Source organism: Haliotis cracherodii, unplaced genomic scaffold (genome assembly GCF_022045235.1).
Source record: "Haliotis cracherodii isolate W230 unplaced genomic scaffold, xgHalCrac1.p SCAF_1, whole genome shotgun sequence".
NCBI classification, from domain to species: Eukaryota; Metazoa; Mollusca; class Gastropoda; order Lepetellida; family Haliotidae; genus Haliotis; species Haliotis cracherodii.
Window position 1 is genome coordinate 25221316 of NW_027266264.1, and position 60948 is coordinate 25282263.

Here is a 60948-nt window from a genome sequence, read left to right on the forward strand (position 1 = left end):
GATTCCCCCCCCCCCCCCCTTTGGCGTGTCTGAAACCTATGATACAGCGTTCGAATCCCAAATTCGCTCTGATTTGGTCACTAAAGTACTCATGGAAATGAAAAAAAAACACAGTTTTGCTGGATTTAATAATCGACACAAAGCATTACGTAGATGTAAATGCGAAATAACAAAACAACTTGAAAAGTACTCGTCTGGATTTGCTAGTTTTATCTCAGTGCTCAATACAAAATGTTACTTTTACGTTCTGATATTTTGACGATGATTCACTATCCCACAATACCACTCACAAATCACTAACCACTGACAAATCACATGCAAGTGGGTTTCAAGCACCTGTTTTCACCTGTCGTCAAGGTGTCATAGGTCATGGACATTCACCTTGATCTACTAACACCTGGTTATGCTCAGTTTCAAAATAGTCTGTTTTGTTCATATTTTTACACACTTTTACGTGTAAAAAGACATAAAAAACCTTTGATACCCTGTATTTGTGCCAAGGCCCAATTAGTACTAATTGAGTTGTTTGAATATTTATATATTTTGTATATTAACTGCATTTATTCAAATTCTGAGATCGAAAAAACAGGGTTTTTTTCATTTCCGTGAGTACTTTAGGTTTGTCAGCACCATTATACCAGTGCTCGAGAGTGGTAACCGTCTCAGACCTACATCTCTTCGGGCTTCTAGATCAAGCTGACATGCCGCACTATACCTGTAATACTGTTCAAAGTGGCGTTAAAGAACCTCACTCACATATTTTATTGTGTTAATTTATCATTCAAGTGATCACCTTTATGTGTAGTTCTGGCAGACATATATCCCCAACCTTCTCCGATTTCTGTCCAGGTTAATGTCTCTCATGTTAAATGTTTTGTTTCACGTGAAAATCCGAGTTAGAATTGTTGTTTTCAGCCATCCATGATTGTCGTAAGTGGCGACTAACAGGATCGGTCGGTCAGACTCGCTGACTTGGTTGATGCATGTCATCGTATCTCATTTGCCTAGATCGATGCTCATGATGTCAATCATTGGTTTGTCTGGACCGGACTAGATTATACAGTCCGGTGTCATATAGCTGGAATATTGCTCAGTCAATAATATTGCGTTAAGCAACAAACAATAAATGTTTTGGGGGTTTTGTTTGTTAAATGTACATATAATTTATTTAAAAGGAATACAGAGTTTTAAGCAAGAACACACCTGGTATGGTATCAATAGGGCACATGAACACCCACATTAAATATTATCTATATCACTTCCCCATGACAAGAGCAAGGGTTTCGCAATGCACGAGGCAATGTCCACGTGCGGAGACTGCCGGTGTAGCCGGCTGGTTTATCAGTGTTCATAATACAACACGGGCACGTTATATTCTCCAAATATATGACACTCTTCGCCAAACCGTATCTCGACACTTGACATACCTGTCGGACATCTATCTATAGGGATACTAGTTTTTCCCAGTACAAAACGGCTTTCTATATCACCGGTGTGTCACCTTTGAGCTATTTAGTGGCCTAATTTGATTTGTCTGGGTGAAAGTCAGCTCCGATCTGTACACACCTGATTGCAAGCATTGTACAGGTGACATTACTTTTTGACCCACGATGCGCCTTTTTCAGAAGATCCAGAACGTCTCATGAACCTTTCTCCTGTATGGGGTGGAGATGCAGAGGGTGTACACTCCATGTTAGATTATCAGGAGATAAGTGTATCTGGTTCAAGATTTTGTGACACAACGACGTGGAATCTCCACACGTGCTGCAATATCCAAATTAGGATATATGATAAACTGGTTTAAGTTGGTACAAGGTGTACGACATGGCCCCACAGCGACGTAATTATGTCCTGAATTAATGACTGTCCTGCATGGTCATTAAGATATTATTTTGTCGTTCCACAGTTTCTTTGTTTGCTCTGCGTCATTTGTCAGTGCAACTTTTACAGTTATATTAATTTTTCTCCTGTTCTAAGATGTATATTTGATATATATTCCTCTGACATTTTGAAAATTTGGACCATCGCGCATGCGTACCAGCATGGAATCAGTTGTACAAGACGTATGTGTATCTACATTGAATCAGTGGTACAAGACGTATACGTATCCACATTGAATGAGTGCTACATGACTTATACGTATCTACATTAAGTTAGTGATACATTAAATTAGTGGTACATGACACACACAGTGTCATGTACGTATCTGCATTGAATCAGTGCTACATGACTTATACGTATCTACATTAAGTTAGTGATACATTAAATTAGTGGTACATGGCGTATACGCATCTACATTGAATAAGTCTTACACGACGCAAACGTATCTACGTGGAATTGGTGGGACATGACGTATACGTAACAACATCCAATCAATGGTACATGACGTACACGTATCTACATCCAATCAGTCGTACATGACGTATACGTATCTACATCCAATCAGTCGTACATGACGTACACGTATCTACATCCAATCAGTCGTACATGACGTATACGTATCTACATCCAATCAGTGATCATGACGAAATACGTATCTACATCCAATCAGTCGTACATGACGTACACGTATCTACATCCAATCAGTGATCATGACGAAATACGTATCTACATCCAATCAGTGGTACATGACGTATACGTATCTACATCCAATCAGTCGTACATGACGTATACGTATCTACATCCAATCAGTCGTACATGACGTACACGTATCTACATCCAATCAGTGATCATGACGAAATACGTATCTACATCCAATCAGTGGTACATGACGTATACGTATCTACATCCAATCAGTCGTACATGACGTACACGTATTTACATCCAATCAGTGATCATGACGAAATACGTATCTACATCCAATCAGTGGTACATGACGTATACGTATCTACATTCAATCAGTCGTACATGACGTATACGTATCTACATCCAATCAGTCGTACATGACGTATACGTATCTACATTCAATCAGTCGTACATGACGTATACGTATCTACATTTAATCAGTCGTACATGACGTATACGTATCTACATCCAATCAGTCGTACATGACGTATACGTATCTACATTCAATCAGTGGTACATGACGTATACGTATCTACATTCAATCAGTGGTACATGACGTACACGTATCTACATCCAATCAGTCGTACATGACGTACACGTATCTACATCCAATCAGTCGTACATGACGTATACGTATCTACATCCAATCAGTGATCATGACGAAATACGTATCTACATCCAATCAGTGGTACATGACGTATACGTATCTACATTCAATCAGTGGTACATGACGTATACGTATCTACATCCAATCAGTCGTACATGACATCTAAAGTGAATGAGTGAGTGTGGTTTTACATCGCTTTTAGGAATATTCCAGGAATGTCACGGCGGGGGGACTCCAGAAACAGGCATTACACACTGCACGCATGTGGGGAGTCGAGGTATTTCTAGAGTATTCTTTGGAAAATGTCGTTAAACGTATGTTAATGCAACAAATATACGTGTCGCTACGCACATCTGTAGGATACCGTCGTCCTGATGTCATGGCCAGGTCAGCTTCCCCGTGACTCACCGGGTGTTATCTACCTGTCTGCAACTTTATCATAACGAGATAATTATTCAATTGATGACGGGGGCACACCTGTGCCATTTCATGTAGGTATTGCATCGCTGATAATATACAATGTACAGCCAGCCACGTATTATAAACAACATGACTTTGATAGTGTGGTCCCGCGGTGACACGCCACGCGTAACTAGCTGACGACACTTTAATTGTAGAGTTGAATGTAACTGAAAACTCAGTACAGGAGCAAGGCTGCATCCTTTGGTGTATATAGCTCGCAACGTTTGATGTTACACATTCCAACATGTTCCTACGTAAGGCGTCATACGACCCTTGCTCAAAAGTGGTTTGTTTGAGTGAGTGAGTGAGTGAGTATGGTTTTACGCCGCTTTTAGCAATATTCCAGCAATATCACGACGGGGTACACCAGAAATGGGCTTCACAAATTGTACCCGGGTCTTCGGTGTGACGAGCGAACGCTTTAACCACAAGGCAACCCGACCGCCCCAAAAGTGGTTTGATCAAGGTAGACATGTGGAGGAAAATTCCGCATCAGTGACAACAATTCCGATACTATTCCCTATTTTGATTTGTATCATATGTTCCCGTATGTTTACAGGTGAATACATGTATGTGACGTACCTTTCAAGGCATAGGGGCGGTCGGATAGCCTAGTGGGAATCGTACAATCTGCTCTGCGTTTACAGAGATTTCTTACGAAGATGGAAAGGGTTTGTCGCTTTTATTCAAAGAGTTGACATCTTCCCGAGGCAAGTGAGTTAACTGACTATAAAATCCAGTTTCCACCCTTGCCGAACTAGGCTGGTATTATGGAGTTACATTTTGGCTGGACTAACGAGTCTATGCATAGTTCAATCAAAATCGCGCACCGAAATCGAAATCCGGTTCGTAAACTGTCATGCAGATTTCGGTCGACTGCAGGATTTGCAAAGCATGTGCACCGCTAACTCGTTGTCAACAGATATTTTCCAAATCTTTTCATGATTTTAATCAAGGTGCTCACGTGATTTGATGCACTTCGCGATGTAAGACTCGTTTTATCACAATATAGATCTTGATTATCGATCAGATCGTCTTGACTGGGCGCCACCGTTTTGTTTGAAGCAAATGCAAGCGATACGAGAGGTTGAATCTGATTGGTCAATAGGAGAGGCATAGAAAGGACATAACTCGTAATAGCCACTGGTGGCGCCACGATCGAGCCCAGGAATTCCAGCCTAGTTCGGCAAGGGTGGAAACTGGACTTTTAAAGTTAGTTAACTCTCTTGCCTCGGGAAGATGCAAGCTGATGAATCAGGTTCGATTCCCAACGTGAGTACAATATGTGCTGTTTTGGGCTGCCCCCGCCGTGCTGTACTTGGATATTCCTAAAAGCGACGTTAAAAGGCAACCAACTTCCATTGGTTATTGCAGTATATCTCAATCGGAAAATGCTAACAGACAGAACTTCACAATGCATGGCGGGTTTTTAAAGCTTATTGTTAGTTTTATCACCGAGATAACGGTTTCGCAGTGCTTGGGTGAGTGAGTGAGTTGTGTTTCACACTGCTTTGAACAGTATTTCAGCTGTAACAATGGAATATATAATAGCTAAGTATATGCATACTGACCTGTCCTCATGCCAAGGATGTGCGGAATAAGATGAGATTAAGATGAAGATAACAGAAGGTGACTCTATATGAGGACTCGTGTCTGCAAGATGACCCTGACTTCATAACCTCCACGGTAAACATAGGGCACATAGACTGTGGAACACGTGTACCTTATACATTATGCCAACTATACGTGTGTATCTACTTGTGAGTCTTTTAGGGCCCATGGGGTAGCCTAGTGTTTAAAGCGTTCGCTTATCACGCCGAAGGCCCAGGTTCGATTCCCCGCATGGGTAAAATGTGTGAGGCCCATTTCTAGTGTCCCCCGCCGTGATATTGCTGGAATATTGCTTAAAATCGGGGTAAAACGTTTAAAAGGGTGTATACTTTCTCTTGTCGGGGCGATTAGCTGGCGAGAGAGCCTCCAGCTGTACTAACGTTCTCGCGGACACTGCAAGCCCCTGGAGCTGTGTTAAGTAATGCCATCTCACATAGCAACCCATGCACGCAGCACATGTACATTACATATGTGCAGTGAAGACAGGTATGTAGGCCATGCATATATTGAAGTTTTTCACCGAGGGTGTTATTCCTGGTCTCTTCTGTATGCAACAAGCTGAGGTCAACAACATGTGTCAGACAAAGAAATGCACCGGCGCTTCTTCGAGGACATGTAGTTGGTTCGAGTACACGTGTCAACTGGTGTGTCAGCAAGTGTGAACCACTCACATCTGGGTATTCGCCTCCTCTTTCTGATCTAGGTCAATCTAGTGATATATGGTTACTCTCATTATTATGGGACAATGGCTAACTGTAGTACTTAGTACAAGGGGGATGGTGGAGTAGGGGTATGGGGTGGTGGGTGGGGTGGGGATGGTTGGGGGGTGGTGGTGTTGTAGCTTAGTGATTGAAGCCTTCGAACTCCCGGGTTCGACTCCCCACATGGGTACAATGTGTGAAGCCCATACTTTTTGGTGCCCCCTCCCCCTCCCGCGATTTTGCTGGAATATTGCTTAAAGTGGTGTAAAACTACACTCACTCACGCACTGTACGTGGTATGTAATATGGGCCCCATCCATCAAGTTCCTGCTTTCATTTAACTGGGTAAACGCTACGATTAAGTGACGTGGACTTCAAGCATCATTCAGGTTTTACCATGAATGTCTCTTCGACCTAAATCTTCGTCTGTGACAATGACGTCAATGATCGGTTTTACAATGGCCCGATGCCCCATATAGTCCCGTGACAGTTGCCGCTAGCCCCTGTGACTGTCATTAGGAGATTCAGTGGGGCCCCGGGGTGCGAGGAAAGGGCAATGTACCACGGGGAACAGCAACAACACCAAACACTATCAACAGGGATTATTTTTGTTTATGTCAAGACTTTGTCACCTTACAGACAGGTGATAGGGCTTGTTAAGTATAAGCATCAAAATCACAAGATGGTTTTCACAAACTTTGCAACTTTATTGTCTTTTATTCACAATGGTGCAACGTTCATACTATTTACGTCATATAATAACAACATATACAATATGCCGAAGAAGGGAAAGAGAAGCAGAATAGAATATGCATGATAAGACGTAAGTTGTAACAAGGTATTGAATCTTTTTATGTGATAAATAAACGATTGAACAGCATTAACTATACTTTGATGTTGAGTTAAATGTTTATAACGGGATGTAAAACTGTTAATCATCTATTTAGCAAACTCGACATCGTACACGTTGGAGTAGGTGAGAAAGTGAGGTGGGGTTTACGCTACACACTTCATATGGCATTCAGCCGCTCTGGTTCAACCCAAATGCACGAGCACGATGCTTACACTTGAAGCCAAGGATCGTAATCGGAATGAAGCTGGTTTGAATCCCGGTACATTGCACCGCATTTGAACACTGCCGCCTGTAAGCATTCGAGGCTGGACCAAATAGTTGACGCGAGTATGTGCAACGATCCCGGACACCGAGGAACAATGACATCCATTCAGCTGTGGCACCTAGGAACAATGACACTCATTCAGATTTGACACCAAGGAACAATGACACTCATTTAGCTGTGACACCTAGGAACAATGACACCCATTCAGATGTTACATCTAGGAACAATGACACCCATTCGGATGTTACAAATAGGAACAATGACACCCATTCAGATGTTACAATTAGGAACAATGACATCCAATCAGCAATGTCACCAAGGAACAATGACACCCATTCAGATGTAACACTAAGGAACAATGACACCCATTCGGTTGTGACATCTAGAAACAATAACACCCATTCAGATGTTACACAAACAATGACACCCATTCAGCAATCTCACCAAGGAACAATGCCACCCATTCAGTTGTTACATTAAGGAACAGTGACACCCATTCAGCTGTGACATCTAGAAACAATGACAGTCATTCGGCTGTGACATCTAGGAACAATGACAACCATTCGGCTGTGACATCTAGGAACAATGACAACCATTCAGATGTTACACCTAGCAACAATGACACCCATTCAGCTGTGACATCTAGGAACAATGACAAGCTTTCAGATGTTACACCTAGCAACAATGACACCCGTTCAGCAATGTCACCAAGGAACAATGACACCCGTTCAGCAATGTCACCAAGGAACAATGACATCTATTCAGGTGTTACACCTAGCAACAATGACATCCATTCAGATGTCACACCTAGCAACAATGACATCCATTCAGCAATGTCACCAAGGAACAATGACTTCCATTCAGCAATGTCACCGAGGAACAATGACACCCATTCAGCAATGTCACCAAGGAACAATGACATCCATTCAGCAATGTCACCAAGGAACAATGACATCCATTCAGCAATGTCACCAAGGAACAATGACACCCATTCAGCAATGTCACCAAGGAACAATGACACCCATTCAGCAATGTCACCAAGGAACAATGACACCCATTCAGCAATGTCACCAAGGAACAATGAAACCCGTTCAGCAATGTCACCAAGGAACAATGACACCCATTCAGCAATGTCACCAAGGAACAATGACACCCGTTCAGCAATGTCACCAAGGAACAATGACACCCATTCAGCAATGTCACCAAGGAACAATGACACCCATTCAGCAATGTCACCAAGGAACAATGACACCCATTCAGCAATGTCACCAAGGAACAATGACACCCATTCAGCAATGTCACCATGGAACAATGACACCCATTCAGCCATGTCACCAAGGAACAATGACACCCATTCAGCAAGTCACAGAGTCTGACAGCCCTATTCCAATGTGTGTCAACCTCTACAGGCAGGCTGTACATCGGCTTGTCCCCACGTGATGTCCACAATGACACTGGAATGGAGTATGGACACTTGTGGTGCGTTCAGACCAACTGGTACATATATCTAAGCATAAACATCGTAAGATTTCGTATACCTTGGTTGTTTGTCTTGATTTGTTCAAACAAGAATACAACGACCTTCTCGCTCCATACGACATTTTTGCAACTGAATTAAACGTATAATAACCCCAGTATGTCATGCTTGTTGAAAGGTCACTTAGAATGGGGTTTACAATTTGTGACCTGGATGATTGAATATATATTCATGCTACCAACTACTGTTTTGCCTGGCTCAGAATGAAGTATTGACAGGCTGCCCGAAATAACTTGAATATTGCTGGTTACGGTGACAAATAACATTCACATACTCTTCCCAACACGCTGCAATTGTGTGTAATGTAAATAATGTATTTGAACATTAGTGTTTGCAGGATATAACGGACACGTGATTTAAACGCTTACATAAAGGAAACAAAGCGCCTAGTATACCGCGAAGACTTGAAATGTGGGGCATGTTTGCGCACTACTAAATTCAAAATAAAGCAGAAACATGAGACTTTTCAACACTTTAAAAGTAATGTAAACATTACGAGTGTATGGAATAGCCATGACAGGCACTCACAATACATAGAGACGGCATTGGTTCAATAGCAGGTACAAGGTGGTATATGGCTGGCGCATGGTGAATAACAAATTGTATGAGGTTTATTTCTGTCGGTGTCGACGAGGTTCAGCCCAGCGTGTCTTGCTCCTATACATGATGTTGAAGTTGAATATCTAGTCTTACCGTTGACTATTGTTGATGCTATTTCGTATTTAGATCCCATGACCAAATCCCTTTGTCGTTCGTGGTCAGGGTGATAATTTCTATTCATAATGCATATCGGTAACCTTAATGGGTACATCTCAAGAACTTGTTACAAGCTTGAATTAATTGACATTATTCCTTCACAAGTTTAAAACTCGTGCACCTGTCTTGCTTCGTGAATATGTTAACCGTGTTATCGCTGGATATTCTTGACAAAATAAGGGACCGGTTTTCATCTATTGAAAACTAAATCTAACACCGTCAATTTTATTGAAATGTGATATTATGCAGCTGACTGTCGTTTTGACCCTGGATTTGGAACCGGATCTTGCATGAAATAAACATCAGTAAAGTACTTCTCTCACCAATGTCACAATGCACGGTATGTCCATATCCGTTTTGAATTTACGACATGAACATTATGTAGTTTTTTACATTTAGGGTCATTATTGTGGTATTTTCATTTGGAACCAACATCGTAAACACAGACAATTTATGTGTATTCCCAGCGTAAACACTGACTGTTGCGTGTATTGATATAGCACCTGCAAACAATATCACCTTTTCTCCGTTGCAACTAAATTGAGTTATTACAAATAAATAATAACCTAACGCAGTATATGTATATTGGGGGTAAGATACTTTTCTTGATAAGTATTCACACGCAATTAAATGTCGAGAGGCTTCGAGGCGTCAGATTGCGGACTTCCAATACAGCTATATATTAGTATCATGCTGAAGGTGACAGGTTGAAAGACTGTCCAAGTGCAATACATTATACATATTCAATGTGAAATCAGAATAACGTCTTTGTACCGGATTGTACACTTAAGGACGCCCATATTCACCCGTTAATCAAACCACATGTATATATGTTCTGCTGGACTAAAGCTTGTCACTTTTCAGGCTTTAATAAGTCTTTCCCGAAACTCTGGAGAGTAAAGTCATATTTTTGTATAGCATGCTTATTGTCAATTATCGGATGCCAATGGAATAAAAACTACTGTCTTAAACTAACTGTGCTTGTAAACTTGTCAATTCTTTAGTAAACAGCAATATACAATGTATTACTTTGGAACACTGTTCATATGTTCAGTTCATGTACTACAAACAGATACGACCCTTATGTATGTATGTATGTATGTATGTATGTATGTATGGATGGATGGATGGATGGATGGATGGATGGATGGATGGATGTGTGTGTGTGTGTGTGTATGTATGTATGTATGTATGTATGTATGTGTGCGTGCGTGCGTGCGTGCGTGCTTGTGTGTGCGTGCGTGCGTGCGTGCGTGCGTGTGTGTGTGTGTGTGTGTGTGCGTGCATGCATGTGTGGGTGTGGGTGTGGGTGAGGTTCTGAGCGTGAGCGTGTGTGCGTGTGTGCGTGTGTGCGTGTGTGTATTCCTGTAAGCAATACTGATGAAATCAGTTGTGTTCAAAAGAGCCTAAAAGCAGACTGCCTAGCAAATGGCTTTAGTTATCAAACGTCAACATTACCGATGCGACCCTGCTGAGAGAACCGGCCATTTGATGTATTTATCCTGTATATATGCTTATAACGAACTACGGTTATTACGAACTAAAATTAGTGGTCCGTATGAGTTCGTTATAACCGTCTCCAGTAATGACAATGGATTTTAAGCTTACACCATCCTGAACCCTTGAGTCTGATGCTCATCCTCTTAAAAGAAAGTGTCTCGAGAAGTACCTTTAAACCCAATGGTGTACCTTTGCTAAATATAACAGAGACCTGTTGCCACTGCCTTCATCCTATGGGATACCCAAAGTCTCTATATTCTATTAACTGAAGGATGCTCCAATGCCCTCTTAACTAGTGGATGTTTGTTGTCACGGTTAAACTAAGGAATGGTCCATGCGTCTTTTAACTAGGTGATGTCTTTTTTAGATTTCTTACACCTGCGTCATAAACAATGTGCTGTTAAAGGGTCGTTTTTTTATCACTGATCTGGTGTTCGTCAAACAAGGACGTCCTATGTAAGCATGGTTGCCGCTATCGCTCCAGATAGCAACCCTGACCTTGACAAACCACGAGCTCCTGTTTCAGAAAGTGTAACAGAATTAATGTTCCTGGTCACTTGAAATACGACATCTAGACACGAGTGAGACGTGGTTCACTGATCACCCGGTGTGCGTAAATGAAGCTTCATGGCGACACCTCGACGTTCTACCACAGTGCGTTACACGAGACATGACCTCAGTACGTTATACAATCAACTGAATATAAGGATACACACAGCATCTGGCCCCCTGGTGTCACACAACATGACCTCTATCAGGTGGCCAAGTCGTACGAGGGGCCGCAATTCATTCAGAAAACCGGAATTTTACTGAGTCACTGTCAATGCATGATAGAGTTGCCTTGTTAAGCAAGGCGTTGACACAAGACTAACTGAATAGGGACTTTGGACTATAGCACCATCTGTTTGAGTATATTGATGTGTGAACACTTCTTGTCTTCCCAGTATCCTGTAGCATCCCACAACACATAGTTCGTGAAGAGCGTTGCCGTCCTAAGCTATTCGCCATCACGGGGTTTGTTTCTTTTCTGGTGAGATGGCTGTACGATTTGGGCAATACATACACAACAATGCAGAGTTGGAGCAAAGTTTATGAATGTACGTCCGTGGTTGGAGCTTTAAAGAACAGCGCTAGGCATGGGTTGAATTACGAATAATGTGGGTGTTAATTCCATACACACGTATGTAGACTTATCAGTTGACGCCTACACAGAAGAGACACTGACATATGTGTGTGTGTGTGGAAGGGGGGGGGCAAATTTCACCTGGCATATCTGTGTTGTTGTTAGTCTTACGTATGATATGTGTACGTATCGACCTGTATTTGTTGAGTCATCTGTCTTTAGTTGGCGTGCTTTAGTCCAGGGACTTCCTGGTGATTGACTTTGAGATACCCTACTCTTCAACATTTTAGGTTAGTGGTAGGTGATGAGACCGGAATCCATATCATTACGATCCAGAGAGTAGAAAGGAATCCATTCCATTATGATCCCGAGAGTACACAAGAATCCATATCATTATGATCCCGAGAGTAGAAAGGAATCCATTCCATAATGATCCCGAGAGTAGAAAGGAATCCATTCAATTATGATCCCGAGAGTAGACAAGAATCCATATCATTATGATTTCGAGAGTACACAATAATCCATTCCATTATGATTCCGAGATTACACAAGAATCCCTTCCATTATGATCCCGAGAGTAGACAAGAATCCATATCATTATGATCCCGAGAGTAGAAAGGAATCCATTCCTTTATGATCCCGAGAGTAGAAAGGAATCCATTCCATTATGATTCCGAGAGTAGAGAGGAATCCAAACGACTATGATTCCGAGAGTACACAAGAATCAATTCCATTATGATCCCGAGAGTAGAAAGGAATCCATTCCATTATGATCCCGAGAGTAGACAAGAATCCATTCCATTATGATCCCGAGAGTAGAAAGGAATCCATTCCATTATAATCCCGAGAGTAGACAAGAATCCATTCCATTATGATCCCGAGTGTGTGTGTGTGTGTGTGTGTGTGTGTGTGTGTGTGTGTGTGTGTGTGTGTGTGTGTGTGTGTGTGTGTGTGTGTGTGTGTGTGTGTGTGTGTGTGTGTGTGTGTGTGTGTGTGTGTGTGTGTGTGATATTCGATTGCTTCCATTGACCTATTGCGTGTTATTGGCCCGTACTAAATTGTGGAAGGCGTCAATGGTTACTATATGGTGCTGGTTGTGGATCGACCACAGCGGAAGTCATCTACCAAACTTCTCTCCCACGCTGAAATTCCCTCACCCAGCGTTTAATTGTGGCATATGTAGCGGCAGCCTCCCGGTAAACAGCACGCATGAGTTCATGACTATAATTCAGTGATTGACCCTCCAGAGTTAAAAAAGTAAGACTGCTATATACTCAGTTTTGTCCTTTTCAATGTTGAAGAGTAGGGTACCTCAGAGGTAATTATCAGAAAGTCCCTGGACTTAAGCACGCCAAATAATCAAAGATGACTCAAGACATACAGGTCGATACTTACACGTCACATGTAGGACCAACATCAACCTACAATGTGTTAAAACCATTTCTGGTGTCCCCCACCAAGATATAGCTGGAATATTGCTAAAGGCGGTGTAAAACCATACTCACTCACTCACTCATACGTGAACGTCAAACACAATCCAACACCTACTTATGAATTGACACCCCGATTATGTTTGTAGGTTTGTCAGCACCATACCCGTGCTCGTGGGTTTCACCGAAGTAGTAAACGTCTGACTTTGGGCTTTCCTCTCACATTAAGCTGACACGCCGCGATATAACTAGAATACTGTTAAAAGCGGCGTTAAACCCAACTCACTCACTCACTATGAATTGACAATTAGACTTTTCCCCACAGAAAGTCATCTTCATTTGAAACACTACTACACAAAGGTTATTTTTCGCGGTGTAACCTTGAGGTTGTCGCCGAACTTTAGATCAAAAGACAGTTCCCAGTCAAGCCCCTTGGAGCCTTGGCTCGAATGATAAAAAATAAGACCTATGTTTGTTCCAATGAACCGCCGTGTTGACCATTCTCACCTTTACTTCAGCACCGACGGGCGTGGAGAAGTGGTCCTTGTCATCATGTAGTGAGACCAAGAGGATTCCGAGGGCTACATTGACCTTCCTGCTGCCAGAAGTAACATCATCTTAATGCTAACCCTTCGTCCAGAAGGTACCGAGGAGATGTCGCTGTGTTTTAGTTAACAAAAATAGCCCAAGTCCTATTGTGGACTTTACTTAGTGCTGTGGGATTGAGGTGTGCATGGATTGTGCTGTATCGACATCTTTTAACTAGATACTGCCGGCGATGACTCACAACAAACATGTTACATAGACAGATGTCGCCAAGCCTCAAGACATTTGTGTTTGTTGTGCAACGTAAAACCAAGCGTATAGACGAGCGACCAATCTGCCCGACCCTGAAGTTTTCTTTATTTTGTCAAGTTATATTCGTTTACGAACCTCATGTTTAAGATGGCCCATCATTCCGAAGTGGCGCTATGGGTCAACCGGCTCCTATCACGAGGGTGCAAAGGTAATATAAAATATTAAACATTTAATTCGATTTAGTTACCAATATAAAGTGATGGGAAACAAGAATATTGCTTTAGGTGACCTTTAGTTAGTGCCTATATATACATATGTAAGTATGAGTATCTGGCATACAAACTTTTAACTTTCCTGAACGTGACTAATTGGCGAATGCTTATATACAGCAATCAAAAGAGGCGGCTGCAGGCTTTGTCGTCTTTGAAAAAGGATCGCTAATGTATATATTAATGAATATATTAATTAATTAATCAATTAAACGTGAACGTCTGTCTCTGCCGACACATGTTGCGCGTAAAAGGCAAAAATAGTGATGAATATTATATGAATGGATCACTGAAAATTAGTGATGACATCAGGTGTTTGAAAACGCCTGTGTGTGTTGCTAGGGTGTTGACTGTAGCCTATATGTACCATGCAAAAAAGTAGAAGATACTTTGTTTTGAGCAAAAGAGGTCTGATGCAATTGATTCTGTGTATTAAATTCACTTGTTGTCATTCATGCAAAATATCAAGAGCATTCAGTCAGCTGAACACCAATGGCGGTCAGTGTATATGACTGGAGGAACCAAAAGTCAGTTCTCACAAAGTTCGTGACAGGGAGCATTCAGTCAGCTGGACACCAATGACGGTCAGTGTATATGACTCGAGGAACCAAAAGTCAGTTCTCACAAAGTCGACGGCGATAAACACGGACCCTCCCGTCTGCATGGAATAGGTGGAACCTGCTCTGTTCGGTGAACAAGGCAGGTTGCCAATCGTGCCGCTGCCAAAGTCGTACACGTCGATCCCATCCCAAGGATCGGTCTGTATGCCCTAATGCCAACAGCACGCAGTCGTCTTCTCACTGTGTGGCGGCTGACACGGTGACCCAACGCCGTTGCTGCCGATTCCACGACTGTCAGGAACCGGTTGCGTAGATGCAATGTTGGCAGATATCTATATTCTAAGGGGGTGGTAATAGGTGTTCTGCCACTCCGGTACATGTCAGTGGTGTGGCCAGTCCTGTCGTACCGAGTGTTCTGAACTTGTGGAGTCCATGGTCATGCCAGTGGCCCTCTTTCTCTATTCTGCATTGAAATGTGGCATTTGCTCGGTGTGTTTTTGGTTCATATGATTGTGTGTGACACATTCGTTCGAATTTTATACAGGTACCTGCACGGATGTTCCATGAAGCACCGAAAAACCTGTTTACGTTGATATCGTCGCAGCACGTGCATCAACGGCTGTATGGTCTTGGTTCTTTGGAAACGAATGGGGGCAATTGTTTGCATTATGTTACAAAACATTTGACCGCATACGTTTTGTGGTTATTTAATTTTTTTCCAGTGTATACTTTCTTTTGAGCTCCAGATTTAAGTGATTAATGTGGTAAGAACATTTCAAAAGAAATCAAGTTCCCAAACACAACATTGTTACAGTCATGAATCACGTGAGCTCGGACATCACTATTGTCACCCAGACTCGGTTGTCAGCAGACGCATATGGTGTTTGTGGAACCAAACGTTCACAGACACTTTATTTAACACATGTAATAATTAAGGAAGCAACAGCATTGATCATGCGACGTTTGCATCGTGTTTACGCACCAATGGCATGTTGCAGATGGGCACACGTCAGAATATTTTTGCCGAAACGCTGCATGTTTCTCAATCCGTCATCAGCAGGATGTGGGCCCGATATCAACAAACACATCACGTCAACGCCGCACTGGACGCCCAGGGGCAACGACCCCAGGCCAAGACATATTAGTCAGATCGGTGGCATTGAGATATTGTTTGCAAACTGCCGCTCAGAAAAAGGACCGGTTGGAACTGCCAACTGGTGTAATCTGGTGTAAACTCCCAGACGGTGCGAAATCGTCTTCATAAACTGCATTTGCGTTTACGACGCCATACCACAACTTACTCCACGTCATTTGAATCAGATGCGTCAGTGGTATAGGGAACATGAGCAACTGGGATAATCAATGTTAGGCTAATGACAAAGATATGGGTATTAAAGGAACCATTTACTGTTCACTCACACCCAAACCGTCAGACAGCATGCCAAGATTAACCCTACAGCAGTAAAAACAGGCTGTTGGTATGATACACGAAGGTGAGGAGAAATGGGGTTAACGTCGCGTCCAAGATTATTGCACTTAAAAAGCGACTTGCGCGTACGTGTGTGTGTTTGTGTGGCTGCTTGTACTAGTCCGGACTGATGCCGATTTATAGTGCTAGCTCACTGAGATACCATGCCGCAGTTTAACATGAATACCCCACTCAGACACAGTATACTGACTCCGAGCCGACCTTGTTTTAGCCCCTTAATACCTAGCGCCAGACAGGATAACAATAAGTACCATCTTTTAACGTCTTTTGGTACGACGGGGCCGGGGATCAAACCTTGGACCTTCCTCTCTCTGATACATCAAGGAGCAACGCATGATTACGTTGCAAGGAGTTTGGGTTGTAGACGAGTGATGGTTACCAGGCGCATGGCCTTATTCAGGCAAACTGGGAGGATGAGAGACAGGTCTAGCAGTGGCAGACCTCCTGTAACCACCACCAAGGAAACTTTACATGCGTATCACTTTGACGTCATCAGCTGAGGCAGTCACGATGTCAGTATCCAGAAAACTGCGTTGGTACAATATCAGAGCTTGCAGATCACTAAGAGATGTAACACTGACACTGCAACGCTGGTAGAACAGGAACTGGCTAAGAGTCATCTTCACTGGAGAGAGCAGCTTCAAGCTTTTCCTAGCAGATGGAAGTATTCGTGTCAACCTCCAACAAGGTGACCATTGCTGCTCCGTTTGGAGGTGGCAGTATCTGTAGCCCTATCAGTGCTGCATCATAAGCCCTTATAAAGCGGCATCTGTAGCAGGCATCAATAGTCCTGCAATGCGGAATCATAAATCCTATCAATGCAGCATCTGTAGCCAAGCCAAGACAGATCTGGTGATTTTGAAAGGAATATCACTGGAGAGAATTACATTGAACAATATCTCTACCCTGTTGTACTATCGTTCTTGCAACAAAACAGGACAGACCCTGTTTCAACAAGATAACACAACACCCAATGCATCTTGCCATGGTCAGCACAATCACCAGACTTATCACCTATAGGACTTTTGTGGGATCTTCTTGACCGACAAATGCGAGCACGCCAGGTCGCCCTTATAACAAGAATCAGTTAGCACAAGCCCTCTGAGAAGAGTGGTGTTGAATCCCATTTGTGAACAGACGTATTACATCTTCTTCTCGAGTCGGGGTGTCCATTTATTCCCGTGGTAGACATACACAATACTGATTGACTGCTGTGACATTCTGAAGGATTACGAGAGTTTCATGTGCCGCTGATTTCAGCATTGACGGTTGTACTAATACTGAACAACTGACCCCCTCCTTCAAAATGTGGACACGGTACCTTCTTTTTTGTTCTCATTTAAGGTATAACTTGTAATGTTGATATATAATACACGTCTTTTGACAATACAAGTATGTCGATGTTGTATTTTGTTCCAAGTAAGGGTAAATCATACCAAATGGGCATTTCACATCACAGTCATATAACACCGGGACAAGTGGATTCAATAACCCTTTACAAGGATACCACACAGTGACTTGCATGAGATGGCATGAGGTTTCTTATGTTGGGTCCCTTCCCATTTTGACCTACTTTGACCTATTTTGATCTTACGCAATTCTGATTCATTTTTATTCCAGAATCGTGAATGTTTAATTGGCGGAACCTCTGACCCGGTAATTGAAAACGACTTATTGTAGGCTCCAGCTGAGAGAGTACTGTTCTCTGTGTGTCAATGGAATCTTTCCAGATCGTGTTTGTGGCTACTGTTTCACTGTGGAGACACCATGCCTTGCGGCATGACACCAGATACCTGTCCACCCTGGTTCGGTAATTCAGTACGAGGGACCGAGTACATGTACACCAGATGGCGTGTCATCAGAAGTAGATAGTTGAGCTAGCAATGTGAGGTGGTTGTATAACAGATATTTAACAGTTCTTATTTGCTCTGCGATTCTGTTGTGCGATATTCTCCTACATCAATCATCCTTATGCATCATAGGTTCATTCATTGATGAAAATAACGTTAAGGTTGAATATCCGACACACTTTTGTTTGTTTGTTGCTCAGCGCACCCTTCAGCAATATTCCAGCTATCTGTAAATAATCGAGTCTGGACCAGACAATCCAGTGAATGACATCATGAACAATTCCGCAGTTGAGATGATATGCATCAACCGAGCTCCCGAGCCTGATCACTCGATCCCGTTTGTCATCCTCTCTCTGAGCATGGGTAGATACACTTTTAGAAACTAATCGAGAAAAGACACTTTGTTAAGGAAGCTTACTTCAAAGCTTCGGTAGTTTATAGAATTACCAATGAATTGACCATATTTATTTGACCTTTTGTTGGTGTGTCATACCGCATCACAGACTGTTCGTTTTATGAATTCCGGGGCAGAGTGGACCCAAATCATCTCACATCTGTCGCAAAGGATGACTAAACTGAAGATCGCTTTAATTACAGTCTGTCTCCTGAGTCTGTGTCATTATTCACCCGACGACGTCGGTCGTTACACCGACTATCATCAACATGTTTGTCTGCTCACATTTATCCCAAAATAAAAAAGGACGTTGTACCCTGTTTTGTTGTCAAGCGCTCTTTCTTTACTTCTGGTTTTTGTGGTCTCATCCAGATTAGACCCGGGTCGTCGTGGATTGGTTCCAATATGGCTGGCGGTGGAGATAAGTTAAATTGACGACATGGAGAATGTAAGACAATGATCCTGTGAAACATAATAACCTTTCAATTAGACCCACATCATGAGTGTCTGGTGTTAAGTTAGCAGTAGTTGAGCTATATTACGGTGTATCGTTTGTTTGTTTGTTGTTTAACGCTGCACCCAGCTATATTCCAGCTATATGACGGCGGTCTGTAAATAATTGTCTGAACCAGACAATCTAGTGATTGATATCATGAGCATTGGGATACGATGACAATGCATAAACCAAGTCGGTCAATCTGACCATCCGATCGCCTGTTAGACCAGCAATAGATAGGTGGGAAGCTCCCAGGGTGTCCCCATATGAAATTGCATATACCGTGACAGGCGGTGTACGCATAGTTTCTTTACCAGCTTGGAAGTGCCTGTGTGTTACAGAAGCTATCATCCTTTGTGAAGGCCACATCGACTTAGGTTTGTAATCTTCTGGATGGGGTCAAGGTTAGCCGTGCTTCTCAATTTCACCTGCATAGTTGTGTAACTTAGCCAATCTAGGGCTCCATAATCGCGGGTTGAAATCCCAGATTCGCACCATAATTCTTTCATTAAGTTGTTAAGGTCTTCGATTGGTTTATGTCGGGCTTTCCTTACGGATTAGGTTTAGGGCTGTGATATAACTGAAATGTTGCTAAGCGTCGTTAATCACCAACCTTTCACCAACCTTTCACCTACCTACACCAACCTTTCACCAACCTTTCACAAATCTTTGACAAACCTACACCAACCTACACCAACCTTTCTCCAACCTCAGCCAACCTAAACCAGCCTCAACCAACCTTTCACCAACCTAAACCAACCAACACCAACCTTTAACCAACCTTTCACCATTCTTTCACCAACCTAAACCAACCTAAACCAACCTGAAATACGCAAAATAAATCATCATTACTCAATGAATTTTGACTTTCTTGCGTAAATTCAAAAAACAAATGATAAACCACCGGGCAAAAGAAACCATACACTTAAAAATTTGATTTGTCAAAACAATGATAAAAGGCATCAAAACGTTACAAGGCTGTAAACAGTCGCCGAAATACTACAAACTTAAGTTAAAAAACTGACACCTGTGTCAAACACATCACTAAGGAATAACATTTTCGTGTATGTTTCATTTAAGCCACCATAACACATTGGTGTGGTACTTTATCTTGCCCGGCAGTGTATATCAGTACTCGGCGTAATTATCCAATGTATGCTCTCAACTTGCACATCTATACTTCTGACTCGTGACGATTCGGAGTAGAAAAGGTCTACAGCAACCCATGCTTGCCGTTAAAGGCGACTATGCTTGTTGTAAGCGGCGACTAACGGGATCGGGTGGTCAGGCTGGTTGATGCATATCATCAATCCCAATTGTGTGGATCAATGCTCATTATATCAATCACTGGATTGTCTGGCTTAAAACAACAAACAACAACAACAACCTATACTTCCTTATAGATATTTATTTACTGACCGAATGTAAGCATCACACATGTATGTACATGAATTCCAGCTTTGTTGCGAATAATACATAAACAAGGCACTACGTCTCGCTTATTGTTAATTATTGTCACCTGAAGCAGCATTTAAGCAGAATGCCTACTCATTGGTATAAAAACATACCCGACAGACTGGACCCAAGGGAGTATCAAATACTGAATACCCAAAGAAAACTATCAATACCCTCGGGGATTCCGGGTAACAATACAGATCCTCCGCAGCCTACGTTTGTCTCCCCGTGGGGATTCCGGGTAGGAAAACAGTTCCCCAGCAACCTATGTTTGTCTTTCCGTGGGGATTCTGGGTAAGAATATAGGTCCCCAGCACCCTATGTTTGTCGTAAGAGGCGAATAATATGGATCGGGTGGTCAGGCTCTATGACTTGATTGATTTGCATGTCATCGTACCCCAGTTGCGTGGATAGAAAGAGTGACAAACGGGATCGAGTGGTCAGGCTCGGGAGCTCGGTTAATGCATGTCATCTCAGTTTCGGAGATGCTCATGAATTCATTCACTGGATTGTCTAGTCCAGATTGGAGTATTTACAAACCGCGTGTAGCGTAAAACAACAAACAACGTCATGCTTGCGGGAAAACAGACTGTTGCCAAGCACTGCTTTGCCAGGGCCAGAATATTATTTCCAGGTGGTTCTGGTATAGATGAAATATTGCTGACTGCGGCGTAAAACACCACCAAACGAAACAACTTTTGTTGGTACTTTACAGGGACATTATAATGGCCCAACTCAATTGTTGGCAAAGTAGTAATTAAGTGCAAGAACATGCAGTGTACTTGCCTGTTCCTGACAATTAAGAGTGGATGATGAAGCTCGGGTTAACGACGGCCAGTATTTCAGTAACAGCAAGACGTGCCAGTTGTGCGAGGGAAGACCTAAATGACGCAGGTCGTGGCGCCCATCGTCTTGATTAAACCTTGTGATCATGGAAAGGCTGGGAGTACATGTACCTATGATGAAAACATTTTGAAAAACAAATAATTGCTGTGATTTCTGCCTCGTGAGGCGTGCGAGGCGGCAGCTAGAAACGACAATTGATCGATTCCGCCCAGCTCACGCCAGGCCTGAGCGGTGTATTGTATGAGCGCTTCCCTGAACTTGAGTTGAGCGGGTTCACTGTCAGAAGATACATTAGTGCCTTTGACGTCAGACAGTAATTTACTCAGACGCAAAAGTAACTGTGTCCATGTTCTTACTGTTTGTTTGTTTGTTTGTTTGTTTGTTTGTTTGTTTAACGCCGCACTCAGCAATATTCAAGCTTTATGAAGGCGGTCTGTAAATAATCGAGTCTGGACCAGACAAGCCAGTGATTGACATCATGAGCATCGATCCACGCAATTGGGATACGATGACATGCATAAACAAATGCAGCGAGTCTGAGCACCCGATCCCGTTAGTCGCCTCTTACGACAAGCATGGTCGCCTTTTAAGGCAAGCAAAGGTTGCTGAAGACCTATTCTACCCCGTATCTTCACGGGTGCCATGTCCTTATTAATAATGCGGTGATAGACACCGTCAAGTTATCACCCTAGCTTGATAACGGTATAAAGGTCTACATCGAAACGTCGGTATATTCAATAAATCCGAAGTCATTATCCATAAACGTGTATGTTTTGTGATTTGCTCTTAGTATCATATCAAAACTGTTATAGAGATTCTTTACTTAATTTGTTTTCTTACATTTTAAAACAAAATATATCTTCGGGTGAAGTTATAACAGTTACTATTTCAGTTCTGGATAAAATGAACAAGTTCCAGCCGCTACGTCTCAACACGCGCTGCTCTGATGTAATTGATAGAAGCGTCCGTAAACTGTCTTCTACGCATAACAAGGGAGGTAGGTATGACTGCTGCGACCCGCTCAGTTCGACTCGGTCATAGCTGGGACCTCACCTGGTCTATCTCATGTCATTTATGATTTCACCATCCCTTACGGTAATGCTACAGTATAAATGAAGCAAGTCTAGATTTTCCACAAGTTCAAGTTCTGAATGTCCCATATCACTGGGGCTCCTTTTCAATTTAAATGTAGTTACTTGTTTCTAAACGGCAGTCCAGGCCTCGATCAACACTGGCAGGATTCCATATTGGAGCTATGATGTCATTCCGCCTGTATTTGTCTTATTCCATTACGGAACCAACCTTTTGATATTCTATAGTATAGGGGAGGTGGGAGCTAGCTCATTATGTTTACTCTACAACCCGAAGAGATCACGGCTAAAAATAGGTCCACAGCTACCTTTACTTGTCGTAAGAGGCTTCCAATTGGATCTGGTGGTACGACTCAGTGACATTGTGGATGCTCGTGATATCCATCATTTTCTGGACCATACTCGATTATTTTCAGAGCGCCGTCATCTCTCTCTCTCTCTCTCTCTCTCTCTCTCTCTCTCTCTCTCTCTCCGTGATTTCCTTTTATCAGTTAAAGTCTTTTAATCTATGTGGAACTCTCTGTCTGCGTCTATGAGTGCCTATCTATCAGGGCGTTTCTTAGTCGGCGTTATCACAGCCAAGCTACAAGGGCACAAACTAGATGGCCTACACGTATATATCTTCCAGCGAGTTCCAAGACTGGGTTAACATCATATTCTGAAACAAATGAAACACTTTGGGAGGTCTCAAGAATCTGAATAAGAATCGTGGTTCTTTGCCCTGAGTGAGTGAGTGAGTTAAAATGTAAAGTCACGTCGGCAATATTTCCGCCATATTGTGACTTGAACAAGTTTACGTCAATGTTATGAATGTTATGTTTTGTAACCTGCCCCCAAGGACAGTATAATAACTAGTAATAAATCACGGATTCACTTAAAACTAGCTGGAGAAAGAGGCTGTTGGAAAACGATACAAGAAATACTACAACTATAGATCGACAACAAACACAGTTAGGCCACCATCCTAGCGATCATAGGGACTTATGCTACCTGCATGTTAGTTCCTGGCGATTGTCAGCAGGTTCAGCCGAAAATTAAAGGAAAGAATTATTCCACGAGTAAAGGAATTGTATGAATAAAAGTAATTTGAATGATGTGGTCTTACAAAATCTCTTGGGAACAATTATTTCTCTGTACTTCCTCCTTTTTTCCAAACACGACACGTTTGGACAGGTTCATGTATCCAGGGAAACCCCGTGAAACCGGACGGTACAATTCCCATCCAATTCATTAAATTAACGACACATTGTTAGGGAGTTTTGCCTTATATGGACATGTACACGTTCCAGATAGATTGGTCCACAAAGCGGAGAAATCCAGAATAGCGTGATTCGGAGTAACGAGGTGTTGCTGTGTCAGTAAGATCTTAACATATGCAGTTGAGTTAAACTACATAAACTCACATCTATCTACTTGACAAAACATCATTTGGATTGCACATTCATTTGTAGACTCTCCTTCTCATTTCATATTTGTTAAAGACGGTCGGGTAGCCAAGAGGTTAAAGCGTTCGCATATCCGAAGGGTCGGGTTCAATTCCCCACATGTGTGCAATGTGTGAACCAATGCTTCGTCGTGACACTTTGAATATTGCTAAAAGCGGTGTAAAACCCAAATCACTCACTCACCATTTCTTAAGTTCCTTGAGCTAAATTAAGGTCGTATATGTAACCGATACCATCGTTACAAACTTGATGGAACGCAGATACAAAAAAAAGTCTAAATCCCCGCACCCATCCTCGCCTGGTCGCTCTGGCTTGATGCTATCGGTACTATCAGCGAGCCTCATCTAGCCTACCACCTTCCCCATCTACACAAGCCCCGTAAACCTCTTCTGTTGCCTCGTTCAGCTGCTAGATGAGCGTAGCTAAGGGCTGTTGGGTACATAACAATTTAGAAGAACAAAACCAATGAACATTTATTGCCAACCGTAGTTTATGGCAAACTCTTCATTGAGAGCCTGTTTGTGCGGGTTCCGGTACGTTCGTAATTATACCTGACAAAAATGTTGAACTCAGTCGGGTCGTGGAGTTTATCGAGTGAGCCAGTGATTATTGTGAACTAAAATTACGAGTTTGACGCGGCCTCGCCCCAACGTTATGATAATATTTACATTTCAGTTGCAGCAACCCAATACAAAAGCGACAATCCTCTGAATTAATTCTCTTGGCATGACCCGGAGAACGTAACTTGTTTATTGACATTACGCTGCATGTTTTGCTAATGTTTTCTCATTATTATTTTATTTGTGCACAGCATGTAGTGTTTAAGTGGCCCCTGAGAGAGCTCGTTATTATACCACGAACATCCGAGTGCATGGTATATTCAGGGACATTCTGTATTCTGACAATCCCGACATGTCACAAGGTGGCGGTTAGTCATAAATTAATTGGCGAGTCGCGTCTTGTAAACAACTTTCTGCAGAGCAATGTTTTGGCAAAATCGATACTTATAACGGTCTGATCAAGAGTTCTGGATGGCTGCGTGACTTAGCTCTATTAAATAGTTCAGACACGTCGGTCGCGTGCATGTTTGCTTGTCTGCGTTTTTTAACACCGAACCCGGCAATATTCCAGCTATATGACGGCGCTCTGTAAATAATCGAGTATAATCCAGACAATCCAGTGATGGATATCATGAGCATCGATCCACGCACTTGGGATACGATGACATGCAATCCACAATGTCACGGAGTCTGACCACCCGATCCAATTGGAAGCCTCTTACGACAAGTAAAGGTAGCTGTGGACCTATTTTTAGCCGTAATATCTTCGGGTTGTAGAGTAAACATAATGAGCTAGCTCCCAATTCCCCTATACTATAGAATATCAAAAGGTTGGTTCCGTAATGGAATAAGACAAATACAGGCAGAATGAAAAAATAGTTCCAATATGGAATCCTGCCAGTGTTGATCGAGGTTTGGACTACCGTTTAGAAACAAGTACCTACATCTAAATTGAAATGGAGATTCAGAACTTGAACCTGTGGAGAATCTAGACTTGCTTCATTTAGGATGTAGCATGACCGTAAGGGATGGTGAAATCATAAATGACATGGTTCGGAGGTCCCAGCTATGACCGAGTCGAACTGAATGGCCGCAGCTGTCATACTTATCTCCCTTGTAATGCGTAGAAGACAGTAGAGAGAAAGAGAGAGAGAGAGAGGGGGGGGGGGGGGGGGGGGGGGAAGAGAGAGAGAAAGAGGGAGAAAAAGAGAGAGCGGTTTATTTTGATATTTTGATAAACATATTTGTTTGACTTTTGAAGGGAAAGAGTTAATACCAAAGAATTATCATCGGTAATGTCAAGCAATCAAAGGAAACTGAAATATTATCATTGTTAATATGTTAAGAGTGCAATGAGAGACATCCATCGTACAATGACCCATCTTGAACTGCTGACTGACGTCAATTGTAAACATGTTTATCTTCTCCACCGACAGCAGGGGATTTCCCACCGCACGTCCATCTCGACCTGCTCGCTGTATTTACAGGGCTGTTGTCGCGGACTGAACGAGCACAATTTCCGACCCACGGATCGAAGGGATGCATAAACACATTATTTGTGTAATGTTCAACACATATGGTCATCTGCATCGACCCGTATTAAATCCCTGATAAGATTTATGGAAATCACGTGACACCCTTCAAGCTCACTCAAGCAGGAGAATCAATACGAGTCACGTGACCAGCCAGCAGCTCTCGCCTGGGTCATGAAAACACAGGCAGTCGAGGAAACAACACTTGGAGAGGAGGTGCTGGTGTGAGTCGGCTGATGTTGTGAATCTAGTCAACAGTCATAGGGATACACCACTCCCTGTGTCCGTCCGTCGGTCAGTCTGTGCGGTCAATGTGCGGTGAGTTGCCTCTTTGTTTAGTATTGCCATACCCTTCTGCCTTGCCGTTTGCATATGGTTTGCATATAAGTAAGGAACGTGTATGTGTATATCATGTACATTTTCTTACATGTCAGTTTGTATACGTTGTATAATGCATGCGCTTGCTGCTATTTATTAAAGTCTACAACTGTACAAATTGAGTCGTTTAACCATGGTTACCAGAACCAATATGGGCATTGTGCTAGTGTTTATGATGTGGTGTTTGTTTACCCTGTGCAATTGCCATGCAAGAGGGTCCGGGGTATTTTTGGCAACAGGGGTGCACATTATATCATGTTCTCATCTCTACACCAAAATGCATACTCTATTGTTGTACCAAGTCCGAAATGGGCGTTTTTGTACAATAGGAGATTCTTGATTCTTGATTCATTAATTATAGAATGGACAGACTAGTGAAAAGTGTCAACAAACTTCATAATACTCAAGATATACTCAAGACATCTTTGTCCGACCTAAACGAGACCAAACAGAGTTATAACAGAGATCTAACAGAGAATCAACAGAGGAGACCTAACACATTCCACACAAAAATGACATATATTTAACAGAAACCCAACAGAGGAGACCTTACACATTCCAGACAAACATGACATATATTTAACAGATACCCAACTGAGGACACATTCCGGACAAACATGACATATATTTAACAGATTCCCAACAGAGGACGCATTCCAGACAAACATGACATATATTTAACAGATACCCAACTGAGGACACATTCCAGACAAACATGACATATATTTAACAGATACCCAACAGAGGACGCATTCCAGACAAACATGACATATATTTAACAGATACCCAACAGAGGACACATTCCAGACAAACATGACATATATTTAACAGATACCCAACAGAGGAGACCTTACACATTCCAGACAAACATGACATATATTTAACAGAGACCCAACAGAGGACACATTCCAGACAAACATGACATATATTTAACAGATACCCAATAGAGGAGACCTAACACATTCCAGACAAACATGACATATATTTAACAGAGACCCAACAGAGGACACATTCCAGACAAACATGACATATATTTAACAGATACCCAACAGAGGAGACCTTACACATTCCAGACAAACATGACATATATTTAACAGATACCCAACAGAGGACGCATTCCAGACAAACATGACATATATTTAACAGATACCCTACAGAGGACACATTCCAGACAAACATGACATATATTTAACAGAAAACTTACAAAGGAGACCTAACACATTTCAGACAAACATGACATATATTTAACAGAGACCCAACAGAGGACACATTCCGGACAAACATGATATATATTTAACAGATACCCAACAGAGGACGCATTCCGGACAAACATGACATATATTTAACAGATACCCAACAGAGGACACATTCCAGACAAACATGACATATATTTAACAGTTACCCAACAGAGGAGAGCTGACACATTCCAGACAAACATGACATATTTTTAACAGAGACCCAACATAGGAGACTTAACACATTCAAGACAAACATGACATATAGTTAACAGAAAACTTACAAAGGAGACCTAACACATTCCAGACAAGCATGACATATATTTAACAGAGACCCAACAGAGGACACATTCCAGACAAACATGACATATATTTAACAGAGACCCAACATAGGAGACTTAACACATTCAAGACAAACATGACATATAGTTAACAGAAAACTTACAAAGGAGACCTAACACATTCCAGACAAGCATGACATATATTTAACAGAGACCCAACAGAGGACACATTCCAGACAAACATGACATATATTTAACAGAGACCCAACAGAGGAGACCTAACACATTCCAGACAAACATGACATATATTTAACAGAGACCTAACAGAGGAGACCTAACACATTCCAGACAAACATGACATATATTTAACAGAGACCCAATGGAGGAGACCTACCAGAGACCCACCGTGGACCTAGCACAAATCTTGATTTGTGTCCTTTGGTTTCAAATGATTCCCGACAACTTAACGCCAATACTCAGTTTCCGACACTTCGCCCAACACTTCATGTTAAGTACTGACTAGCGTAGCGCTCGCCTATTCAGTATTGTGCAACGGTTGTATCAGTTGCCAGGCTATAGGGCCCCCACGGAAATCGCACCAAAACGTCACCCAAGTGGAGCTTTTCATAACAGACGGGTCAGCATACTACAGGTTCAGTGTTGCCATCTGAAAGAACAATTACCACTGACATTTCAACATGTGCAAAACATTCAAACTTGGTGAAATACGTCTTTGAATTTTTATATGTTATAGCATTGTATGAGTAATATTTTTAAGCGACTGATAGTTGATTATTTTGATCGTATCAACTGCTAAACGCTTTAAACGAGTCAAAAAGGGCTTTTTGTCTAATCGTATACCAGTACACTGTTCACTTCATGTATTGGGCTATTGTTTGAAAGCAATGTTCACGCGATGATCTCTTTGGATGAAACGTAAACACATGCGTCGTTTTGAACAATTTGAAATTGTTTGTGTCGAAAGAAATCATTGTAACTACAAGATAGCAAACTGCATTTCTAAAAAAAAACAGGTTACAATACCTGACTTAATACTACCTACTGTGCGTGTTGGTCTGTCCCTGACTTTCGTTGACGTCATGGTCCGCGTTGTGGCTTCTCAATCATCCAACCGATTGTCAGGGTGGGCGCGCTGGGACTCAATTAATAGTATTTATCTTGATATGTAGCTACATTAGTTTGTAACTGTAACGTGTAATCGTCATCGTTGAAGCAGTTGATGTCGGGTGACTGACAAACAATGTCAAGGACACGGGTAATGGCTGACAACCGAACGGTTTCGACTTTCATGACTCATATTGGATCAGACCCGTGAAGATCCGGGGTGAATAGGTCTTCAGTAACCCATGCTTGCCATAATAGGCGACTATGTTTGTCGTTAGAGCTGAATAACGGGATCGGGTGGTCAGGCTCGCTGACTTGGTTGATGCATGCCATCGATCCCAATTTTGAGGATCGATGCTCATGATATTAATCACTGGATTGTCTTGTCCAGACTCGATTATTTACAGACCGACGTCATATAGCTGCAATATTGCTGAGTGCAGCGTTAAATCATATCATATTGGATCAAACAAAAACTCGTCACAATATCATAAAGTCGACTGACGTGGTATCAAATTTATGATTCGTAATTTGTATTTACTTTTAATTGATTTTGTGGTTTTGCTTGATATTAATAACTTTTTTCGGTGTACATTTTATGTATCGTCGCGATATTTTAAGGAGATAAACCTACTGAAACTGCTAAGGTAGGTTAATTGTAGATTTTACTTATTTCTATTTGGAACCGAGCAACAAACAATGATTTCATTATACACAATCAATTTAAAATATAGCATGTCAAATAAGTCAAGATTTTTGTGTGAAAATTCGAGTGGAATTAGACACTAGATTTTAATCTTTTAGGGACCATGCACATGTTCTTCACCGCCATGGTGGAATGCACAGTGTGTATTTTCATTCAAACCTCCTAATGCATGAATTCAACCATCAGTTTCGTCATGCATCTAAGTATTATTCACCCGGTTCTCGTGTATACCCCTATTGAAAGAGCATATGGATAAGGTCATATGACGCTGATTGCAATTCAGGATTTGTTAAATTTATATATGTCTAACGTTTACCACGCATCACACGCCAGACGGAATGGATATCTTTTTCATCGATAATATGTATTTGTTTGAATAGAACTAAAGGAAGATGACCAACTTAAAAATTGGTAATATAAGTGTCTGTGAGAATATCAACTGGACTGAGTAAACGAATAATTTCATGAGTTCGGTATTCATGTACATAAGGTTAAAACAGTAAAGAAAAAAACAGTCACTGATGTTTTCATTACTTTAACATCTGTCACATACATTTCACTGATGTCAAAGTTCAATGAGAGTTAATCACTTTAACTGTCAATGACATTCAATGTCAACGGGACATTTATTCTGACAAGTTCATGTCTTTGCACCTGGTACACGTGTTCTGTTGATGTTACTCCTCTAATTGGACGATGACAATATGTACGATACTAAATCATGACGTATAATCTTCCACGTGCCATTTACTGACTCTATGTCTCGGTTGCCTAGACACCTGATAATGTTCCACCGTCATTGTGGCCTCGGAGATGGCGGGGAAACAATAGCACTTCGACTCCGCGTGATGATGTATTGAATTTCGTAATCTTTGGCTGATGTATTGAATTTCGTAATCTTGGTGATGATGTATTGAATTTCGTAACGTAAGACCTGTCATAACCACAAGTCTCTCGTGACACCAAGATAAGTAGCCGACAGCGTATGTACCTCAACACGTCATCCCGACAGGGTTACTAAGAACGAATCATTTGATATAAGTGTGTGAGTGCGTGCGTGCGTGCGTGCGTGCGTGCGTGTGTGTGTGTGGGGTGGGGGGGGGGGGGTGTTTCTCTGCGAATAATAGTCAAACCATTATGACTAATTATGGTCTTGTACTAATCTTTTCCATATCTTCTTTGGTGCATTTTTCATTAATTACCATTTTGTGTCCGAACTGACATAAATGAATAATTCGATATCATGGTATTCGCCTTATTGTACAAAACAGTCCTACATACATTATTCATTAAACCAAGTAACTGAATCTGATCAGTTCAGCTATTCCATCATTACAACCAAACGGACAGAGACAAGTAATATGGTATGGTCAGTGACACAGACACGTGCAATGGTAAAAGCGCGTGGGTAGGCTGAAGATGGTAATTGGTCAGTGTAGCCAGATGTGACCGCTGCGACCATCTCCAGCCATCAATCAGCTTTGATCAACGTTGTCATAGCAACCGTTCATTGAAGGCGCGGAACAGTAAGCAATCCTTGGCCTTCCACCATCGGCTTATCTCCTGATTGCTGTTTTGCAAGTGATCTTTCCGTCAATAGTAAAGTTTGCACAATCAGTGATCAATAGCCACCAGTCCCGATGTTGGCTGGACTCCGTATTGTACCAACGTTGAATGTTTAGTAACAAAACAGTGTTTGGGTCAGTCATGGAACTACCAATCAGGTACCAATTTGGAACAAGAGTTATTAATCACAATATATTTTACGTTTCTTTAAAGTGAATATCATTGGTATTAAACTGACTTGCCTTCCCACGTGTCTCTGACGGGTGCAACCGGTGGAACAGGATACGCTCATCTTTTCGCCAAGTATCATCCATATTTGATAGCGATTCATAAACAAATGCACACGATATCGTGGGAATAATACACGATTCTCCCATGATTATAGAGTAAGAGCAGTTTTTATGAAAAAAATTATGTTGCTTTTCTATATTGAATTTATTAGTGGACTAAAACGCTATGTTTGGGGAGCTTGGATGTGCCTGATTTCGAATTCCTCCAAAATCTAACGGTTTCTTAAGGAAGGATGCTAAAAGCGCACTGCCGCTTCCAAGGTGTTAGTCATTCGCATCATCCATACATAGACTAACATCTAGTCTCTGAAATGAACATATCGTACAGAAAAAAACAGTTGTTCAGTTATCCTAATAAAAATATAATGAAAAGGGAGCCCAGTGATTCTCTTTATTTTCCTGATACTGCTGTAATCTAGACTTGCCAAACATTAGACTTGCATGGGCTGTATTTGATTTATATTTGTATCAGGGTCTGTGAGACAGACTACATCCATACACAGAAAGAACTGTTAAGAATAAAAATTCGAGATTTCTAAACTGATACTGAATCCTTACTATGTGCTGTAAGGATTTAGCTTCACACTTTGTTAATAATGGCCCCATAAGCATGGCAAATGTCGTCTGCTAGATAACCACTCTGTAACATTGTTGTACTCCTGTATCATGTCTAGACAATTAAAGTTTGATGTCTGCTGTACAGGTATGTAACCTACACCTAATAGGTATTTAACAAGTCTTGTTACTTTATGTGAAAATATGAAACATCATATACTGAATTGAATAAAAACTATAAAAATTACAGAACTAATTCCATGAACACCGGGTGTCTTCACTGATTTTCAGTGATCCTTTCACATAATTTTCACCGCTATTTTCTTTTTACGCCCTTTTACGCCCAACAGAATCTGTTTCGGTTGATAATCGAGACTGGTTATTCTCTGGCATTGACGTTTTATATTATACCAATATCTCATGTCAGTTAGATACTGGCATCTAGATGTCATGTTGACCTGTTTGCTATGAGATTGAGCTGTCTGTACAGACCACCACAGTAGATCGTTAGCAGATACATGTGGGCAGACTACAGCTGAATAGTGCATCTCAAGATAGTGTCTTGCACTGCAGCCAACGCTGACATTTAAATTCACCCTGATCTTTCAGACCGCCATTCGACACCACTATCGGTAATCTAGACGTTTTAAAGTCTTCTTACGAGTGTGTTATACATGTCAACGCCATGCAACATTGATCATGTTTACCGGCAATATGCGTATGCTTTCTGAGCAAGTTTCTCACCAACACCTGGTTCATGAAGAATAATACATCCTTCGAGGTTTTGTATCACCTGACGGATCGGTCCTCCGCCCACGTGTTTACAGTCGGAGACCGTATCTAACAAATCATATTGAGGGCCGGTTTGACCAATACACGTGCCCTGTTGGAGCATTAATCTATAATGTTACTGAGAAAGACAAACATTACCACTATCTAGAATCTGTCTTTCGTAGGAAGGTAGTGAGGAATGAAATTGGCTGCATGCTTGGCGTTCTTGACTCCGCGCCAGACTCCTTGTAGGAAGCGTGCAACCTAAACTAACTCTGGCCCTTACTGACGCCCAAATCTGTGAGATGTTGCAAAGCACGGACGGGCCAGCTGTTGATGTGTGGCAATGACCGCTCCATAGTACTTCAAAATAGGTCAGTAAGCTACTTTTCTACCTATGTATTATTAGCAAGTCGTCAGTCATTGTTGACGGACTGTTTCACATTATGTGTGTGAGGTGGGGTGAAATGGGGTTTAAAGCCGCGTCCAAGATTATTGCACTTATATAGCGACGTGCATATGCAGTAGCCGACCAGTTGACCAGTCCTTGTTTTAGCTCCTTAATGCCGAGCGCCAGATAGGGTAAGAACAAGTGCTATCTCTTAACGCCTTTTGTTATGACTCGCCCGGGGATCAAAACACGGACGTTCTCCACGATGCGATAGGTATACATTGTACGGTCTACATCAGGACTAAACAATTCCCATTGAAATCGTCCGGATAAAACTAATTCCAGATTAACTTGTTTGTTAACGCCGCACTAAGCAATATTCCAGCTACATAACGACCGTCTTTCAACAATCGAGTCTGGACCGGGCAATCCAGTGATTGATATCGTGAACAGTTATCCACGCCGTAGGGGTTAGAGGTCACCCTGACAACTAAGTCACCGAATCTGACCCCCTGACCCATCAGTCGCATCTGTTCTAACAGTAATCTTCCAGAAGGCGGCTAACAGCGTCTCGCTTAGTCCTGCACCATTGAATATATTTGAAAAACCAAGCTAACTCTATTCAACATAAAATCAGCATCAGCAAAATTATTTGTTTCAATTTTAGAGGAGTGAAATGTATTGTGTAAATAAAGATTTCTAAGATGATATGTTAGTCTAGGTTTCGCTATAAAGGCAGAAATAAGCAAACATTGAATGTTCAGCAACACGACAGATGCAAACCGATCTATGGTCGTATTTGCCATTCGCGTCGTTAGGCCCGTCATGGTCCCGGGTAGAACAGGTCTACAGCAACCCATGCTTGTCGTAAAAGGTGACTATGCTTGTCGTAAGAGGCGACTGACGGGATCGGGTGGTCAGGCTCGCTGACTTGGTTGCTGCGTGTCATCGATCCCTATTGCGTGGATCGATGCTCCTGTTGTCAATCACTGGATTGCCATCGTATAGCTGGAATATTGCTGAGTGCGGCGTTAAATAAACAAACAAACAAACATTCGTGTCGTTGCCTCATTGCTCCCATCACACTGTAAACAGGACAGATTCATTACTGTTACCTGCCGCCATCCATCTTGTCACAACAAGCCCAGCTGTTTCCGCTATCTGTCCGTGATAATTGATGAGCTCAAAGACGTGAGACTTACCACTAATGGAAACACTATGTCAATCTCGGGACCAATAGTTTGTCATCTTCCTCATCTCAGGACTAAATGTTCACATCATCCTCACAGCGTAACGTTTGCAAATAAAATGAACTAGTTAACCACATAATGTAATTCTTATCATATTCTGTAATTCATGTAGTTGTTTTACGCCGCAGTCAGTACCATCCCGTCTATATCACGGTGCCTGTTATAATTAAATCTGTGCCAGACAAACCAATGGTTGATATAATGAGCAACGTCACATAGCGTCTGGGTACAACGATAGACCATGGTAAAGAACCTTGCCACAAAATTGTTGTGGCATCTCAAATAAGTATTTGGGCGCTTGGGGTCTTTTTTAAATTTAAATGTCCAGGAGGTAATCACTTTATCCACGGCCAGTCTGGGCGTTGGCGGTGGGGCACAGACAGACAGACAGATAGTTTATTAACGTCTCACTTCATTTTTCCATATAGACATGAAACTAAAATGAGCCACACCACTTGGGCGTATGAGAGACAGTGGCATAAAAATGTATTGATATAACACAGCATTTCTTATTTAACATAGCATATCTTATATACAGGTGAAATATAATGAATATCAATGTAACAATAAAAGCGTAGAATTCTAGATTTGATACTGAAATTGCTTGATATTGGTAGGATGTGGTGGGTGGATACAAATGGGATGGCGTAAAAGGCAAAATAGTGATGAAAATTACTCAAGAAGTACATAACAATTAAAACTTTGAATGTTTCTGTCCTCATTTCCCCAATACCTCAATTCAAACAGTTGAAAAGATAACAATTTTCATCCGGTGAAGGGACAAGTGTGTATCTGTGAACACACATTACGACCCACATTGTTTTCAAAACAATATAACAAATATACTATGGTTTTAGGGAGGATACCAATGACGCTATTACCAGCTGACTGTACGTCTGTTCCAATGAATCTGTTCTGTCAGTCACGAATCTAAAACTGTTAATATCAATTTATGTCGTATGTAAACAGAAAAACATTATTTCTAAATCCCAGTAATGAGTATTTACTTAAATGTAGAGGTTGGTTATGAAATGATACCAAAAATAAACCTTATGCGTCACCATTATCATTTGATACCAGAATATAAACTGGTGCGCGCCCTCGGTCATCTAGAATGCACAGCATGATTACGCAACGAGAACCGGTAGACCAGACCCAGTACAAGCTATCATCCCACGGTGGGCGTTCGTAAACACTGATGCTGCTGCGTGTATTTACCACGTGTGTAATAACAGCTACCTGCGTGGGAAAACCATCACGCTTCCGCTTGCGTGCAGCTAATGGGTGTATTGTCTCCCGGTAGACGATACTGGGATGGCATATCCGTGTATGCTGCAGGCGACTGTTTGAGGGGGATCATTGTCGAGATGTTACCAATACAGTTCAGATTCCTCAATTTATGAATGCGGTGAGCGATGTAGTCACCTTTGCCGCGTGGTTGCAGTTAATTACTGTTGACACGCCCTGACAACAAAATGTATAACACTAACGTTAATTAATATGCATGTGTTGATGTGTATATGCTGTTGTGTTCCTCTTTGAATGTTGGTTCCGGCCTTCACGTAACATCCAGAAATGGTAAATATAGTCAGCACTGGATATCTCGAAGTCGGTTTTAAAGAAAAAAGAAAAGGTAGTTCCCAGGTTCCAGCTCCTAGTATGGCGCAACATCGTCGATATGCATAAGGATAATGAACAGATATTAAGGATTCCTTGGAGTTGACTGGACAGTGTTTTGTGAAACAACATGTGACCTTGATTGTTTTGGGGGGAAGAAGTGTAACCTCTAAAGCTGGTGAGTGAGTATGGTTTTACCTGGCTTTTAGCAAATTTCCAGCAATATCACGGCGCGGGACACCCGAAATGGGCTTTAAACATTGTACCGATGTGGGGAATCGAACCCGGGTCTTCGGCGTTACGAGCGAACGCTTTAACCACTAGGCTACCCGACCGCCCTCCGCCCTCCGCCCTCCGCCATGACCCCCCCCCACCCCCCCGACATGATAATGAATTGTTTTACCATTTTCTGTCCTGGGGTACGTTATGTCCGGAGCGGACAGTGTCAGAAGATATCCTCGAGTATCAATGGTATCATATCTCCATAATTTTATGATAAATACTCGTTACCGATGCTTCCTGCTGAGCCCGATTCGAATGACACGTCGCTGCAAATGATGACATATATGCAATGATACGTTAGTGATGCGAGAGATAGGGACCGTGACGTCACTTCCGAAACGAAGGTGGCTAATATTATACCCTGGATACCCCGGTAGGGCCGTACAGCGACACTGTCAGTTGTTTAAATGTCAAATGCCTAATCGAGTCAGGTTGCCGATCAAACATCAAACGCATTGGTAATTTCAACACTGCGTAACATCCACGTGGAACAACAGGCGACGATAGATGGGGATTAGGTGGTCCTGCTCTATGTCTGTCTGTTTGTTGTTTAACGCCGCAGCAATATTCCAGCTATATGACGGCGGTCCCTGAATAATGGAGTCTGGACTAGACAATCCAGTGATTGATATCATGAGCATCGATCCGGGCAATTGGGATACGATGACATGCATATCCAAATCACCGAGCCTGACAACACGATCCCGTTATACGCCTCTTACGACAAGCATGGGTTGCTGAAGACCTGTTCTAACCGACTCTATGACTTGTATGGGCATCGTACCCCGACGGCTTCGGATGTTCATCATTCTACTAACCTGTCTGCCACATAACACAAGAAACCCTCCCACAACGCACAGACTAAATGTTAATGTAAGTGTTTATCTCGAATTAGTTCGTCTCCCAGACTCTAGAGAATAATTACAACTCAAGTCTAGAAAAATTGGCAAGTCTATATTGCCTTAGCTCTGAAATTAGGCATTGTTCTGGGCTCCTTTGGGATTTTATGCTTTTTTTCGTATGTATGTATACTAGTATTTAAATAAGACTTCATTTCTGGGACTACATGTTAGTTTACTCTCGAATGTAGACCCTGTCGAATGAATAATGACAGAGCTCAGTACCGCATGGCCGCCTTGATCAGACATAGGATCAGATCCATTCGTTAGTTTGATTCTATCGCACCACCTGTCTCCACATACAATATTTCATTGAGAACGTGCATACGTATCAAATAATCGATGCGGTATTTATGCGGTATACAAAAACAAAAGGATCCCACTTTCTTCATTTTCAGATACTGCAGTAATCTACACTTGCCAAACACTATAGACTTTCATAGGCTGTATTGAATATATTTGTTTCAGGGTCTGTATGACAGACTATCCCCCTTCCTATAACCTTGGAATTTTCCACCTTCCGACCACGCCCCCGTTTCCTTTGTTCCTACAACACATGTCACACGACTGTAATTACTCGCCACATTCTATTCCTGTTGTGCGCTGATAGAGAGATACTATCTGGGATCAGATCTACTTCACTGGTTCTGTCTATGGTGCAAGAATGCTCGCTACCCAAACAGGTATATCGTGACCATTACTTGTGGTTATGAAAGTGCCTGGACAAGAATCTGTATCCGGCACATGACAAGCACTATTTAAGTTCGTGAGGATCAACAATGTGCGTCAACAGTCGATTGAATGATAGAATTTCAAGATTTTGTTAAAGATCATCGTTAATACTTTCCGGATTGGTACACGTTCGTCCATCTCCCGTGAAAACGGGTACACGGGTGGCCAAGTCGTCTAAGGCGCCGCGATTCGCTGTGCAGAGTTGCGTCCCTTGGGCACGCCAGAAACTTATAGTTGTGGGTTCGAATTCTAGTTCGCCCCAATTATGTTTCTAGGTTTGCCAGCACCATACCCGTGCTTGTGGTTTTCACCGTATTGGTAAACGTCTGAGACCTGCGTCATATCTGGCTTTCCTCCCACATTAAGCTGACACGCCGTGATATAACTGGAATAATGTTAAAAGCGGCGTTACACCCAACTCACTCACTCCCGTGATTACATTGCGTTGTAGTCGTGACGTGTATTTTTTAACATCTGATGAAATGAGGCCTACTCCTTGCATGAACTTTGTGCGAACCCTACCATTGACTGACATCGAACCAGTGTGTGGAGCAGATGGCCGCAGGCTGCGCACGTGTTGCACGAGAAATATTGTTGATGGAATCTGATCTCTCATTTGTTTACGCACTCGTTGGTTTCCGTCTCGCTCGGAGCAGGCGGAGGTTTGACTCGTTACCTAAAAGTATAATGAATAGCGACAACACATAGTGGTCGTATTATTCAAGGATGGTTGAGCTACATTTTGTTTACAAAACCAGTCATTTACATACAGTGACAGAAATCGCAATGCCACTTGAACGCAACACATTTTCACCCTGTTTGGAAGATTACCTTGTTTGGTTATTACACCCCTTGTGGTGTGACAGTTTCCATGTTCTCTCTATCGCACATGCAAAATGCCTCATATCATTGATAGGTATTTGATAAATATCAAATATATAATATAGTATGAGATTCAGTGAATGACTGAGTTTTTGTTATATATATCGTCCTGGATGCAGTGCGACTGGCCTAGAATTGGACTGAAGTCCATTGCGTTTCAAGTATGTTTGGTACGAGTGTATTAATGAATGAAGGAAAGTGACATGAAAAACAATTTTGATGAACAATAGTATCAATGTTGGATGAGCGAAACTGACCGACATGCATACGTCTGTCTCACAGACCGGACACATACCTTCCAAAATATGACCACTTGTATGACGTAGTCTGTAACACAGACTTCATTCCATGATGGGTTTTCCGCAATATCAAAATACGGGATCTACAAAGATCAAAGTAACTTGTTGACAGGCATGATCTGGTATACTGATAAAGTCACAGCCAAGGCAATCGTCGAGGCAGCTCCGACACCACAGATATAGCTTCTGTTTGACACAATGCAACAACGCAAAAGGCCAAACTTAAACTACCAAAATTAAGCCCAAAATACCTAAATATAGACGAGGATTTTTTTAAATGACTTTTTATGCGTTTTGTCATATCTTCTCATGTAGTACACAACATCCTCTTGGTATTCCTTTGTTTTGTGGGAAAATGGTATTTTTTGTCTTCAGGTAAAGTCGATGCTGGAGCAAGAGGAAGAGAATAAACAAACAAAAGGTCAATGTCTCTGTACAGACCTTTTTTTAATTGGGAAAATAACTGGCATATGTATTTTTGCATAAGGGATTCGCTATGTTTGAGTATACCTTTTGTAATTCATTACTTGCAATGTTCATGAAAAATTCTTATTCATCCCCTTGATAACACGTACAAGCATTCAGATGAACATTATCCGTTTCGATGTTTTAGCCTAAAGAAATACTTCAGGACATCCACTGATCGTCGTCTTGTTGTTAACCACACAATCTATACCAATCAAATCGACCTTTTTAGATTTAGTTGATTCATGTTTCGGTTAATGGTCCTGGAGTTAGGCCCATAGCGAGGGTAATCATGTATATGTTTCTGTATGCCATTAGGGCTGGTGATCGACACATCGTGGCCCCAAGCGAGGATTAATAACCAACTTACCCCTCTCTCACCACACGACGTGTTTGCCCATGTTGGAATCAATACAAGGTTGAACAGATCGGCACCGACAGAGATGGTCCTTGGCTTGGACACAAGACCGTCTCCTCGAACCCATGAAGTGAGTCGTTCGTGTAGCGGCTTGGTCGTATTAGGACGGAACGCGGTAGTACTGACCGGTTGGGTTTCAGAGATCGATATTACCGGTTCTGTTGAAGGAAGACGAGTCGAAAATGTTCCACATGGTTTATTTGCCCACATTGTCGATAAAATGGTTATGTGTTCAATGAGGAATATGAAGAATGGTTGGTTTACATGGCATCGTCGGATGACTATAATTTCATTGATCACCGACTGGTAAAAGGTCAGCGATGCACTGAAGAGGCCCTTTTCGTGTTTCCAGTGTACACTCAGTCAATTTGCATCTGTTTGCATCTAAAATTATTATACGGGTCCTGGAAAATTGATGAATTTTTTGTCACCTTATGTTTTGGCCTGCTTGTTTGGCGCCGGCGTCATTTCGCCTCAGAAACCACTGACGAACCTGAGATACCACGTGCTTTATCCAGCCAATGGTGACATCTGAATTTGTTCAAGAGGTTCAAAACCTATTTTAAACATGGCCGCCACGGCTGCCATATTGAAAAAGATTTATAACTATTACTTACATTGCTTAGTCGTTTTAGTTCAAGTGAATGAGTTAAAAGTTAACGTCGCGTTGCCATTATTTCAGCCATAAAGCGACGAGAACAAGTTGATATCTACACAAGAGTCATAAATGTATAGAGTTACATTCAAAAACTTTTTTTTTCAGATATATTTGGGCGTAACAATATTACATATAAAGTTTAAAACATTTTTTGTTCAAAATGTAATTAATTATTTTGTATGTGTTCTTCGTAGTGGGGCTTAAGATATGTGTTCTATTTTCACAATGCTTTAATATTTGAGGGCTGTCTGGTAGCCTAGTGGTTAAAGCGTTCGCTCGTCACGCCGAAGACCCGGGTTCGATCCCCGACGTGGATACAATGTTTAAAGCCCATTTCTCGGTGTCCCCCGCCGTTGTATTACTGGAATATTGCAAAAGGCGGCGTAAAACCATACTCACTCACTTTAAGATTTCACCTTGTTTGACCATCCTAATGAATTTCCTTCAAATGCATTTTTTGGGTTTGCAATACACTGAAATTGCCAGGATGAGGAAGCTTGATTTTGGCATGTATGTTTTTTGTTTTGATGATGTCTTATTTTGTTCAGATCTAAAAACTTAAAAAATAGTGTTTATTCCTCAGTGTTTATGCAGGACTGACTTTAACATTTGAAACTGTCGACTACAAAGTACATACTAGGTGCAGCAGGTTTGTTATCAAGGCTTGGATCTGTGCCACTGGTGTAGGTATCATCAGCGATATAAATAGTTCCGGGGGCGTACTAATTACAATGGCGGCCATACATGTTGTTGTGACTTGAGAAATACAGTGACGTCAGCCTGTTACTTATTGACTGACCAACAGAGTATTTGACCATAGTGACCCAGCACTGGTGAGTTCCAATAACTCATTTCACTGGACACTAATATGTTCTTTCACATGGATCCACACTAAGCCAGCATTGCAAATACGATGTGTGCCTCAGTGACCAGCCAATATTCAGAGGATATTTCATGTGTCGAGTGAAGGAGATATTTTCTCGATTTCGATATTTTTCCCCGTCACGAGATGAGAGAGACATGATACTTCACGAGACACATGGAATATCCTATTTATTTTATAATTTTGGTGTAGTTTTCTACCGGAATGGGGATTTTTTTCATTATAAATGTGACACCTTGAAACGTATATTCTCCCTACCTAACACGCAGGGACGATTCATCACCCCTTGTAATTGCAACTTACAAAGTAGTTCCGATTTTGCAAAATCTTAAAAAAATATAATCAAAAGCAATAAAAACTATTGAGGTGACTAAATTTCTTTATCATACACATGGATATAGTTATATACAAAATCAACTTATAAAAGGAAGAAATACACGCTGGTCAGGTAACAGAAAAGGCGCTTTGCGAAATAGCAAGTGTCTCGTTTGAGAAATGAGAAATTTACAGAGCATAACGAATCATTTTCAAGAGAATAACAAACGGCAAGAAGCAATATTAACTGCATAAGTGACCATCTGCCATTAGTTCGCAGTGTTAATTTGGAACTAACATAAAAAGGATGTCAACAGTTGTGTGTGGGCGATAAAAGGAGACAATTTGTGGGGAGACAAATGCAGACAATAGTTCTGTCAAAGTATTATGTTCACTGCAATGAAAGTATCACTTTTCTCCGCTTCAGAAAACGCAGTCTTACACACTGAAGTATATAATGAATTCAACTTGTGAACTTTGGTTTTATTCTCCAGTGAGTGAATGAGTTACACGGTAGGCCTAGATGCGGCTTGCTGATAGTACCGTTGGCATTAAGCCAGAGCGACCAGGCGAGGATGGGTGCGGAGATTTAGACTTTTTTGGATCCGCGTTCCATCAAGTTTAGTAACGATGGTATCGGTTACGTGTGTAACATTATTGTAGTTCGCGTGCTAACTGCAACATTATAAGTAGTAGGTGAGTTGGGTTTTCACAGTTTTATCTTTTTTCAGCTTTATGTAGGAGACAAACTGACGCAGGTCGTAGATAATTACCACTTTGGCGAAACCGACAATCTCGGGTATGGAGCAAATAGACCAAAGAATAATTATATATTCGGGCGAATCTGGAATTCGAAGCCTCTACGTGAATTCTGGTATAATTATGGCATTCTAGAGACATTGTACAACTTAGTGTCTGTCTTACCGCATGGGGGGGCACGGGTGGCCCAGTCGTCTAAAGCGCCGCGATTCGCTGTGCAGAGTTGCGTCCCTTGGGCACGCCAGAAACCTATGATTGTGGGTTCGAATCCCGGTTCGCCGCGATTATGTTTCTAGGTTTGTCAGCACCATACCCGTGCTCGTGGGTTTCACCGAAGTGGTAAACGTCTGAGACCTGCATCATTTCGGGCTTTCCTCCCACATTAAGCTGACACGCCGCGATATAACTGGAATACTGTTAAAAGCGGCGTTAAACCCAACTCACTCACTCACTCTTACCGCATGGCATAACCCGATATGGTGCTTTTGTTGCGATTAATGCATATATTACCATGATGTACACCATTCTGATAAATACTCGATTGACAAATCAGAGGTTTCAAATCACAATGATATTCCTCTGATGAAATATGTGAAAATGACGAACGTAACATACAGTGTTGTACCGCTGAGGGTTTTTGATTTATCACCATATGATTGAATACCTGGACGTACTCCTTCCATTTACAACTTTGCACTTTTATCAAATGTAACATTGCATCTAAATTGTAATGTGTTACGTCGTAGTCAGCTGCGTGACTCGGTATCAAGCTGTGAATGTGTTACGTTGTAGTCAGCTGCGTGACTCAGTATCAAGCTGTGAATGTGTTACGTCGTAGTCAGCTGCGTGACTCAGTATCAAGCTGTGAATGTGTTACGTCGTAGTCAGCTGCGTGACTCAGTATCAAGCTGTGTATGTGTTACGTCGTAGTCAGCTGCGTGACTCGGTATCAAGCTGTGAATGTGTTACGTCGTAGTCAGCTGCATGACTCAGTATCAAGCTGTGAATGTGTTACGTTGTAGTCAGCTGCGTGACTCAGTATCAAGCTGTGAATGTGTTACGTTGTAGTCAGCTGCGTGACTCAGTATCAAGCTGTGAATGTGTTACGTTGTAGTCAGCTGCGTGACTCGGTATCAAGCTGTGAATGTGTTACGTCGTAGTCAGCTGCGTGACTCTGTATCAAGCTGTGAATGTGTTACGTTGTAGTCAGCTGCGTGACTCAGTATCAAGCTGTGAATGTGTTACGTCGTAGTCAGCTGCGTGACTCAGTATCAAGCTGTGAATGTGTTACATTGTAGTCAGCTGCGTGACTCAGTATCAAGCTGTGAATGTGTTACGTCGTGGTCAGCTGCGTGACTCAGTATCAAGCTGTGGATGTGTAACGTCGTGGTCAGCTGCGTGACTCAGTATCAAGCTGTGAATGTGTTACGTTGTAGTCAGCTCCGTGTTTCAGTATCAAGCTGTGTGTGTGTTACGTTGTAGTCAGCTGCGTGATTCAGTATCAAGCTGTGAATGTGTTACGTTGTAGTCAGCTGCGTGACTCAGTATCAAGCTTTGTGTGTGTTACGTTGTAGTCAGCTGCGTGTTTCAGTATCAAGCTGTGAATGTGTTACGTTGTAGTCAGCTGCGTGACTCAGTATCAAGCTGTGAATGTGTTACGTCGTGGTCAGCTGCGTGTCTCAGTATCAAGCTGTGAATGTGTTACGTCGTGGTCAGCTGTTTGTTTCAGTATCAAGCTGTGTGTGTGTTACGTCGTGGTCATCTTCGTGTCTCAGTATCAAGCTGTGAATGTGTTACGTCGTAGTCAGCTGCGTGTCTCAGTATCAAGCTGTGAATGTGTTACGTTGTAGTCAGATGCATGTGTCGGTGTCATACTGCGTGCGTTACGTAGTCAGCGATACTACAGCTATGGTGCGGAAACCTGTATATAATCGAGTCTGGTTCTGGTAAACCAGTGGTTACCAGCATGAACAGCGATCCCCGAGGTCGAGACATTAATGACACACAATCAGCAAGGCCAAATATTTAACCACTCGATCTCCACATGACGGGCGAGTCATGCCTGATCTTTTCGCCAACCCTTGGTGTCATTAATGAATTTCAGTCATCCATTCATATAATTTTCATCAAAGTGTGGCCTTTTGCACCCACTGAAGTCTGTTTCGCTGGATAACCGAGGCAGTTTGTACTTTAGCGGTGACTTTGTTACATATATTTACGACAAACAAGATATACAGACAAACACGCTTGTGTCGAACTTTGATGTGTCGAACTTAAGCTTGGTCCTTGCGTTCTATTCTTTATTCATCACTATTTAACCTCTGATGTGTCGAATCGGATGTCTCGAAATTACGGTTGTCTCGAAGTCATTTCCAGCCCCAAACATGTTCTCGCAGCACAAATGGGCACTGATAAGTCGACCTATTTTGATCGGTAGGTATTTATCACTCGATCAGCATACTGACGACAAGGATACATTGCAACACGCATACACTGTGTAAATGTAAGTATTCTTCGTTATCACGTCAACATCGCAAGGTCAAAATGTTGTTTATAAGCCTTATAATAAGGGTTTGATATAGCCAGCTGCCCGTTACCTGTGGTCTATTTGTCCTAATAATCACCTCTCTCTTTTCTATACGACCCGTGAAGACCCGAGTTAGGTAGTGTTTCTTTGTCAGCACCTAAGGGACCGACCACTTGATGCCGCTGCGTCGTGGTCATTGAATCAGTGTGCACTTTATTTTCATTCTCAGCTCCCTGTGGTCAGCTCTATGGTACGGGGAAATATTGGCAAGATTATTATCTAGTTTCTGAAAAGAACATATTTTACAGAAAAAAAGAGTGGTTGAATTATCTTAAATATGTTAAAATATAATAAAAAGTAGCCAAGAGACTTTCTTCAGTTTCAGAGTGAGTGAGTGAGTTGGGTTTAACGCCGCTTTTAACAGTATTCCAGTTATATCGCGGCGTGTCAGCTTAATGTGGGAGGAAAGCCCAAAGTGACGCGGGTCTTAGACGTTTACCACTTCGGTGAAACCCACGAGCACGGTCAATTTCAGAACTGCTGTAATCTATATTATATATCATAGACTTACATGGGCTGTATTGGATATATTTGTTTACGGTCTGTATGGCAGACTAGATATTGGTCAGCCTTGACTGATCATGTCTGATGCTTCATACACTTTAATTTACGTGCCATGTTACCATGGGCCCTAGACTAACATATAGTCTATGAATTATTATATTACACAATACTTTTCTCACCTCTAAAATGAAAACAATTAATTTTGTTGATACTAATTTGATACTGCTTTTATATAAATCTAGGTTGTGTTCTCATAGAATACATATAATCCACAGTCGTGGTGCAGGACAGCATGGGACTTTGAATCGTGTCTAGCCATGCTTACACCTCTTCACTTTAATAGGTGTTTAACTTATGAAGTTATGATATGAAGGTTACTTGTAAATGTTGACAGTCAGACATGTTTCAGTGTCTAGCTCATAAATGTCACTGCAATGACGCATGCGGAGATATATAATCCTTGTGGTATCAGGGAACAGGTCCGTTGACAGTTATATTTTATGAGGGTAATGGCACGCCGAACACTGAAAGGGGAATCTGGAGCTTTGGGGCAGTGGGGCAGTGGGACGCTGACCTCATTAGAGAAAGTACTCGGGTTATGATTAATAGCATAAACTACTGGATAATGTACAATTAAAAAACGCTCTCAATTACACGGATAGTTTTTATATGACGTACGTACATTATGACATGCCACACGTTAAAAATCATAGGTCACTACATACAAAGAGAATCCAAACTGCCGATTTGACAACCCATGTGAAAACAATTCGTTTAATTGAAATGTCCTTATTTATTGACATACTCATTGTCAGTTGTGCGCGATACCTGTTATTGTTGAGTGAGTGAGTTACAATTTAACGACGCATCGACATTATTGGACTAACATTTAGTCTCTGAAATCGTATATTGCACAATATCCTTCTTGACTCTAAAAATAAAACAAATTCCCTTTGCTGATTTCTTAGTGTGGAATAAAGCTAGCTAGAGCTAATTAGACTTGCTTTTGTATGCGTTTCAAGATTTATTTATTTTCATAAAATAAATATATTCCACAGTCATGGTGCAGGGCTACGGCATTGTTTGAGCTATATGTTATTGTTGATATTGACCTGATGCTAATTGATAATGCAGCATTGCTTACCTAATCATGTCAACTAAACCTTGAAAAATAGACAAATATATGTTTTCTAAAAATCGAAAGGTTTCAATGAGCAATGTTGATGTGAATAGATTTGTCTATTTATCTTGTTTCTTTTCTGTAATTTAATATATTCATTGTAAATTAACAACACTTGTGAATCTGTTGTATGTGCGATCTAAGTTGTAATAATCAGTGCCCAATTTGTTGTATGTAAATAACATATGTTTTTACACGTAACTGAGTGCGCGATAGAATGAGGAGTGTTTTATGCCGCACGTTGTGTATTCCAGCAGTGTCAGGGCGAGGGACACACATAATTGACTTCTCACAACGTGTTCCTCAGTGGAGATGGAAACATTGCATTGGTGTGACAAGCGGGTGCTTGAACAACTTGACCATCCTAGTGTTCCAACATGGCATACGCACCGCTGGGCGGTTAGAGAGTACAGTAAACTACGTTTATAACGAACACGCTTATAACGAACTGACCGATATAACGAACTTATTTTTTAGTCCCGACCATTTGTTGTATAAATGCTGTATACATGCTCATAACCAACTACGGTTATTGCGATCTAAAATTAGTGGTCCCTTCGAGTTCGTTTACTGCATATGTACTAAATACTTTAATGCAATTCGCAGATATTGTCCCTATCTTGAAGGATCTTGTTCTGTTATAGAACTGTTAGCAGCTAGGTCAAGAAGGTGTGATCAGCAGATATTCCAGAGTTTCACAAACATTGCGAAATTGACCCAGACAGTATCATATAACTATAAACAAACAAATCTGGTGCCTAGCCACATTGATATTTAATTCCCTTGCAGTCTGGTCAAAACTGACCTCCTGCTGTCTAACAGGCATCTGCTGTAAACAGGACAGAGCTATGGGTAGAAGAGTTAAGGAAGGGGTGTTAGATTACATGTTTTTGGCACACCTTTTGCGATTTTCATTGGAGTGTATAACATAACGTAGAAGTCTCGTGCCGTAATGTGAATGACCATCCAGGTCACCTTGACCCAGCTTCACACTACGCGATCGCTGTTAGGGGCTTTGCTAGCCTGTTCCACATTCTGCTTACACCACTCATCTGTTTGACAGCACACATGCTATCTTGGACTCGGGGGTTATTGCGTCGTGAACGTTTCACTGTTTTCGTTAAATGTCACAGCTAAGAAATTTGGGTTATTACTTCCAAGCATAACGAGGTACACATGATGACATAGCTGTTGAAATAACAAAACAACTCCCCTCTGATAAGGAAAACTAGAGTAAATTGTTAATTATGGTTGTTTTGCGGAATGCAGCATCACCCCTAGGCATTGGAGTCAAACAATTTTGATATTTTTATAATAAAACGTACTGACGTATGCAAATTATTTACAGATGTTTTCCTTTTTCTGCGCATGCCTACGAGCAACCCCTTCTACGTCAGAATATAATCACATGGTAACGAATTAGTTTTAGTGGTAATCGCACCACAACACTCGTCGGCCTTGGTGTCGATTCGCGGAATGGTTGAGACAGCACATGTACACAATGTAGATAATTTCTTTATCAATATATTGCAATATCAGATGATTACTATTCGCTATATGTGCAGTAACAGAACAATTCCCCGTGAATAGAACTACAAACGGGACCGGAATTCAGGCTCGCTGACTTGGTTGATGCATGTCATCGTGTCCCAGTTGTATAGATCGATGCCCATGATGTCAATCACTGGATTGTTTGGTCCCGACTCGATTATTTACAGACCGCCGCCATATGGCCATCTTCCCGAGGCAAGGCAAGTCCAGTTTCCACCCTTGCTAGCCTGTCTTACAGTCCCTGATACAAGTATATCCAATACAGCCCATGTAAGTCTATAATGTTTGGCAAGTCTAGACTTCTACAGTAACTGAAAATCTCTGGGCTCCTTTTTATAACATTTTTATGTTCATTTCAGAGACTATATGTTAGTCTACACCCTTGCCAAACTAGACTGGAATTACGTGCCTCGATCGTACCGCCACAAGTGGCTTTTACGAGTTATGTCCCTTATATGTCCCTATTCACCAATCAGCGTCCACCTCTCGTATCACTTGCATTTGCTTCGACAAGACGTTCTTATCGACAATCAAGATCTTTATTGTAATAATACAGGTTTTACCTCGCGGAGTGCATCAAATCATGAAAACTCCTTGATTAAAAACATGAAAAGATTTGGCGTGACGAGTGAGTACTTTAACCGCTAGGCTACCGCAATATTGGTCCATTGCTGATCTGCTGGCTGATGCGGAGAAAGACTCTTGATATGGATGCGGAGAAAGACTCTTGATATGGATGGGGAGAAAGACTCTTGATATGGATGCGGAGAAAGACTCTTGATATGGATGCGGAGAAAGACTCTTGATATGGATGCGGAGAAAGACTTTTGATATGGATGCGGAGAAAGACTATTGATATGTGAGAGAGACTACACAATGTGTTGCAGTTCATGGTTGGATGTTAGCTGTCCCTATTACTTGCACAGCGTATAACAATCTAGTTTCAAAAGCGTTAGCTGGTCACGCCGAAGTTGCGGGTTCGAATTTCAACTGAACAATTATGTGCAATCCATTCTTACCCCCTGTCGTGATATGGCTTAAATAATATTGAAAACCGCATGACACCTGACTTGCTCAGCAGGTGTTTTAGCCAATCCATTTAATATGTTCTTTTTTTTTGTTTCAGTTTGGCTGTTCAGCGGAGGCGACGAGATGTTAAAAGAAACATTGAAAAAACAGAGTATCATCCTACCACATTATACGTCACTTCCGGATGGTCGAGACATAATAATTGACACCATGACAGAATGCCATTTAAAACAAGTATGGCACATTGTACAGGAAGCTGCGCAGAACAACGACGGTTTCGGGGCCGATGAGTTCCCGACAGAAGATACCTTCCGGGATGATATAAAAGGTGGTAGTGGCTTCGCCATCTTGAATAAAGAGAGTGGTGAAATGATAGCCGCATTTGTGCTTGCTATAAGTAAATATTACCGTGGACAAAATGTTGTAGACCCATTTGTTATTGTTCAGCGTTGTGAAAGAAGGCGAGGAATAGGAGAACTGTGTTTTCAGTTGTGTGTAGAGTACGCCAGGACATTGGGGTACATGGGGATGTATGTAGACACATTCAGCTCGAATACGGCTATGATCAAGATCATTGAGCGGTCGGGAGGCTTTCAGAAAGTGGGTTATCTCCCCATGGGAGGTCGGACTAAAGATGGCGACATCATCGGTTCATTCATCTACTACAGGGACCTCAGAGTTACGTGATACTTATTCGTTGATGTACCAAACCTGGATCTGTTCAGGATGCAGATGGCTACACATATCTCGTGTGGTGCGTTGACTCGATACTCAGGGCCGTGTGCCATTCGTTACCAACTCGAAGCCGAATAGCGTCTCGTGCCCCTCTTATGGCCATTTTTGCAACCGAGTTCCGTCTTAGCGCAAACGGGCATACCTAAAACAATTGTCAACTCGTTGCGTTATGATTCTCATATGTTTCCCCATATATTATATGTATTTCAGATGTAATTTAAAGCACATCGGGACATGCAGAATTGTAGAGTATGATTGAACACATTTAACTGTGTCTTGGGTATATTTTAGAATGCAAGACATATGTAAATATTCTGAGGGATTCTTTGACGAAGAACTTGAAATCATACGCGCATTCTGATTGATTTGTCGTATTTTCGCACATAACATTCATCGATAGGGGGACGAGTCTTCTTGCAGGTTACGGAAAGGGGCGAGTGGTGACGAATGGGCCGTGTGCATCACGGGGCAGCCATCACAGTTGGCTTAAATTCCAGGGGCAATAACTCATGCTTTCCCAGTGATGTCAACTAGGGTCAATGGAAGGCAATGGAAGTGGTACACTGGTCGTACTGTATATATATATATATATATATATATATATATATATATATATATATATATAAGCCGTCGTGCAATCCTCAATTACATGTAGAAGCATCAACTAGGACAAATATCTGTTTGATTGGCATTCTAGAGGTTGTCGATTTTTTCTATCTGAAATGTATTTGTGGAATATGTCGATATAAATCAGCCGGTTCATGTGACTGGTGTCCAGTTTAGGTCTACGTGTAAATAGTTCCCTGCATGGAATTTAAAGTGTATGTGTGTTTAGGGTTACATTGTCGTCTTAGATTAAACAAAACAAAAAATAACCTGAGTAAATGTGCCCCCTACTTTAAAACAGAATGTCCTTTAATACATGATATTCCTTTTGTCTTGTGTGATAGCACAGGAAGACACAGTGTATACATGTATAGAGATGTTTATTCAGTTTATTCAGTTAATTCAGTGTTCATGTATCCGGGATATATGTGCATGATGGTTTCATGAAGCGGTGGACACGCTGAATATGTATAGTTTATAACGGAGGGTTTGACGTTCAGATTAATAAATATTGTTATCATTTTAGCTGCGTGTCTTTTGTGGTCATTATTTAAGTCAGAGGTCTAGGTTGATGCTACCGTAATTGCCATTTGTACATTCATGTGTATTAAGGACAGAGTAAGGCAGGGTAACAACAAGTACCATCTTTAAACGTTATGGCATGACGCGGCCGGGGTTCGAACCACCGATCCTCCGCCCTCGGGACAGGCGCTCCATCCACAAGACCACGACATGTAAGAAATCGCATTTGGATGAAACTAATGGTCGCGACATGCCAACAATTAACGCCATTGGTTGGCGGTGACATGAAATAAGCAGATTCTAGAATCATTCCTAAGTTTATGCACTACGTACACACACGCACGCACGAACACACGCACACAAGTAGAATTAAGTACGTACACTCAAACGCACAGAAGCGTAATCAGATTGATATAAAGTGCTTGCCTCACGTGGAAGCTCGGTGATGACCGATCATTGAGGTCAAGGTCATTCTTAAATCTGCCTGGAATATCGATCATCATACGTATATAGCCTCTACAAACACGGGGATCAGTGCTACGATATGGAAACAAGAGATGTGTGATGTAATCATCACCTGATTGCACAGGTAGCAGCTGCACACACATCCCACTACACACATTCCTCAAAACAAACACTATCCGGTGTCAGCATTGGGCGGAATCCATATTGGAGATGGATTATTCTAGTTTCATTAGTTCACCTGACTAGAATATTACATGACACAATCTGGCGACAGGCGTTACCCTTACATAAATGTTGCGCTCGATAAAAAATCTACCAATCACGAAAAAGGGTTTTCTCGGCGGGGGGCACCAGAAATGGGCTTCACACATTGTACCCATGTCGAGAATGGCTTTAACCACTAGGCTACCCGACCGCCCCCATTTTGTTCAAACTGTATGTGGGTGATATTCAAATTACAGACAGACACAAACAACTCCATTTAACTTGAAAAGGTGTCCCATTGAAATGTGAGGTTCAGAACCTGTGGAAAATCTATAGCATTACAAGTCAAATCTGGGCGGAAGGGACAAGAATGTGGTTTAGGGACTATGAAAAAGCATAAGGTATCAATTCTGGTTCTCTCTATACCGTTACCTACACAAAACTTTAATCGGAAAGCAGTGGAGTCGTCATATCCGTTATGAGCCGAGTGGACCCGAATAAGCAGCGCGGCTTTTCAGGTGTGATGAAAGAGCATTTTACGACTGCTTCACACAGTTGATATCCCAGCATGCATCAACCTGACATGCTTTTTCATTTAAGATAAGGTTGTTGGCCCAGCCGAACCAACGATGTAGAATACAGGAACCAAATTTAAGAACAGTCTTTTATATTCCCGCTGTATTTGTTAACAAAGAATTTACCCAAAATAGCAACATGTGGGAAAGAGTGCAACTAACATGACAATAGCTCCTGTAAAGTACAAACCCTGCAAGATGACAATAGCTCCTGTAAAGTACCAACCCTGCAGGATGACAATAGCTCCTGTAAAGTACAAACCCTGCAGGATGACAATAGCTCCTGTAAAGTACAAACCCTGCAAGATGACAATAGCTCCTGTAAAGTACAAACCGTGCAGGATGACAATAGGTCCCGGGAAGTACAAACCCTGCAGGATGACAATAGGTCCTGTAAAGTACAAACCCTGCAGGATGACAATAGCTCCCGTAAAGTATAAACCCTGCAGGATGACAATAGCTCCTGGGAAGTACAAACCCTGCAAGATGACAATAGCTCCTGGGAAGTACAAACCCTGCAAGATGACAATAGCTCCTGTAAAGTACAAACCCTGCAAGATGACAATAGTTCCTCCTGTGAAGTACAAACCCTATAGGAGGACAATAGCTCCTGTAAAGTACAAACCCTGCTAGATGACAATAGCTCCTGTAAAGTACAAACCCTGCAGGATGACAATAGCTCCTGTAAAGTACAAACCCTGCAAGATGACAATAGCTCCTGTAAAGTACGAACCCTGCAGGATGATAATAGCTCCTGTAAAGTACAAACCCTGCAAGATGACAATAGCTCCTGGGAAGTACCAACCCTGCAGGATGACAATAGTTCCTGTGAAGTACAAACCCTGCAGGATGACAATAGTTCCTCCTGTGAAGTACAAACCCTGCAAGATGACAATAGCTCCTGTAAAATACAAACCCAGCAGGATGACAATAGTTCCTCCTGTGAAGTACAAACCCTGCAGGATGACAATAGCTCCTGTAAAGTACAAACCCTGCAAGATGACAATAGCTCCTGTAAAGTACAAACCCTGCAGGATGACAAAAGCTCCTGTGAAGTACAAACCCTGCAGGATGACAATAGCTCCTGTAAAGTACAAACCCTGCAGGATGTCAATGGGTCCCGGGAAGTACAAACCCTGCAGGATGACAATAGCTCCTGTAAAGTACAAACCCTGCAGGATGACAATAGCTCCTGTAAAGTACAAACCCTGCAGGATGACAATAGCTCCTGTAAAGTACGAACACTGCAGGATGACAATAGGTCCCGGGAAGTACAAACCCTGCAGGATGACAATAGCTCCTGTAAAGTACAAACCCTGCAAGATGACAATAGCTCCTGTAAATTACGAACCCTGCAGGATGATAATAGCTCCTGTAAAGTACAAACCCTGCAAGATGACAATAGCTCCTGTAAAGTACAAACCCTGCAAGATGACAATAGCTCCTGTAAATTACGAACCCTGCAGGATGATAATAGCTCCTGTAAAGTACAAACCCTGCAAGATGACAATAGCTCCTGTAAAGTACAAACCCCCTGCAAGATGACAATAGCTCCTGTAAAGTACAAACCCTGCAATATGACAATAGGTCCCGTGAAGTACAAACCCTGCAGGATGACAATAGCTCCTGTAAAGTACAAACCCTGCAGGATGACAATAGCTCCTGTAAAGTACAAACCCTGCAGGATGACAATGGGTCCCGGGAAGTACAAACCCTGCAGGATGACAATAGCTCCTGTAAAGTACAAACCCTGCAGGATGACAATAGCTCCTGTAAAGTACAAACCCTGCAGGATGACAATAGCTCCTGTAAAGTACGAACACTGCAGGATGACAATAGGTCCCGGGAAGTACAAACCCTGCAGGATGACAATAGCTCCTGTAAAGTACAAACCCTGCAGGATGACAATAGCTCCCGGGAAGTACAAACCCTGCAAGATAACAATAACTCCTGTAAAGTACCAACCCTGCAAGATGACAATAGCTCCTGTGAAGTACAAACCCTGAAAGATGACAATATGTCCTGGGAAGTACAAACCCTGCAAGATGACAATAGCTCCTGGGAAGTACAAACCCTGCAAGATGACAATAGCTCCTGTAAAGTACAAACCCTGCAAGATGACAATAGCTCCTGTAAATTACGAACCCTGCAGGATGATAATAGCTCCTGTAAAGTACAAACCCTGCAAGATGACAATAGCTCCTGTAAAGTACAAACCCTGCAGGATGACAATAGTTCCTCCTGTGAAGTACCAACCCTGCAAGATGACAATAGCTCCTGTAAAGTACAAACCCTGCAAGATAACAATAGCTCCTGTAAAGTACAAACCCTGCAGGATGACAATAGTTCCTCCTGTGAAGTACAAACCCTGCAGGATGACAATAGCTCCTGTAAAGTACAAACCCTGCAGGATGTCAATGGGTCCCGGGAAGTACAAACCCTGCAGGATGACAATAGCTCCTGTAAAGTACAAACCCTGCAGGATGACAATAGCTCCTGTAAAGTACAAACCCTGCAGGATGACAATAGCTCCTGTAAAGTACGAACACTGCAGGATGACAATAGGTCCCGGGAAGTACAAACCCTGCAGGATGACAATAGCTCCTGTAAAGTACAAACCCTGCAGGATGACAATAGCTCCCGGGAAGTACAAACCCTGCAAGATAACAATAACTCCTGTAAAGTACCAACCCTGCAAGATGACAATAGCTCCTGTGAAGTACAAACCCTGAAAGATGACAATATGTCCTGGGAAGTACAAACCCTGCAAGATGACAATAGCTCCTGGGAAGTACAAACCCTGCAAGATGACAATAGGTCCTGGGAAGTATAAACCCTGCAAGATGACAATAGCTCCTGTAAAGTACAAACCCTGCAAGATGACAATAGCTCCTGTAAAGTACAAACCCTGCAGGATGACAATAGCTCCTGTAAAGTACAAACCCTGCAAGATGACAATAGCTCCTGTAAAGTACGAACCCTGCAGGATGATAATAGCTCCTGTAAAGTACAAACCCTGCAAGATGACAATAGCTCCTGGGAAGTACCAACCCTGCAGGATGACAATAGTTCCTGTGAAGTACAAACCCTGCAGGATGACAATAGTTCCTCCTGTGAAGTACCAACCCTGCAAGATGACAATAGCTCCTGTAAAGTACAAACCCTGCAAGATGACAATAGCTCCTGTAAAGTACAAACCCTGCAGGATGACAATAGTTCCTCCTGTGAAGTACCAACCCTGCAAGATGACAATAGCTCCTGTAAAGTACAAACCCTGCAAGATAACAATAGCTCCTGTAAAGTACAAACCCTGCAGGATGACAATAGTTCCTCCTGTGAAGTACAAACCCTGCAGGATGACAATAGCTCCTGTAAAGTACAAACCCTGCAAGATGACAATAGCTCCTGTAAAGTACAAACCCTGCAGGATGACAAAAGCTCCTGGGAAGTACAAACCCTACAAGATGACAATAGCTCCTGTAAAGTATAAACCCTGCAGGATGACAATAGGTCCCGTGAAGTACAAACCCTGCAGGGTGACAACAGCTCCTGTAAAGTACAAACCCTGCAGGATGTCAATAGCTCCTGTAAAGTACAAACCCTGCAAGATGACAATAGCTCCTGTAAAGTACAAACCCTGCAAGATGACAATAGCTCCTGGGAAGTACAAACCCTGCAAGATGACAATAGCTCCTGTAAAGTACAAACCCTGCAGGATGACAATAGCTCCTGTAAAGTACAAACCCTGCAAGATGACAATAGCTCCTGGAAAGTACAAACCCTGCAAGATGACAATAGCTCCTGTAAAGTACAAACCCCCTGCAAGATGACAATAGCTCCTGTAAAGTACAAACCCTGCAAGGTGACAATAGTTCCTGTGAAGGACAAACCCTGCAAGCCGACAATAACTCCTATGAAGTACAAACCCTGCAAGATGACAACAGGTCCTGTGAGGGAAAAACCCTGCAGGATGATAATAACTCCTGTGAAGTACAACCCCTGCAAGATGCAATAGCTCCTGTGAAGGACAAGCCCTGCACGATGACAATGGCTCTTGGGAAGGACAAACCCTGCAACATGCAATAGTTCCTGTGAAGGACATGCCCTGCAAGATGCAATAGTTCCTGTGAAGGAAAAACTTTGCACGATGACAACAGGTCCTGTGAGGGAAGAACCCCTGCAAGATGATAACAGCAACAACAGTTAATGGGAAAGATAAACACTGCAGTGTGACCAAAGATTTGGTTTGAGATATATGGTCATCAGTCTGGACAAACTCGTAACATAGTAGTAATCAGTACCTATATAGCTGCTAATGTATTCTTTTGTAAATCATGTAATGAATGAGGTCTAAGGCTTATAGAAATATGTCATGATTTGTAGTGAATTCGAGATGTAAATGTGTGGTGAATTCCGATAGTGCGCATTGACTGGTTGCCCTGTAGAAATCATATACTGTAGTTGATCACTGAACCGATCAGGGTACACGGTAGCTGGTTGAGGACAAACCTTGCCTTGATATTAATTTTATCACATATGACGATTAGATAATACTATTACAGAGAAAGGACAAACAATAAGACAGTGATTTATCCTGAAATCTGACTTGGAATATCAGTGTTACATGTACATTTTGTGTTTGTTGGTGTACATGTTTTCCTGCGTGCGCGTGCGTGCGTATATGTGTGTATCTGCACTTTAATATACAGTAAACTACGGTTATAACGAATTCAAAGGGACTACGAATTGAAATTTGTTAACAGTAATTCGTTATAAGCATATGTACAACATGAAGGTATATGCAGCAAATGGACGGAAATCAAGAAATAGTTCTTTATCTCCGTCACTTCTTTGTAAGCGTGTTCGTTATAAACGTAGTTTACTGTAACGGAGGGGCGGTCAGGTGGCCTAGTGGATAAAGCGTTCGCTCGTCACGCCGAAGACCCGGGTTCGATTCCCGACATGGGTACAATGTGTGAAGCCCATTTCTGGTGTCCCCCGCCGTGATATTGCTGGAATATTGCTAGAAGCGGCGTAAAACCATACTCACTCACTCACTACTGTAACGGCACATGTTCTAACCGTGCTATACACATTTTATTCAGAGGAAAAGGGTTCAAAGCAAGGGTATAGATTAAACATCCATGCAATATTCTCTAGATATAATTAGATATATAAAAAACAATTCTAGTTTCGTCCATCATTGCAGTTAGATAACGTTTGGCGTTCTACGTGCACGACACCACGAGGAGATGTAACGTAGAGCACCAGTGTCGTCACAACTATCATAATGGTCAAGTAAAAATGTCAGAACCGCCTCGAGGTAGACATCGTTACAGGAGAAAGATGGCCGCCATCCACGATAAGAGAGCCAGAAACTACCGCGTGTAAAGTGTCAAGCCCACGCTCTCATTGGTTGATGTCAAAGTGAAAGCCACAATCTGATAGAGAGTTCTCCCTGCGATACACTCTAACATAGTTCTGCCGTAATGAAACTGACCTGAAAACAGCTCAACTGGGTTTTGCAATGCGATAACTGTAACTCTCGTTCATCGTGCATTGCCAACTGTAGATGTTGCAACACTGAAGGTTATAGACAACCTGTTGGGAAGTAAGCCAATGTGCATGTGGGATTTGGCAGATTATATCACACTCTACATCTCTAATTGGCTATAAATCATAACATATTTTAACGCCTATCTACATTAACCTCCTACCTTGAAACATGTTAACTACTCTTCATCGGTGTTTGGTTTCGGGTTCCAGGTCGAAAACTAAAACCGATAGCGGTTTGGCAGGGGTTGTCATATAATCTATGAAAACCGTTTTGGTTTTCGTAGAAAACAATCTAACCTTGCCATAATTTTCGAACAGATTCTTCGGATATTTTTATTTCAAGGTCTGTATTAGAGACAGCGTACTGACGTACAGAGCAGTGTTATCTTCCCGCCCACAAGGCATAGCTTTTATCCGTGAATATGTCATATATATAATCTTTAAAAAAGTAGGGGATAGGGGCTAGTCGGAAATAACTTCAAGTCACCAAGATTGTAGGGGTGACTATTGGTCTGGAAATCACTATTGCGATAACTATTGATATTGCAAGCAATAAATATCGATAGTTTTCAGTGTATCATTTTAGATGGATTTTAGAGTTGAATAAAACCTTTGAAGTTTCATTTGAATGTGATAACCATAACAACAAATCAAAAGTAAAGTTTGAGATATGACTTATTTGTTTCTCTTTACCCTAATAATTTAAGAAAAGAAACTACACCATGTGTAAACTACTGCCACTCACGATCAAAAGAAAAACAAATTTGAACAGCATTGCCTGTATTTTATTAAAATGGTAAATACAATCGAAACTATCGATATTTCCAACTGAAATCGATACTATTGATCGGAAACTGATTTAACAATCGATTTATTGTCTTCAAGTGCTTACCAATAGCAATATATCGATATTTTGATTTATCGTGGCACCCCTAAAAGAGCGTAAGAGATTAGGTTTGTAGTTATAGCTTTATGATAATAATGGACGGATTGGGAAGTCATTGCAACCGGCAGTCAGGTATGATAGCAGATGTTGTGTTTGCCAACGATCTTGAAGGGCGATAATGGTAAGATGGGAAATTTCAATGTTGACGTTTTTGGATCAGTATTGGGTCATACCGCCACGATTTGTCAAACATTCATTCACTCGACGAGGTCTCGATTGGGGGGAGTCTGTTCCCCTCCTCTTGCAGCGCCTGTCCAAGATCAACCAACGTGGTCGGCGGCCTATGACGTTGACACACTCGACTCCCCACCATGTCCGCGAAGTGTACAATGGGGGAAAGGTCTGGGCTCAATGCTGGCCATGGCCTTCTATGGAAGTTGTGCTGCTGGAGGTGAACATTGACGATTCGTGCACGTGAGCACGGGAGTGGACGTCCTGAAAGAAAAAACGTCGACCCACATGCCTTGCAAACGGAACAACAAAAAGGGTCAGTATGCTGTCCAGATAGTATTGTCCAGTGACCCTTCCTTGCACAATGTGGAGTGGGGTTCGGTCTGCCATAGTGTTGCCAACCCACGCCATAACGGATCCAGCGCCAAGTCCGTCTTAAAGGCCCAGGTTGACATTGGCTTGACGTTCATTTCGACGTATCCATGACGACGCCTATCAAGAAATGTGCAAAGTTATTCGGGACTTATTTGACAACATAATACATCACCAGCGACGACTACTACGGCTTCGACGTTGTGCACATCATTGATGTCTATTGGTAATATGACGATTTGTAAGGGGCGGCACAACATGTGGGTGTGGAGCTTGGAGATGAGTAGCATGTTGACGAGTTCTAATCGTCTAATCCGTAGCTCGTACTCCAGTAGCCTTATGAAAGTTTGCAGCACTAGATTCGCCCTTTGAGCCGGATTTCGTGAAGCCTGGTTTCGGACGAATCGATCCTGTACTCTTGTCGTTGACCTCTGCCGCCCAGAACGGGGTCGATCGTCAACTGTTTGAGTTTGTTTATGCCTGTTCCATAGTCTGCTAATTACAGACTGTGAAAGATTGAAGATTTTGACTTCTGTCAGTTTCCAGCATGCAAATAGCCCGTAGCAAACAATGAATAAACCCAAGTAAATCACAATTGTATGACAAGCAGAATGAATAAGACTGACAGAAACATCACTTCGACCTGCATCACTTCGGGAATTCCTCCCACATTAAGCTGACGCGCCGTGATATAACTGGGATACTGATAAAAGCGGTGTTAAACCAAACTCACTCACTCACTCACTATTACAACCGAGGAGATCGTGTAGGTTTGTCGTGTCACGTTAAAGTAAACAAGTGGCAGATTTCACGCATGTTGGTCGTCGGGAACAACCAAGCCACGGGGAGTGACCACCCGAACCCAATTTTCTAACGGTTCTTACGAAGAACATGAACTACTGAGAACCTTTGTCTGGAAAAGTGAAAATAAATAACATTATGCTGTGATTGCTGCGACGCGAATGTCATCGAGATAGGTAATGATACAACGAA

The 60948-nt window shown here is 41.9% G+C and overlaps 2 protein-coding genes across 3 annotated transcripts; one reads left to right on the forward strand and one right to left on the reverse strand.

Annotated features, from left to right (window-relative positions):
- Positions 1–26149: 26149 nt before the first annotated feature.
- On the forward strand, positions 26150–51669 carry LOC139475033 (uncharacterized). Of its 2 annotated transcripts, none has more exons than XM_071258259.1 (2): positions 26150–26513; positions 49901–51669. In XM_071258259.1, the coding sequence occupies exons 1-2, from the start codon at positions 26507–26509 to the stop codon at positions 50488–50490; spliced, it is 597 nt and encodes a 198-aa protein (XP_071114360.1). In that variant the 5' UTR covers positions 26150–26506; the 3' UTR covers positions 50491–51669. The 2 variants fall into 2 exon arrangements, with proteins under 2 accessions (XP_071114360.1, XP_071114366.1); XM_071258265.1 differs by lacking the exon at positions 26150–26513 and adding an exon at positions 33403–33476.
- Positions 51670–53539: 1870 nt separating this feature from the next.
- On the reverse strand, positions 53540–59725 carry LOC139454937 (uncharacterized). Its single transcript, XM_071236537.1, has 5 exons — positions 59614–59725; positions 56439–56675; positions 55128–56351; positions 54516–55004; positions 53540–54210 (listed from the first exon to the last, which is right to left on the reverse strand). The coding sequence occupies exons 1-5, from the start codon at positions 59723–59725 to the stop codon at positions 53540–53542; spliced, it is 2733 nt and encodes a 910-aa protein (XP_071092638.1).
- Positions 59726–60948: the final 1223 nt, after the last annotated feature.

Excerpts from the sequence above, each read along its gene's own strand:
- LOC139454937 (XM_071236537.1), bottom strand. The coding sequence starts at position 59,725 with ATGGTGGGGAGTCGAGTGTGTCAACGTCATAGGCCGCCGACCACGTTG. Across the intron at positions 56,352-56,438 it reads AGCTGTTGTCACCCTGCAGG|GAGCTTTTGTCATCCTGCAG; the intron begins GTTTGTACTTCA and ends TGTACTTCCCAG. Across the intron at positions 55,005-55,127 it reads AACTATTGTCATCCTGCAGG|GAGCTATTGTCATCTTGCAG; the intron begins GTTTGTACTTTA and ends TGTACTTTACAG.